We start from the raw sequence: 72,089 nt of genomic DNA, 5'->3' as shown, positions 1-72,089 counted from the left end.
TGCACGTTTGTTTGGTAACCTTGGAAAGTGCACATTTTGCACCGACCGAGTATCTTTTCTTGGCTATGTTGTTACTCCACAGGGAATTGAAGTTGATAAAGCCAAGATTGAAGCTATTGAGAGTTGGCCGCAGCCCAAAACGGTCACACAAGTGAGGAGTTTCCTTGGCCTCGCTGGTTTCTATAGGCGTTTTGTGAGAGATTTCAGCACCATTGCTGCACCTCTCAACGAGCTTACAAAGAAGGATGTACCTTTTGTTTGGGGTACCGCACAGGAAGAAGCCTTCACGGTATTGAAAGATAAGTTGACACATGCTCCTTTACTTCAACTTCCTAATTTCAATAAGACTTTTGAGCTTGAATGTGATGCTAGTGGAATTGGATTAGGAGGTGTGTTATTACAAGATGGAAAACCTGTTGCATACTTTTCTGAAAAATTGAGTGGGCCTAGTCTGAACTATTCTACTTATGATAAAGAATTATATGCTCTTGTTCGGACCTTAGAAACATGGCAACATTATTTATGGCCCAAGGAATTTGTTATACATTCTGATCATGAATCTTTGAAACACATTAAAAGTCAAGCAAAACTGAACCGTCGACATGCTAAATGGGTTGAATCCATTGAGACTTTCCCTTATGTGATTAAACACAAGAAGGGTAAAGAAAATGTTATTGCTGATGCCTTGTCTCGTCGTTATACTATGCTTTCACAACTTGACTTTAAAATATTTGGTTTGGAGACCATCAAGGATCAATATGTTAATGATGCTGAATTTAAAGATGTATTGCGGAATTGTAAGGAAGGGAGAACTTGGAACAAGTTCGTTCTTAACGATGGATTTGTGTTTCGTGCTAACAAGCTATGCATTCCAGCTAGCTCCGTTCGTCTTTTGTTGTTGCAGGAGGCGCATGGAGGAGGATTAATGGGACACTTTGGCGTCAAGAAGACGGAGGATATACTTGCTACACATTTCTTTTGGCCAAAGATGAGACGGGATGTTGAGCGTTTTGTTGCTCGCTGCACTACATGTCAAAGAGCTAAGTCACGACTCAATCCTCATGGTTTATATATGCCTTTGCCTGTACCTAGTGTTCCTTGGGAGGATATATCTATGGACTTTGTTTTAGGTTTACCTAGAACAAAGAAGGGGAGGGATAGCATATTTGTTGTCGTGGATAGGTTCTCGAAAATGGCACACTTTATACCATGTCATAAAAGCGATGATGCTGTTAATGTTGCTTATTTGTTCTTTCGTGAAATTATTCGCTTACATGGTGTGCCAAATACTATTGTTTTAGATCGTGATACTAAATTTCTTAGCCACTTTTGGAGATGTTTATGGGCTAAGTTGGGGACTAAGCTGCTTTTTAGTACTACTTGTCACCCCCAAACTGATGGACAAACTGAAGTAGTCAATAGAACATTGTCTACTATGCTTAGGGCTGTTTTGAAGAATAACAAGAAAATGTGGGAAGAATGCTTGCCTCATATTGAATTTGCTTATAATCGTTCATTGCATTCTACTACTAAGATGTGCCCTTTTGAAATTGTGTATGGTTTCCTACCTCGTGCACCTATTGATTTGTTGCCTCTTCCATCTTCGGAGAAGGTTAATTTTGATGCTAAAGAACGTTCTGAATTGATTTTAAAAATGCATGAGTTAACTAAGGAAAACATTGAGCGTATGAATGCTAAATATAAACTTGCTGGAGATAAGGGTAGAAAACATGTTGTGTTTGCACCTGGAGATCTTGTTTGGTTACATTTGCGTAAAGATAGATTTCCTAATCTGCGCAAATCAAAGCTAATGCCACGTGCTGATGGTCCTTTTAAGGTTTTAGAGAAAATAAATAATAATGCATATAAACTTGAGCTACCTGCAGATTTTGGGGTTAGTCCCACTTTTAATATTGCAGATTTGAAGCCTTATTTGGGTGAGGAAGATGAGCTTCCGTCGAGGACGACTTCATTTCAAGAAGGGGAGGATGATGAGGACATCAATACCATTGTTACACCCACAACCCCTACTGTTACATATACTGGACCAATTACTAGAGCTCGCGCACGCCAATCAAATTACCAGGTACTTTCGTTTCTTGGTAATGATTCTAATGTTCATGAGATTATGATGCTGCCTAAATTGGATACATTTGTTTTGCTTTCAAATGAAGGGCCTAGCTTGGAGAAGGATGAACATTGGAGCAAGAACACGCATGAAGTTGATGGCATGTGCAAGGGGATCAAGAACGGAGTTACAAGTGATGATTTCAGGACTTTGAAGCCGCCATAAGGAGTGCATGAAGCCATGGACGAAATATACAAGATGCCACTTCATAATATTCGTCCATAGGCTATTCTAGGTGTTGCGTCACCTTATTAATGGGCCAGGCCCATGTAATTTAGAAATACTTAAGTATAGGCTATTTTTAGAGTCCGTATGTGTGGGGAAACAAGAGTTAGGGTTGGTTTCGGACCCCACCCTCAAGGGCCACGAAATTCCCCTCTCTTCCTCCATATATACAGCCCTTAGGGCGTCGTTTAGACTTTGGGTTTTGTTTAGATTAAAAGTTCGCCATAGCTGCAACTTCGCGTACTTCGTTTGTGTCCAACGACCAGACCAAGACGTCACAGAACCCCACCTTGATCAATAAAGCTTTCATCTTATATTCGCAATATCCAGATTGCAATCTCAGTTTCTTGCTTGTTCTTCATTTGCTCGCAGGAAACAGGCCCTCGTGGTCAGGTTGATCGTGCTCCGGCGTGGTCAATAACCCCTCGGAAGTTGGTTTAGCGATTGCTAAGGCGCGACGTCTCGCACGTTCGTAGTCGGATCGTCAAGGTCGACTCCCACAGAAAACGATAGCCTCCATCTCATCGAAACATCGGGACACCCTCGCCTCTATCACTTTGTTCTCATACATGGATCTCATCTCAGATTTCATGGCCTCAAGCCATTTCGCGGAATCTGGGCTCATCATCGCTTCCTCATAGTTCGTAGGCTCATCATGGTCAAGTAACATGACCTCCAGAACTGGTTTACCGTACCACTCTGGTGCGGATCTCACTCTGGTTTTACCTACGAGGTTCGGTAGTAACTTGATCTGAAGTTACATGATCATCATCATTAGCTTCCTCACTAACCGGTCTAGTAGTCACAGGAACAGATTTCTGTGATGAACTACTTTCCAATAAGGGAGCAGGTACAGTTACCTCATCAAGTTCTACTTTCCTCCCACTCACTTCTTTCGAGAGAAATTCCTTCTCTAGAAAGGATCCATTCAAAGCAACGAATATCTTGCCTTCGGATCTGTGATAGAAGGTGTACCCAACATTTTCTTTTGGGTGTCCTATGAAGACGCACTTCTTCGATTTGGTTTGAGCTTATCAGGTTGAAACTTTTTCACATAAGCATTGCAACCTCAAACTTTAAGAAACGACAGCTTAGGTTTCTTGCCAAACCATAGTTCATACGGTGTCGTTTCAACGGATTTAGATGGTGCCCTTTTAACGTGAATGCAGTTGTCTCTAATGCATAACCCCAAAAGGATAGTGGTAGATCGGTAAGAGACATCATAGATCGCACCATATCTAATAAAGTACGGTTATGACGTTCGGACACACCATTACATTGTGGTGTGCCAGGTGGCGTGAGTAGTGAAACTATTTCACATTGTTTTTAACTGAAGGCCAAACTCGTAACTCAAATACTCTTCTCTACGATCAGATCGTAAAAACTTTATTTTCTTGTTACGATGATTTTTCGCTTCACTCTGAAATTCTTTGAACTTTTCAAATGTTTCAGACTTATGTTTCATCAAGTAGATATACTCATATCTGCTCAAATCATATGTGAAGATCAGAAAATAATGATACCTGTCGCGAGCCTCAATATTCATCGGACCACATACATCATTATGTATGATTTCCAACAAATCTGTTGCTCGCTCCATTGTTCCGAAGAACAGAGTCTTAGTCATCTTGCCCATGAGGCATGGTTTGCAAGCATCAACTGATTCATAATCAAGTGATTCCAAAAGCCCATCAGCATGGAGTTTCTTCATGCGCTTTACACCAATATGACCTAAACGGCAGTGCCACAAATAAGTTGCACTATCATTATTAACTTTGCATCTTTTGGTTTCAATATTATGATTATGTGTATCACTACGATCGAGATCCAACGAACTATTTTCATTGGGTGTGTAACCATATAAGGTTTTATTCATGTAAACAGAACAACAATTTATTCTCTTACTTAAATGAATAACCGTATTACAATAAACATGATCAAATCATATTCATGCTCAACGCAAACACCAAATAACACTTATTTAGGTTCAACACTAATCCCGAAATTATAGGGAGTGTGTGATGATGATCATATCAATCTTGGAACCACTTCCAACACACATCGTCACTTCACCCTTAACTAGTCTCTGTTTATTCTGCAACTCCCGTTTCGAGTTACTAATCTTAGCAACTGAACTAGTATCAAATACTGAGGGGTTGCTATAAACACTAGTAAAGTACACATCAATAACATGTATATCAAATATACTTATGTTCACTTTGCCATCCTTCTTATCCGCCAATCACTTGGGGTAGTTCTGCTTCCAGTGACCAGTCCCTTTGCAGTAGAAGCACTTAGTCTTAGGCTTAGGACCAGACTTGGGCTTCTTCGCTTGAGCAGCAACTTGCTTACTGTTCTTTTTGAAGTTCCCCTTCTTCCCTCTGCCCTTTTCTTGAAACTAGTGGTCTTGTCTACCATCAACACTTGATGTTTTTCTCGATTTCTACCTTCGTCAATTTCAGCATTACGAAGAGCTTGGGAATCGTTTCCATTATCCCTTGCATATCATAGTTCATCACAAAGTTCCACTAACTTGGTAATGGTGACTAGAGAATTCTGTCAATCACTATTTTATCTGGAAGATTAACTCCCACTTGATTCAAGTAATTGTAGTACCCAGACAATCTGAGCACATGCTCACTAGTTGAGCGATTCTCCTCCATCTTTTAGCTATAGAACTTGTTGGAGACTTCATATCTCTCAACTCGGGTATTTGCTTGAAATATTAACTTCAACTCCTGGAACATCTCATATGTTCCATGACGTTCAAAACGTCTTTGAAGTCCCGATTCTAAGCCGTTAAGCATGGTGCACTAAACTATCAAGTAGTCATCATATTGAGCTAGCCAAACGTTCATAATGTCTGCATCTGCTCCTGCAATAGGTCTGTCACCTAGCGGTGCATCAAGGACATAATTCTTCTGTGCAGCAATGAGGATAAACCTCAGATCACGGATCCAATCCGCATCATTGCTACTAACATTTTTCAACACAATTTTCTCTAGGAACATATCAAAATAAACACAGGGAAGCAACAACGCGAGCTATTGATCTACAACATAATTTGCAAAATACTACCAGGACTAAGTTCATGATAAATTTAAGTTCAATTAATCATATTACTTAAGAACTCCCACTTAGATAGACATCCCTCTAATCCTCTGAGTGATCACGTGATCCAAATCAACTAAACCATGTCCGATCATCACGTGAGATGGAGCAGTTTCATTGGTGAACATCACTATGTTGATCATATCTACTATATGATTCACGCTCGACCTTTCGGTCTCCGTGTTCCGAGGCCATATCTGTATATGCTTGGCTCGTCAAGTATGACCTGAGTATTCCGCGTGTGCAGCTGTTTTGCACCCGTTGTATTTGAACGTAGAGCCTATCACACCCGATCATCACGTGGTGTCTCTGCACGAAGAACTTTCGCAATGGTGCATACTCAGGGAGAACACTTCTTGATAATTAGTGAGAGATCATCTTAAAATGCTACCATCAATCAAAGCAAGATAAGATGCATAAAAGATAAACATCACATGCAATCAATATAAGTGATATGATATGGTCATCATCATCTTGTGCTTGTGATCTCCATCTTCGAAGCACCGTCGTGATCACCATCATCACCGGCGCGACACCTTGATCACCATCGTAGCATTGTTGTCATCTCGCCAATCTTATGCTTCCACGACTATCGCTACCGCTTAGTGATAAAGTAAAGCATTACAACGCAATTGCATTGCATACAATAAAGCGACAACCATATGGCTCCTGCCAGTTGCCGATAACTTGGTTACAAAACATGATCATCTCATACAATAAAATTTAGCATCATGTCTTGACCATATCACATCACAACATGCCCTGCAAAAACAAGTTAGACGTCCTCTACTTTGTTGTTGCAAGTTTTACGTGGCTGCTACGGGCTTAAGCAAGAACCAATCTTACCTATGCATCAAAACCACAACGATAGTTTGTCAAGTTGGTGCTGTTTTAACCTTCGCAAGGACCGGGCGTAGCCACACTCGGTTCAACTAAAGTTGGAGAAACTGTCACCCGCTAGCCACCTTTGTGCAGAGCACGTCGGGAGAACCGGTCTCGCGTAAGTGTACGCGTAATGTCGGTCCGGGCCGCTTCGTCCAACAATACCGCCGAACCAAAGTATGACATGCTGGTAAGCAGTATGACTTATATCGCCCACAACTCACTTGTGTTCTACTCGTGCATATAACATCAACACATAAAACCTAAGCTCGGATGCCACTGTTGGGGAACGTAGTAATTTCAAAAAAATTCCTACGCACACGCAAGATCATGGTGATGCATAGCAACGAGAGGGGAGAGTGTGATCTACGTACCCTTGTAGACCGACAGCGGAAGCGTTAGCACAACGCGGTTGATGTAGTCGTACGTCTTCACGGCCCGACCGATCAAGCACCGAAACTACGGCACCTCCGAGTTTTAGCACACGTTCAGCTCGATGACGATCCCCGGACTCCGATCCAGCAAAGTGTTGGGGTAGAGTTCCATCAGCACGACAGCGTGGTGACGATCTCGATGTACTACCGTCGCAGGGCTTCGCCTAAGCACCGCTACAATATTATCGAGGATTATGGTGGAAGGGGGCACCGCACACGGCTAAGAATATGATCACGTGGATCAACTTGTGTGTCTAGGGGTGCCCCTTGCCCCCGTATATAAAGGATCAAGGGGAGGGGGCCGGCCGGCCCCTATGGCACGCCAAGGAGGAGTCCTCCTCCTAGTAGGAGTAAGACTCCTACTAGGAGGGGGAAAGAAGTGGGGAGGGAGAAGGAAAGGGGGGCGCCGCCCCCCTTCTCCTAGTCCAATTCGGACCAGGGGGAGGAGGCGCGCGGCCCACCTTTGGCTGCCCCTCTCTCTCTCCACTAAGGCCCATATGGCCCATTGCTTCTCCCGGGGGGGTTCCGGTAACCCTCCGGCTCTTCAGTTTTCTCCGAAATCACCCGGAATACTTCCGGTGTCTGAATATAGCCGTCCAATATATCAATATTTATGTCTCGACCATTTCGAGACTCCTCATCATTTCCGTGATCACATCCGGGACTCCGAACTAACTTCGGTACATCAAAACTCATAAACTCATAATATAACTGTCATCGAAACCTTAAGCGTGCGGACCCTACGGGTTCGAGAACAATGTAGACATGACCGAGACACGTCTCTGGTCAATAACCAATAGCGGAACCTGGATGCTCATATTGGCTCCTACATATTCTACGAAGATCTTTATCGGTCAGACCGCATAACAACATACGTTGTTCCCTTTGTCATCGGTATGTTACTTGCCCGAGATTCGATCGTCGGTATCTCAATACCTAGTTCAATCTCGTTACCGGCAAGTCTCTTTACTCGTTTCGTAATACATCATCTCGCAACTAATTCATTAGTTGCAATGCTTGCAAGGCTTATGTGATGTGCATTACCGAGAGGGCCCAGAGATACCTCTCCGACAATCGGAGTGACAAATCCTAATCTCGAAATACACCAACCCAACATGTCCCTTTGGAGACACCTGTAGAGCTCCTTTATAATCACCCAGTTACGTTGTGACATTTGGTAGCACACAAAGTGTTCCTCCGGCAAACGGGAGTTGCATAATCTCATAGTCATAGGAACATGTATAAGTCATGAAGAAAACAATAGCAACATACTAAACGATCAGGTGCTAAGCTAATGGAATGGGTCATGTCAATCACATCATTCTCCTAATGATGTGATCCCGTTAATCAAATGACAACACATGTCTATGGTTAGGAAACATAACCATCTTTGATTAACGAGCTAGTCAAGTTGAGGCATACTAGTGACACTTTGTTTGTCTATGTATTCACACATGTATTATGTTTCCGGTTAATACAATTCTAGCATGAATAATAAACATTTATCATGAAATAAGGAAATAAATAATAACTTTATTATTGCCTCTAGGGCATATTTCCTTCAGATATGGTTGTTGTCTTTGGCGAGTATCGTTGTGTTGTGATCATGGAAGTTGACAATTCCAAAGAATTCGAAGGCTTTAGGAGAGGAGATTTCTATATTGTTGATTTCTCTATAGGACCACAACCTGCTACATGTCTACTTGCAAAAGCTTCTGAAGGTTGGCTATGGCATCGTCGACTTGGTCATGCTGGCATGAGGAATTTACACACGCTCGCGAAGAAGAAGCATGTCATTGGCATTGAAAATGTCAAATTCCTCAAGGGTCACTTGTGCGGAGCCTGTGAAGCTGGAAAGATGACCAAGGCCAAGCATCCAGCGAAGACTATCATGACTACTTCTCGACCATTTGAATTACTTCACATGGATCTCTTTGGCCCTACTCACTATGCCACATTCACTAATGCTGCATCTTTATATGGCTTTGTCATTGTTGATGATTACTCTCGATATACATGGGTCCATATCATCACTTACAAAACTGAAGTGCAGGAAGTCTTCAAATGATTTTCATCGAGGGCTTCAACCAACTTTGGTGTGAAGATGAAGCACATCAGAAGTGATAATGGAACTGAGTTCAAGAACACTGGTCTTGATGACTATCTTGATGAACTTGGTATTACTCATGAGTTATCTGCTCCTTATACTCCTTGGCAAAATGGCGTCGTAGAGCGCAACAACGGGACTTTTATTGAGATGGCCCGCACTATGCTTGATGAGTACAAGATGCCTCCTCGCTTTTGGCCTAAGGCAATCGATATTGCGTGCCACATCATCAACAGGGTATATCTTCACAAATTCTTTAAGAAGACCGCATATGAACTCCTCACTGACAAGAAACCCAATGTGAGTTATTTCAAAGTCTTCGGTACTAAATGTTGGATTAGAGATCCTCATCACAATTCTAAATTTGCACCGAAAGCACATGAAGGGTTTATGCTCGGTTATGGTAAGGACTCGCACACCTACAGAGTCTTCAACACCTGTCATCACAAGGTTGTTGAAACTGTAAATGTGCGGTTCGATGAAACTAATGGCTCACAAAGAGAGCACCTACCTCGTGTGATAGATGAAATACCTCCTGAGGAATCTATTAAGTTCAAGGCTACAGAGGATGTCATTCCTACTGAAGAATATGCTGAAGAAGTTATTCCAGAACATGAAGAACGTCATGTTGATGCACCTGAGGAAAATGATGTTGAAGAAAATGCTGATCAAATTCCTCAACGACAACCCGTTCATCCTCGCGTCGCAAATGAAGTGCAAATTGAGAAAATCATCAGCGACATCAACATTCCAGGTCCTTTCACACGCTCAAGAGCTTCACATTTATCTAACTTTTGTGGGCACTTTGCTTTCGTCTCTATCGCAGAGCCCGCTAAGGTAGATGGAGCATTTCTGGAGCCTGAGTGGATTCAAGCTATGCAAGAGGAATTACATCAATTCAAGCTCAACAACGTCTGGGAACTGGTCAAACGTCCAGATCCTCAAAAGCACAATATCATCTGCACAAAGTGGATCTACCGCAACAAGCAAGATGAAAATGGCCTTGTGGTGAGGAATAAGGCACGGCTTGTAGCTCAAGGCTACACACAGGTTGAAGGAATTGATTTCGATGAAACTTTTGCACTTGTTGCTAGACTTGAAGCTATTCGCATATTACTTGCTTATGCTAACCATCATGATATCACTTTATATCAAATGGATGTGAAAAGTGCATTCCTCAATGGTAAGCTTGAGGAAGAAGTATATGTTGCTCAACCCCTAGCTTTTAAAGATCCAAAGCATCCTGACAAAGTCTTCAGACTAAACAAGGCCCTCTATGGCCTCAAGTAGGCCCCACGGGCGTGGTATGATACCTTGAAGGAATTCCTCATGAAGAAAGGCTTCAAACCCGGTTCACTTGACCCAACTCTTTTCACTAAATCTTATGATGGTGAATTTTTGTGTGCCAAATATATGTTGATGATATTATCTTTGGCTGTACTGACCAACGTTATACTGATGAATTTGGTTTTATGATGAGGGAGGAATATGAAATGTCTATGATGGGAGAATTGAAATTCTTCTTAGGTCTTCAAATTCGTCAACAACACAGAAATGAGGAAATGAAAGGGTTGAGGAAATGGAACTAGTTAGCTCGGTGAAGACAATGATTTGGTAGACCAGTTCCAACTGTTGTGATAGTTGTACGTCTGGTTAGGGCGGCTAGGTATTTAAACCTGAGGACACACAGTCCCGGACACCCAGTCCTGAACACGCAGCTCAGGACACTTAGTCCTCACCGTATTCCCCTTGAGCTAAGGTCCCACAGATCTCACCCAATTACTCGTGGTAAGTCTTCATCTGACTTCCAAACCTTCACAGACTTGGTCACTTGGCGATCCACAATTTCCTCTTGGATGCTCTAGACCATGACGCCTAACCGTGTGGAAGATGCACAGTCTTCAAAGGTAACAAGTGTCGGATGCACGCAGGATCAATCTCTTCAGTGATGCTCAATCACTTTGGGTTTATAGGTGTTTGTGTTTGGGTTTTCCTCACTTGATGATTTTCACTCAAAGTCCTCGAAGGATGTGATGCTCTCAAATGACAAGTGTCAGTTTCTCTCGGAGCAACCAACCAGCTAGTGGTTGTAGGGGGCGGCTATTTATAGCCTAGGGAGCAGCCCGACATGATAAGACATAAATGCCCTTCAATGATATGACCGTTAGGTGGGTAGATATTTTGGGACAGCTGGCGCATAGCACAACAACGGTCGGAATTTTGAGTATCAAATTCCTCAGGGCTATCATGTTCCTCACAGTGTAGGCAATCCGCGCTGGCAAATTCCTAACTCCTCAGTCAGAACAAATTCCTCGGAGACAGAAGAACTTTGTCTCTGTCACTGAAGAAATTGACTGAACTGTATGAGATTTCCAATGGCTTCACTCGAAGGGATTGGTAGGTGTAGGATTTGAGTTGAGCAACACTTGGAAATTTTTCCTTAGTATTTCCTCGACCCCTTTAATAGTACGGTGTTTCCTATGACTCAAGAAAGAGAAAAAGAAACTGCGAAAACAAAAAGTCTTCACGCTTCATGTTCCTCGAATGAATACCAAGTCTTCAGGATTACACCAATTTCTTCACTTTCAAAGTCTTCAGAAAGTATTCAGAAATACAAAGTCTTCAGTCGAAGAACTTCATTTTCAGGGGTCGATTTTCTCTGTAAATATCAAACTCCTCATAGACTTATAGACCTGTGTACACTCACAAACGCATTAGTCCCTTAACCTATAAGTCTTCAATACACCAAAATCACTAAGAGGCACTAGATGCAATTACAAATACAACAACCACGTTTCTTAACGCTTCGGCTTAGCGATCTAAAGGGTATGTGGATCCAATCTCTCCTCTCATAGATGTTCATATCCTAGATTGATCTTGGTGAGCGTAGGAATTTTTTTATTTCCCATGCAACGTTCCCCAACATCAATAATATGTTATCCGCACATACTTATCAGAAATGGTATAGAGTTCCCACTCACTCTCTTGTAAATACAAGTTTCTTCATAAACTTCGTATAAACCCAAAAAACTTTGATCACCTCATCAAAGCGTATATTCCAACTCCGAGATGCTTGCACCAGTCCATAGATGGATCGTTGGAGCTTGCATACCTTTTTAGCATCCTTAGGATCCACAAAACATTTGGGTTGCATCATATATATCTTTTCCTTAAGGAAAGCGGTTTTCGCATCCATCCGCGAGATTTCATTAATAAAATATGCAGTAACTGCTAACATAATTCTAACAGACTTAACCATTGCTATGGGTGAGAAAGTCTCATCGTAGTTAACTCATTGAACTTGCCAAAAACCCTTTGCGGTCAGTCGAGCTTTATAGACAGTGACATTACCATCAGCATTTGTCTTCTTCTTAAAGATTCATTTGTTCTCGATGGCCTGTTGTTCATCAGGTAAGTCTATCAAAGTCCACACTTGGTTCTCATACATGGATCCTATCTCGGATTTCATGGCTTCTAGCCACTTGTCAGAATCCGGGCCCATCATTGCTTCCTGATAGTTTGTAGGCTCATTATTGTATAACAACATGACTTTCATGACAGGATTACCGTACCACTCAGGGCAGTACATGTCCTTGTCGACCTACGAGGTTCGGTACTGACTTGATCCGAAGTTTCATGATCATCATCTTTAGATTCCTCTTCAATTGGTGTACGCATCATAGGAACACCTTTATGCGATGCGCTACTTTCAGATTCAAGTGAAGGTTCGATAACCTCATCAAGCTCTATCTTTCTCCCACTCACTTCTTTCGAGAGAAAACTCTTTCTCTGGAAAGAATCCATTCTTGACAACAAAAATTTGCCTTCAGATTTGTGATATAAGGTATTATATGAAGATGCATTTCTCCTCTTTGGATTCGAGCTTATCACGCATAAGTACCGCATCCCAAAACTTTAAGAAACGTCAACATAGGTTTCTTGCCAAACCATATTTCGTATGGTGTCATATCATGGATTTAGATGATACCCTATTTAAAGTGAATGTATTTGTCTCTAATGTATAATCCCAAAATTATAGTGGCAAATCTTCATCTCGACCGGAGGCACAAAGAGTTGCCCTCAACCTACTGCACATATTGGAAATATTTATTATTAGATTCCTTCGGGTATGATAGAGAAACTGCTAGCTAATTTTTATGTAGGAGATGAAACAATACATCCCGATATGCACTTAATCTACGTGGATGAAATTTATGGATTGTTTAAGTTTGCAGGTTTATCCGACGATGGAGTTAAGAAAAAGATTTTCCCTTTATCTTTGGAGGTAAAGACATTGGCATGGTATATCATATATGCTATGTGATGATATTGAACATGCGATTGAAACCGATTGAAATTGCAATTTCACCGGAAGTTTTATCCTATGCATCTGGTTCATCGTAACCAGAATTATATGTATATTTTTTGGCCTCGTGAAGAGAAAGTATCGTTTAAGCTTATGGAAGGTTTAAGTACATTATGTACAAATACCCAATCATTAGCTCTCAAGAGAAATTATCATACATAATTTTTATACTCGTTTTTCTCATAATGATCGGTCCATGCTTGATTCCTTTTATACTGGTTATTTTACGAAAAAAACTATTGAATTCAAACGAGGTCTTCTGAAAATAATTAAACACAACTCTGAAGATTAAAAAGTCGACAAAGGTAAAACCAGGTACAAAACTTGAGTTTTGTGTTAAATCTTCATATTTTGTTTGAATAAGCTGAACTTGTAGTAGCCCTTACCCTGCTTAATGAAACCTCGGCAATTTAAAGATGTCGAGGTTTTGAAGTTCCATTGTGCATTATCTCGGAAAAAAAGGTCTTATTGTCCATTCCGTAGCATTAGGCTGGTCACAATGGGGAGGAACTTAGGAGTAACATCACACACTCCAATACAACTTTACTTATGTGTCACATATTTAATGAAGAGAGAGGTGCTTGTGGTAACTAGCTAAGTTATCGGAACATCACACACTCCAAAAAACAATGAGTCTATAACCTAATAAATACATTGTTGCATGACACTACATAGATATTCCTACCCACTGTGGAGATAGTAACATAGTCTAGGGAAGTGTCTAAGTTATTAGACTATGTTCTTGCCCATTGTGACTAGCCTAATAAATACATTGTTGCATGACACTACATAGATATTCCTACCCACTGTGAAGATAGTAACATAGTCTAGGAAAGTGTCTAAGTTACTAGACTATGTTCTTGCCCATTGTGACTAGCCTTAATACACAGACATATGCATGTGGTTGCAAAAGTACATACTCCTACTCCATAGGTCGGGAGTTACATTATTGGTGGACCAAGCCCGCATCTTTACTGGAGAAGAAATAACACCGACAAGTGGGCCATATAGAAAATTAAAACACGTGACCACTCCGTCGATTCCCATAGAGACCTGGACTCCCGCGGAAAGTCCAAAACGAAAACCTTCCCCGCCCCATATGCCCCCGCCCTCCCGCCGCTTCCGGATCCGAACCCTCGCGGCTCCGTCCCTCGCATCCACCGTCCAATCTCGCGCATCCGACGGCCCAAACCAGCGATCCGCGTGATCGCCGCCCATTGGCTGTCGCCCCGTCCCCACCCTCCTATATATTCTCCCCCCGCGCTGAGCGAAACCTCCCACCTGCGTCCCTCTCGCCTCCACCGCCTCCTGTCCCCTCGCGCGTTCCGTCTCCCAGTAGCGGCTCCCGTCGTTCCCCTCCTCGGTTGCTGAGATGGCCGGTCGTGGGAAGGCAATCGGCGCCGGCGCGGCCAAGAAGGCGACGTCCCGTAGCTCCAAGGCTGGGCTGCAGTTCCCCGTGGGAAGGATCGCCAGGTTCCTCAAGGCCGGCAAGTACGCCGAGCGCGTCGGAGCCGGCGCCCCCGTCTACCTCGCCGCCGTCCTTGAGTACCTCGCCGCTGAGGTGCGTTTCTCGCGGATCTCATCCTTGCCCCTGTTCTCGCGGTATTCTATTCCTTGATCCGGTTCCGTCGTGGGTTCCGACAAATCGGGCTATTCTTAGATCTGTTTAGAACCGTGCCGTCTGTTAATAGCAATGCGTCGAAACCGAAGTTATTTTCGCGTACAAATTCGTCAAGATAAGGTTTCTCGGGTGCAGAATCGATGTGCTTTCCTTTGTATTCATTGCATTGGTTGCTGCTTGTTCTAATCTGGTCGTCCTTCCCCATATCTAGGTCCTGGAGCTGGCCGGAAACGCCGCCAGGGACAACAAGAAGACCCGTATCGTGCCGCGCCACATCCAGCTCGCCGTGCGCAATGACGAGGAGCTGACCAAGTTGCTCGGCGGCGCCACCATCGCCAGCGGCGGTGTGATGCCCAACATCCACCAGCACCTCCTCCCCAAGAAGGCCTCTTCCTCCAAGGCGTCCACCGTCGATGACGACGACAACTGAGGCCCTGTCCTTTCCCTCGCTGCCACCGCCCGCACCATGGATTACATTTGCGTCACAAAGACGAAGGAGTTTCTTGTTTCGTAGGATTTAGTGTCTTGGTTTTCAGGAGAGTCCCGGATGGTATGGTATTAGGAGAATTTCTAGTTGGTGGTCGGATTGGTTGCTTTCATCCCATGGCTGTGAATATGGCAAACAAATTTTCGGGTGTTCAAACTCAGATGTAAGGCTGCTTGATCTTGTCCGGTTTCCATGGTTGAAGAAATTGAAAGGAACTCAACTTTAAGCTATTACCAATTTTGTCGCTCATTGTTCTAATCGTACCTGTTATTTGATTTGCCTGAAGGATTCACAGTGATAGGTTTTTAGTAGTATGTGATTACATCGTGCTTTAGTAAATTTGGTATTTCTTGTCGTGCTCTACGAATGATGTGTAACCAAGATGCATCTCCCTTTCTGGGCGATGCAGGCTGCAATGATTGAAGAACGTGCTGTTGAGCTATCACGAAATTGACTATTTAACTGGACTTACAAGTGCTCCACGGATTCCATTATGGAACGTTATATTTTCACAAACTTGATTCCAAATTAGTATCCTTGCATCCCACAACGATCGTTGCATATGCTTGCTTGGCAGTGGAGGTAGATGCATCACGGACGAAGGGCGCGCGCATGGCATACGGCTCAGGTGTTTCCCTCGACGTGTATCTTACTCCACCGGTTCCATATATATAAAGAAAAGAGTCGTGCTATACACACGACATATATAAAGAAAAGAGTCGTGCTGACATATATAAAGAAAAGAGTCGTGTTATACACACGACAAAAATCAGACGATTCACGCACGATGAATGAAATCTAGCCGGACATACGTCTGATGGAAAGAGTACCAGCCGGCTCCAGGCAAATTTAACAATTTTGATTTGTGGATGAAATCATTTCATAAAATAAACTGTTTCTAAATTTTTTTCACTCAGCTGATTTTTTTGAGTGGCGCCCGACACGAAGGCGCCACACTATACTGTGCAATGCCTAACTGATAGGCGCTACACGCCTGGCCAGCGTTGCACTTCGGACTGTCTAAAAATTGCTAAGTCAATGTGCAGAGTCTAAGAGATAGGCGTTGCATTAGTGGTTGCACTACAAAATGAAGCAACCACTAGTGCAACGCCTAGAAGCTAGGCGCTACAATGTATAGTGTGACGCCTAGCTTTCAGGTGCTGCACACTGACTTAGTAATTTTCGGATAACACGGGTGCGACGTTGGCCAGACGTGTAGCGCCTATCTGTGAGGCGTTGCACAGTGTAGTGTGGCGCCTTCGTGTCGGGCGCCACACAAAAAGATCAGCTGCGTGAAATAGTTTTACGGGCAGTTCATTTTATGATTTAATTTCGTCCACGGGTCAAATTTGTCAATTTTGCCGCCACTGGATCACGTCCGAATCACCGCGTGAGGGAGCCAGGTGTCACCTGGTCGGATTGGGCGCATCGCTCTTCTCACCTGGTCGAGGCAGGGGCGGTGGTTGCAAGGGAAGACAACGCCAACAGGGTCCGAGGCCGACGCTTGGGCGGCTACGGCGAGCTGCCGGAGCAGGGCGGCGGTGGAGTCCAGGAGCTCGAGCCGGTCGCTGGCGGCGATTGGCACCGGCGAGGAGTCAAGCTGAGCGGAATGGCCATTGCTTGGGTCGCCGAAGGGGATCCGAGAGGAGGGAAGGAAGTGGGAGAAGAGGTGTTTGTTGGGGATCATAGCAATAATTCAAAAAATTTCCTACGTGTCACCAAGATCAATCTAGGAGATACTAGCAACGAGAGAGAGGGAGTGCATCTTCATACCCTTGAAGATCGCTAAGCGGAAGCGTTGCAAGAACGCGGTTGGTGGAGTCGTACACGCAGCGATTTAGATCACGGTTGATTCCGATCTAAGCGCCGAACAACGGCGCCTCCGCGTTCAACACACGTGTAGCCCGGTGACGTCTCCCGCGCCTTGATCCAGCAAGGAGAGAGGGAGAGGTTGGAGAAGACTCCGTCCAGCAGCAGCACGACGGCGTGGTGGTGGTGGAGGAGCGCGATACTCCTGCAGGGCTTCGCCAAGCACTACGAGAGACGAGGAGGGAGAGAGGTAGGGCTGCGCCTTGGGAGAGAGAGACTCGTTTGTTGTGCAGCCCCAAAACCTCCACTATATATAGGGGCAAGGGCAAGGGGAGGCGCCCTAGGGTTTTCCCTAGGGGGCGGCGGCCAGGGCAGATGGGATCTCCTCTTTGGATGACTTGGCCCCCAAGCCAGGAGGTGGGAATCCTAGATGGGGCGCCGCAAAGCCCCTGGTCACGTGGGAATAGGTGAGGGGGCGCGCATCCCCTTAGTGGGTTGGTTTGCCCCCTTCCCTTGGCCCATGAAGCCCCCCAACACTTGCCGGGGCTTTCGAAACACCTTTCGGTCAATGCTGGTCATCACTCGGTACCTCCGGAACACTTCCGGACTCCAAAACCCTTCGTCCAATATATCAATCTTCACCTCCGGACCATTCAGGAACTCCTCGTGACGTCCGGGATTTCATCCGGGACTACGAACAACATTCGGTAACCGCGTACATACTTTTCCTATAACCCTAGCGTCATCGAACCTTAAGCGTGTAGACCCTACGGGCTCGGGAATAATGCAGACATGACCGAGACATCTCTCTGGTCAATAACCAACAACGGGATCTGAATACCCATGTTGGCTCCCACATGTTCCACGATGATCTCATCGGATGAACCACGATGTCAAGGATTCAGTCAATCCCGTATACAATTTCCTATGTCTACCGGTATAGTACTTGTCCGAGATTCGATCGTCGGTATCCCGATACCTTGTTCAATCTCGTTACCGGCAAGTCTCGTTACTCATTCCGTAACACATCATCCCGCGATCAACTCCTTGATCACATTGTGCACATTATGATGATGTCCTACCGAGTGGGCCCAGAGATACCTCTCCGTTTACACGGAGTGATAAATCCCAGTCTCGATTCGTGCCAACCCAACAGACACTTTCGAAGATACCCGTAGTGCACCTTTATAGCCACCCAGTTACGTTGTGGTGTTTGATACACCCAAAGCATTCCTACGGTATCCGGAAGTTGCACAATCTCATGATCCAAGGAAATGATATTTGACATTAGAAAAGCTTTAGCAGACGAACTATACGATCTTGTGATAGGCTTAGGATTGGGTCTTGTCCATCACATCATTCTCCTAATGATGTGATCCCGTTATCAATGACATCCAATGTCCATGGTCAGGAAACCATGACCATCTATTGATCAACGAGCTAGTCAACTAGAGGCTTACTAGGGACATGTTGTGGTCTATGTATTCACACATGTATTACGGTTTCCGGTTAATACAATTATAGCATGAACAATAGACAATTATCATGAACAAGGAAATACAATAATAACCATTTTATTATTGCCTCTAGGGCATATTTCCAAGAGTCTCCCACTTGCACTAGAGTCAATAATCTAGTTCACATCACTATGTGATTGCAATGAATCCAACACCCATGGGGTTTGTTCATATCTTGCTTGTGAGAGAGGTTTATTAGTCAATGAGTCTGAACCTTTCAGATCCATGTGTGCTTTACAAATCTCTATGTCATCTTGTAAATGTAGCTACCACACGCTACTTGGAGCTATTCCAAATAACTGTTGTACTATACGAACCCGGTTTACTACTCAGAGTCATCTGGATTAGTGTCAAAGTTTGCATCGACGTAACCCTTTACAACGAACTCTTTTACCACCTCCATAATCGAGAAAATTCCTTAGTCCACTAGTTACTAAGAATAAGTTCGACCGCTGTCGTGTGATCCATTCCTGAATCACTCTTGTACCCCTTGACTGACTCATGGCAAGGCACACTTCAGGTGCGGTACACAACATAGCATACTATAGAGCCTACGTCTAAAGCATAGGGGACGACCTTCGTCCTTTCTCTCTCTTCTGCCGTGGTCAGGTCTTGAGTCTTACTCAATATTCACACCTTGTAACATAGCTAAGAACTCCTTTGCTGATCTATTTTGAACTCCTTCAAAATCTTTTCACGGTATGTATTCATTCGAAAGTACAATTAAGCGTTTTTGATCTATCCTTATAGATCTTGATGCTCAATGTTTAAGTAGCTTAATCTAGATTTTCCATTGAAAAACACTTTTCAAATAACCCTGCATGCTTTCCAGAAATTCTACATCATTTCTGATCAACAATATGTTAACAACATATACTCATCAAAAATTCTATAGTGCTCCCACTCACTTCTTTGGAAATACAAGTTTCTCATAAACTTTGTATAAACCCAAAATCTTTGATCATCTCATCAAAGCGTACATTCCAACTCCGAGATGCTTACGCCAGTCCTCAGAAGGATTGCTAGAGCTTTGCATACTTGTCAGCATCTTTCAGGATTGACAAAACCTTCTGGTTGTATCACATACAACCTTTCCTCAAGAAAAATGTCGAGGAAACAATGTTTTTTACATCCTATCTGCAAGATTTCATAAATAATGCAGTAACTGCTAACATAATTCCAACAGGCTCTTAGCATCACTACGAGTGAGAAAGTCTCATCGTAGTCAACTCCTTGAACTTGTCGGGAAACATCTTAACAACAAGTCGAGCTTTCTTAATGGTGACACTTACCATCATTGTCTGTCTTTCTTTTAAAATCCATCTGCACCCAATAGCCTTACGACCATCAAGTGGTTCTTTCAAAGTCTATACTTTATTTTATACATGGATCCTCTCTCCGATTTTATGGCCTCGAGCCATTCTTCGGAATCTGGGCCCACCATCACTTCTCCATAGCTCGTAGGTTCATTGTTGTCTAGCAACATGACTTCCAAGACAGGATCACGTACCACTCTGAAGTAGTATGCATCCTTGTCGACCTATGAGGTTTGGTAGTGACTTGATCCGAAGTTTCATGATCACTATCATAAGCTTCCACTTCAATTGGTGTAGGTGCCACATGAACAACTTCTTGTGCCCTGCTACACACTAGTTGAAGTGACGGTTCAATAACCTCATCAAGTCTCCACCATCCTCCCACTCAATTCTTTCGAGAGAAACTTTTCCTTGAGAAAGGACCCGTTTCTAGAAACAATCACTTTTGCTTCCGGATCTGAAATAGGAGGTATACCCAACTATTTTTGGGTATTCTATGAAGATGCATTTATCCGCTTTGGGTTCGAGCTTATCAGCCTGAAACTTTTCCACATAAGCATCGCAGCCCCAAACTTTTAAGAAACGACAGCTTAGGTTTCTCTAAACCATAGTTCATACGGTGTCGTCTCAACGGAATTGTGTGGTGCCCTATTTAAAGTGAGTGCGGTTGTCTCTAATGCCTAACCTATAAACGATAGTGGTAATTCGATAAGAGACATCATGGTATGCACCATATCCAATAGGGTGCAGTTGTGATGTTCGGACACACCATCACACTATGGTGGTCCAGGCGGTTTTAGTTGTGAAACAATTTCCACAATGTCTTAATTATGTGCCAAACTCGTAACTCAGATATTCATCTCTATGATCATATCATAGACATTTTATCATCTTGTCACGATGATATTCAACTTCACTATGAAATTACTTAAACCTTTCAATAATTCAGACTTGTGTTTCATCAAGTAAATATACTTAGCATCTACTCAAATCATCTGTGAAGTAAGAACATAACGATATCCACTGCATGCCTCAGCACTCATTGGACTGCACACATCAAAATGTATTACTTCCAACTAGTTGCTTTCTTGTTCCATCTTATTGAAAACAAGGCCTTTCAGTCATCTTGCCCATGTGGTATGATTTGCATGTCTCAAGTGATTCAAAATCAAGTGAGTCCAAACGATCCATCTGCATGGAGTTTCTTCATGCATATCTACCAATAGACATGGTTCGCATGTCTCAATCTTTTCAAAAATGAGTGAGTACAAAGATCCATCAACATGACTCAAATGGCAGTGCCACAAGTACGTGGTACTATCATTACTATCTTATATCTTTTGGCATGAACATGTGTATCACTACGATCGAGATTCAATAAACCATTCATTTTAGGTGCAAGACCATTGAAGGTATTATTCAAATAAAAAGAGTAACCATTATTCTCCTTAAATGAATAACCGTGTGGCGATAAACATAATCCAATCATGTCTATGCTTAACGCAAACACCAAATAACGATTATTTCGGTTTAACACCAATCCCGTGCGATGTTTGATCACATCAACCTTGGAAACACTTCCAACACATATCGTCATCTCACCTTTAGCTAGTCTCCGCAGCCTTTTATTTCGAGTTACTAACGCTTAGCAACCGAACCGGTATTTATTACCCTGGTGCTACTAGGAGTACTAGTAAAGTACATAATAATATGACGTATATCCAAAATACTTCTGTCGACCTTGCCAGCCTTCTCATCTACCAAGTATCTAGGGTAGTTCTGCTTCAGTGACTGTTCCCCTCATTATAGAAGCACTTAGTCTCGGGTTTGGTTCAACCTTAGGTTTCTTCACTAGAGCAGCAACTGATTTGCCGTCTCATGAAGTATCCCTTCTTTCCCTTTCCCTTCTTGAAACTAGTGGTTTAACCATCAACAATTGATGCTCCTACTTGATTTCTACTTTCGCGGTGTCAAACATCGCGAGTTGCTCAAGGATCATCATGTCTATCCCTGATATGTTATAATTCATCACGAAGCTCCAATAGCTTGGTGGCAGTGACTATGGAGAACCATTACTATCTCATCTGGAAGATTAACTCCCACTCGATTCAAGCGATTGCAGTACTCAGACAATCTGAGCACATGCTCAACGATTGAGTTTTTCTCCCTTAGTTTGCAGGCTTAAGAAACTTGTCAGAGGTCTCATACCTCTTGACATGGGCACTAGTCTGAAATTCCAATTTCAGTCTTTGGAACATCTCATATGTTCTGCTATGTTTCAAAAACGTCTTTGGTGCCACAATTCTAAACCGTTAGTTTTACGTACTGAACTATCACGTAGTCATCAAAACGTGTATGTCAGATGTTTCCCAACATCTACAGACGATGCTCGAGGTTCAACACACTGAGCGGTGCATTAAGGACATAACCCTTCTGTGCAGCAATGAGGACAATCCTCAGTTCACGGACCCAGTCCGCATAATTGCTACTGTCAACTCTCAACTAAATTTTCTCTAGGAACATATCTAAAACAGTAGAACCAAAGTGTGAGCTACGATATAATTTGCAAAGACCTTTTGACTATGTTCATGATAATTAAGTTCATCTAATCAAATTATTCAATGAACTCCCACTTAGATAGACATCCCTCTAGTCATCTAAGTGATACATAATCCGAGTCAACTAGGCCGTGTCCGATCATCACGTGAGACGGACTAGTCATCATCGGTGAACATCTTCATGTTGATCGTATCCACTATACGACTCATGTTCGACCTTTCGGTCTTCCGTGTTCCGAGGCCATGTCTGTACATGCTAGGCTCATCAAGTTAACCTAAGTGTATTGCGTGTGTAAATCTGGCTTACACCCGTTGTATGCGAACGTTAGAATCTATCACACCCGATCATCACGTGGTGCTTCGGAACAACGGACCTTAGCAACGGTGCACAGTTAGGGGGAACACTTTCTTGAAATTATTGCGAGGGATCATCTTATTTATGCTACCGTCGTTCTAAGCAAATAAGATGTAAACATGACAAACATCACATGCAAATCATAAAGTGACATGATATGGACAATATCATCTTGTGCCTTTGATTTCCATCTTTGAGGCGCGACATGAACACCATCGTCACCAGCATGACACCATGATCTCCATCATCGTGTCTTCATGAAGTTGCCTCGCCAACTATTACTTCTACTACTATGGCTAACGGTTAGCAATAAAGTAAAGTAATTACATGGCCTTTTCATTGACACGTAGGTCATAAATAAATTAAGACAACTCCTATGGCTCCTGCCGGTTGTCATACTCATCGACATGCAAGTCGTGATTCCTATTACAAGAACATGATCAATCTCATACATCACATATATCATTCATCACATCCTTTTGGCCATATCACATCACATAGCATACCCTGCAAAAACAAGTTAGACGTCCTCTAATTGTTGTCGCATGTTTTACGTGGCTGCTATGGGTTTCTAGCAAGAACGTTTCTTACCTACGGAAAACCACAATGGTGATATGCCAATTTCTATTTACCCTTCATAAGGGCCCTTTTCATTGAATCCGATCCGACTAAAGTGGGAGAGACAGACACCCGCCAGCCACCTTATGCATCAAGTGCATGTCAGTCGGTGGAACCTGTCTCACGTAAGTGTAAGTGTAAGGTCGGTCCGGGCCGCTTCATCCCACAATGCCGCCGAATCAAGATAAGACTAGTAACGGCAAGAAAATTGAACAAATCATCGCCCACAACTACTTTGTGTTCTACTCATGCATAGAATCTACGCATAGACCTAGCTCATGATGCCACTGTTGGGGATCGTAGCAATAATTCAAAAAATTTCCTACGTGTCACCAAGATCAATCTAGGAGATACTAGCAACGAGAGAGAGGGAGTGCATCTTCATACCCTTGAAGATCGCTAAGCGGAAGCGTTGCAAGAACGCGGTTGGTGGAGTCGTACACGCAGTGATTCAGATCGTGGTCGATTCCGATCTAAGCGCCGAACAACGGCGCCTCCGCGTTCAACACACATGCAGCCCGGTGGCGTCTCCCGCGCCTTGATCCAGCAAGGAGAGAGGGAGAGGTTGGGGAAGACTCCGTCCAGCAGCAACACGATGGTGTGGTGGTGGTGGAGGAGCGCGGTACTCCTGCAGGGCTTCGCCAAGCACTACGAGAGACGAGGAGGGAGAGAGGTAGGGCTGCGCCTTGGGAGAGAGAGACTCGTGTGTTGTGCAGCCCCAAAACCTCCACTATATATAGGGGCAAGGGCAAGGGGAGGCGCCCTAGGGTTTCCCCTAGGGGGGGCGGCGGCCAGGGCAGATGGGATCTCCCCCTTGGGTGACTTGGCCCCTAAGCCAGGAGGTGGGAACCCTAGATGGGGCGCCCCAAAGCCCCTGGTCACGTGGGAATAGGTGAGGGGGGCGCACAACCCCTTAGTGGGCTGGTTTGCCCCCTTCCCTTGGCCCATGAAGCCCCCCAACATTTGCCGGGGCTCCCGAAACACCTTTCGGTCATGCTGGTCATCACTCGGTACCTCCGGAACACTTCCGGACTCCAAAACCCTTCGTCCAATATATCAATCTTCACCTACGGACCATTCCGGAACTCCTCGTGACGTCCGTGATCTCATCCGGGACTACGAACAACATTCGTTAACCGCGTACATACTTTCCCTATAACCCTAGCGTCATCGAACCTTAAGTGTGTAGACCCTACGGGCTCGGGAATAATGCAGACATGACCGAGACATCTCTCTGGTCAATAACCAACAGCGGGATCTGGATACCCATGTTGGCTCCCACATGTTCCACGATGATCTCATCGGATGAACCACGATGCCAAGGATTCAGTCAATCCCGTATACAATTCCCTTTGTCTACCGGTATAGTACTTGCCCGATATTCGATCGTCGGTATCCCGATACCTTGTTCAATTTCGTTACCGGCAAGTCTCTTTACTCGTTCCGTAACACATCATCCCGTGATCAACTCCTTGGTCACATTGTGCACATTATGATGATGTCCTACCGAGTGGGCCCAGAGATACCTCTCCGTTTACACGGAGTGACAAATCCCAGTCTCGATTCGTGCCAACCCAACAGACACTTTCAGAGATACCCATAGTGCACCTTTATAGCCACCCAGTTACGTTGTGGTGTTTGGTACACCCAAAGCATTCCTACGGTATCCGGGAGTTGCACAACCTCATGGTCTAAGGAAATGATACTTGACATTAGAAAAGCTTTAGCAGACAAACTATACAATCTTGTGCTAGGCTTAGGATTGGGTCTTGTCCATCACATCATTCTCCTAATGATGTGATCCCGTTATCAATGACATCCAATGTCCATGGTCAGGAAACCATGACCATCTATTGATCAACGAGCTAGTCAACTAGAGGCTTACTAGGGACATGTTGTGGTCTATGTATTCACACATGTATTACGGTTTCCGGTTAATACAATTATAGCATGAACAATAGACAATTATCATGAACAAGGAAATACAATAATAACCATTTTATTATTGCCTCTAGGGCATATTTCCAACAGTGTTAACGAAGGTGCGCGGCGGAGCTGAGGAGCTCGCCGGCCGGAGGGGCAATAGGGTCGCGCGCGCGTGCGTCTCGCAGCGCCGGCTGGACCTGGGAGCAAGTGCACGGGAGAGGGCTGTCAGGGGTAGGGATACGAGAGGCTTGAGTAGGCTTTGGGTTTGTAGAGTTAGAGAGTTGGCTGGGCCATGCATTGGGCTGCAAGGGGGAGAGAGAGAGGGGTTGTGGGCCGGCTGTTGTGTTGATCATTTCCTTTTCTATTAGTGAAATGCCCATGCTTTGCTACGGGTTGGATAACACAGAGTAGTTCCTCTGAGTGCAACATATAATTTGAAAATTAAGTAGAAATATATCAAATGCTAACATATGCTTCGGGTAAGTACATTATGCTTACATCCCAAGGCATCACACAAGTATGAATTCAGGGTATTTTTTCCTTTGAAGTGTTAGCAAATCTATGCCAAGGCATGTTGAAAACTATCAATTTTTGTTTATTATAGTAGCCAATAAACATCCCAGAAAGAGAAGAATACACTCTAAACTGTTGGACATGTTCATTGGTTCAACTATCAATACTCTTGTGTGTTCAGACTTGCAATCAAGACATATGTACCCTATATTTTCTAAATCCTATAAAATATATGTAGTCAGTGAAGCCTATACACTGAAGCATTGCATATGTATCAAACAATATATACCCATGTAAGGCGGTAAATAGAAAGAAATGAGCTAATAGAACATACAGAACACCTTAATTAACAGTCACATGCCAGAGACATACCATACATTTTCACAATGCTGACCTCGTGACACTATCTAGAGCTTGACTATGGTTTGATTGTTACACTGAACCCATAACATTTTCTTCATGAAAATTCTAAAATTACAATCTGAAAATTATTTTAAACTTATATCTCAAGAAAATCATTTGACTTCAAAAGAAACAGATAAAAAAAAGAAGCTTGACATATACATATTAGTTTGAATTAATACTACTCAACTTGAGAAAAGAAAGGGAAATGTTATCATTATGATCTTATATTAAAGGTATCAGACACCAAATTATCAACATTATGTAGATTAATATTTAAAAATTAAAACACAAATGCTACAAAGCGAGCGCGCATGATCCTTCCTGTCTGAGCGGCCGCGCGCGAGCCGTAGGATTCGCGTAGAGATCCTGGGCGACACGATGGGGTCCTAGTCGGCACAGTTTGTCGTTTTCGGTCTTTTTTCCTCAGTCATATGTCAACATGTCCCCATCCCTTTCCTATTTCTTCCACAGTGATAGGGCTCGCCAGCACAAAATTGACGGCCGGTGGAGGGCAAGCTGCTCGCCAGTGATAACTCACATGACCGCGATGGCGAGTGGAGGATCAGCTGCTCGGTGGCAATAAATTACGCGACCGCGGCGGGGGAGAGCGAGGCCATGTGGCGAGGAAGTTAAGCCGCTGTTGCGTCGATAGTTCGTGCGACCGCAGCGGGGTAGAGGTGTAGAATTGTATTGAATAATTGTTGATTCAATATTGTGCGGGTACAAGAAGTATATATAAGAGCTAAGCCGCACCTGACCTAGCCTTATTACAAACCGATTAGGAGTCATAATCCTAATACAAGTTGTATTCTAACACCCCCCGCAGTGTCAACGGTAAGCTCGACGACGTTGAGACTGAAACGAATATCTTGAAACGGAGTAGTCGCAAGGCCTTTAGTAAAGATATCAGCAAATTGAGCAGAAGTAGGCACGTGGAGAATGCGAACTTGACCGAGAGCCACCTTCTCTCGAACAAAATGAATGTCGATCTCAATATGCTTGGTGCGACGGTGTTGAACCAGATTTCCTGACATGTAGACAACTGAAATATTATCACAGTAAACAATGGTAGCTTGCTCAATAGGATGGTGCAGCTCCGACGACAACTGGCGCAACCAAACCGTATCAGCAACCGCATGAGCCACATCGTGGTACTCAGCTTCAGCGGACGAGCGGGAGACCGTAACCTGCCTTTTTGAAGACCAATAAACCAAATTGTTACCAAGAAAAACACAAAATCAGGATGTGGACCTATGAGTATCTAGACAACCAACCTAGTCTGCATCAGAGTAAGCTGTCAAGGAGGTGGGAGAGGATTTGTTGATATGAAGACCTAAGTCTAGTGTGCCTTTGAGATACCGAAGAATACGTTTGACATGATTGTAGTAACCTACTCATGCATGTATAAACAAGCTTGTTGGACAACAAAAGAGATTTCAGGATGAGTGAGAGTGATATACTGAATGCACCGGTAAGACTACGGTAAAGAGAAGGATCGGAGAAAGGATCACCGTCGGCAAAGAGTTTGGAACCTGTATCAACAGGGGTACGGGAAGTTTGAAAATCAAGCATACCAGCATGAGAAAGAAGATCCAGAGTGTACTAACGTTGAGACAAGAAAAGACCAGAGGAGTCACGGATAACAACAATACCTAAGAAGTGGGGAAGAAGACCTAAATCTGTCATAGAGAATTCGTGGTGAAGAAGAGAGATAATATGATCTAAAAATTGTTGTGAGGAAGCTGTGAGGATAATATCATCAGCATATAAAAGAAGGTAAGCAGTGTTGTTATTGTGATGAAAGGTGAAGAGTGAAGTGTCAGAACGGGAAGGGTAAAACCGATGGTTTGAGTATAAGTAGAAAAGCGTTGGAACCAGGCACGTGGCGCTTGTTTAAGACCATAAAGAGATTTTTGAAGAAGACAAACATGATTAGGATAGGAGGAATGTTCGAAGCCAAGAGGTTGTTGACAATAGTCTGTTTCTTGAAGAGAGCCATGAAGAAAAGCATTTTTGACATCTAGTTGATGAATTGGCCAGGAAGAAGAGACGGCAATGCTAAGGACACTGCGAATAGTGCTGGGCTTGACAACTGGAGAGAAAGCCTCATCATAATCGATGCCGTGTTGCTGAGAGTAACCACGACATACCCACCGAGCCTTATAACGTGCAAGACTCCCATCAGAATTAAATTTATGGCGAAAACCCCATTTGCCTGAAACAATATTTGTATTGGAAGGACGAGGAACTAACTGCCACGTGTTATTCTGTAGAAGGACATCATATTCATCTTTCATGGATGCGGCCCAATTAGGATCTAGGAGAGCTGATTTGTAAGATTTGGGTAGAGAGGAAGGAGATAGAGATGCATGAAGATTGAGACAATCTTTTGCAGGTAAATGAAACCCAGACTTGGCATGTGTGCGCATGGTATGATCGTTAGTCGGAGCTGGAATGGGAATAGCATGAGCAGGAGGGGTGGGGGAAGGTGGTGGACGTGTCTGGCGCAGCAAAGGAAGCGGACGCGAGAGATGGCGGTGAAGACTGCGGCGGCAGGATGTCTGCCGTGACAGAGTGTAATGGGTTTTCCTCTGCCGGAATAGAGGTGATGACAGAAGTGGTCGCGGCAGGATCCGCTACCGCGGTAGAGGATTCGGCTGGTTTCACTGGATAGGTCGGCGAGTGAAAGAGGGGAAGATGATTGCGATGAGAGGGACTAGTGGACGGTGTGGGTGAGTTGGGATCTAATTATTGACACTCGAAAAAGGGAACAATGTTTTCAGCGAATGTTACATGACAAGACACATGAACACGACCACTGACAAGATCTAGACAACGATAACCCTTGTGCTCGCCAGAAAAACTTAGATGGACACACGGGGTAGAGCGCGGGGAAAGTTTGTTAGGAGAAGTGGAGTAGGAGTTTGGGAAACAAAGACCCGAAGACGCGAACGTCGGAGTAATTTGGATGAGAGAGAAATAAAGAGAAGTAAGGAGTAGTTTGTGGGTTAACTTTGGATGGACGAATATTGAGTAAATATGTGGCCGTGTGGAGGGCCTCAGCCCAGAACTTCAAAGCATAGAAGATTGGACAAGCAGAGTGCGAATGATGTCACTAAGAGTACGAAGAGAACACTCGGCTTTATCGTTTTGAGGGGAGGTATAAGGACATGAGAAGCGCAAGAGAATTCCATATTGTAGAAAGAAATTTTGATTTTTAAAGTTGTCAAATTCACGACCATTATCACATTAGATGAATCTTATAGGGAGGAAAAGGTGGACCGAGACATAGCGCTAAAAATTAAGGAATATATTATGAACGTCGGATTTGTTGCGTAAAGGAAAAGTCCAAACATAATGAGTAAAATCATCAAGAATCACGAGATAATACTTAAAACCAGATACACTTTCTATGGGTGATGTCCAGAGATCACAATGAAGTAATTCAAAATGAAAAGTACTAGAGGATTGAGAGGAACTAAAGGGAAGGCGAACATGTTTGCCCAATTGACATGATTGATACATAGAAGAATTATGAGAGTCTCTAGTACAAGGTGAAAATTCACTAAGAAGTGTGGATAACACATTTTTTTATTGGGATGGCCGAGACGTTGGTGCCATAGATCAACAGAGGGCACCATACATGTTGGAGGAGCAGCGACCAGAGCACAATGGAGAGAATATAAATCACCGGAGCTATTGAATCGAGCGATCTCGGCTTTGGTCGGGTAGTCCTTCACAGACAAACCAAAGGGGTCAAACTCAACGGAAACATGATTATCAGTGGTGATTTGACGAACAAAAATAAGATTTTTAATAAGAGCAGGAGCTACAAGAACATCACGAAGAAGCAAAGGCTTAATTGGGGATTGGATTTGAGCCTGACCGACATAGTAAATAGGAATAGAAGATCCATCACCGAGAGTAATAGAGGGAAAAGATGAAGGTGTGCAAGAAGAAAGCAAATTACTCGATGCAGACATATGACGAGAAGCACCAGAATCGAAAATCCAATCCGTACCTGAGTTCCCTTGTGCAGCAAAGTTGTTCATGGCTTGTAGAAAAGCAGCTTGGTCCGAGCTCGGAGTCGAAGTAGAGGCCGGTGTAGTCATGGGAGCTTGCGGGTGTGGTGGCGTCGGCAATAGGGCCGACATCGGCGTAAAGAGAGAGACACCATCATTGTACTATTGCATGTAGGGGGACAATGGAGTGCCATAGGATGCATAAGGACTAGTGTTGTAGATCGGTGGCGCGTAGGAGGAAGAAGCGTGGTACGCAGCCGTCGGCTGTCGAGGCGCGAGGACGGGCGCGCCGGTGTGAGGGCGAGCACCGGGCTGCCAGCCACCGGTATAGGCAGGCGGGGCACCATATGGCATAGGGGCGGACCAAGACATAGGCCACGCTTGGACTAGCCCTGTCCATGGATCGAGAGATGGGCGCCATCCGGGCGGCGGTGGTGGTGCAGTTGATGAAGCCGGGGGCGGCGGTGGTGCAGTTGGTGGAGTCGGGGCGGAGTAGGAGCGGGCGCCGTGCGGAACTGCGGCGGCCTAGGGTTTTTTCCCCGGTAGTTGGGACTTGGACGCTAGCCGGATGGTTGAGGAGGTGCTGTTGGTGGAGGTGGCGGTGGCGGCGTCGACGCAGGCGGGCGAGGAGAAGCAGTGAAGACCTGAGGACGGGAGTCCTTCGTAGTTAGGGCACGATCGGCCCATTGGATCATCGAGCGAACCTCGGCGAAGGAGGGACACAGACACATCATAGGGATGAAGGAGCCCTGCTTCTCGAACCGCTCGCTGTCGTCGATGAGGAGGACGTTGATGAGTTGCTGATCGTCGATCGGATCACCAAGTTCGCGAAGTTCATCCGCGATCGCCTTGAGGCGTTGGCAGTAGACGCCGACTGGTGAATCACCTTACACCGTATTCCAAAGCTCGGTGTGGAGATTGTTGGCGCGAGCGTCGATGTTGTCCTGGAAGAGCTGACGAAGGGCCGCCCATAGATCGGCGGCGGAGGCACCGTCACAGTGGACGAGATTGAAAATCTCTGTGGAGACTCGCATGTAGATCCATTGAATAATGGCGAGATCATCCTTGACCCATTGCGGATCATGAAGTTGAGGAAGAGAGTCGTCGACAACGTGAGAGCGGAGATTGCATCGCCCAAGGTGGACGTCGAAAAGGTGACGCCAATGGTAGTAGTTGTGAGCAGCGAGGTCTAGGGTTACGGGGATGTAGGGGCTAATATCGGAGATGGTGTCGGTGAAGAAGATGGAAGGGGGTATTGGTGGACGTAGAGCTAGAGTAGAGGTAGAGGTGGAGGAGGAGGCCGTGGCCGCGGCGACCTTGGCGGCGACGATGGTGGCGGGGCTGGCGGGTTAGCCATACCCTAGGATCGAAAGTCTGATACCATGTAGAACTGTATTGAATAATTTTTGATTTAATATTGTGCCGGTGCAAGAAGTATATATAAGTATTGACGTATAATGTGCTGCCTAGTCTCTTCTATCAGATTAGTCTTTTGATTGCATTGGCTAGATCATACACTTCTACATGGTATCAGAGTAGCCGCATCTGATGGAGCTAAGCCGCACCTCATGGTATCAGAGACCGATTTGATGAAGCTAAGCCGCATCTGACCTAAACTTATTACAAACCGAATAGGAATTATAATCCTAATACAAGTTGTATTCTAACAAGAGGAACGTTCGGGCGGCGAGAGAGCCGAGCCGCCCGCTGCCGACAGCTTGCGCGACTGCGGCCAGTGCAACAGAGGTTTGTCCGCGCGACTACAGAGCTAAGCCGCTAGGTGAGTCCCTACAGAAACTACGCTCGTGTTGTCTTCCCTTTGTTTTTTACCCATGAATGATGCATCCATGCGTTTTTTTCTCCCAGTCCTAGTCGCGTGTGGGGTGGTGCTGGGGAGGGTGTACAGAGGAGAGAGCCGGGAGAGGAAGAGGCACGAACAACGGGAAGTATTTTGTTCATCAATCCGGTTGCAGTTACATAGCAACAGCTAGGCAATTATGTGGATCCACGTGGAGCATTCAGAGGCAATTTTACTATCCATCAAATGGATTTTATTTATTGATGGGACATTTTTGTGGGATTCACATAGCTTGGGACCATGGGGACATATGCAGGGATTGAGACTTGAGGCAAACATTTTTTGGCATTTTTTACAGAGAACGAAATGGCAATTTTATTCAACATACCTAGGGCTATTTATTTATTTTTTGCATTACTACAAGCATTAGTTAGATAATTGTATGGTAGGCAGATGATATTTTTCAAAAATAACACTTGGGGTAAGAAGAAGGTTGTCTGAACTGAACTGAACAAGGCAAGTCATTTCAATTTTGTTTTTGTATAGTGGTCTGAGCAAGGTTGTCTGCATAATCATATATGTTGCTGCATGTAGCACTTCCTGCTGCGAAGATTTGTTGATATTGGCATTCTTTTCTATATTGACCGAAGAATCATTGCAAAGAGTCCTTAACATGGTTTGTTGCAAGTACTGGTTCGTTCTCGCAGGTCTGACCGCCTGAATCAGTATGCGGAATTTTTCATAGAGTTCTTAACATACGTCAGTTATGCAATTATACTTGGTTTGCTGCATGTGCTGGTTCGTTCTAGCAGGCCTAAATCTGTATGGGAAGTTTTCCATAGAGTCCTTAACATGCATCAGTTAGGCAAGTGCTCGTATATGTTAAACAGAGGAGGGGCATTTTATTTTGGATTTGCTGACAGAGTAGGAACACTCTGACTGTTTGAATTAAAACCTTTTCCCCCTTTATCTTGCGACCTTCCCTGTATACTTGCCTATTTGTTCCCCTTTACCATCTGCAGGGCTAACTGGTCACGGCCACTAACCTTTCTTCTCTCTTTTTTGAAAATCGCAGCTGAAGGCTTACTTCCAGCACAACAACAGATGCAACCTCTCTGTGGGGCTGTCCAAGATTGAGAAGTTCAATTCAACAAAGCTGCCAACATCTTTCCGAGCAAATGTACAAAAACTCAAACCCTCACCCCCATATCTTTTTGGTATCGCCTCTGTGTGTTTTCTGTCCTTTTTTTAAAGCATGGCAAAAAAATGTGTGGCCTCTGTTAGTAAAGCATGTGTTGAGGAAATGCACACCATGTGGCATGCATGACAAAGCACAAGATGATTTTCAGGGGCCACAAATATTTCTTACAATGACAAACCAAGTATCCTACAGTAGTAAACCAAGTCGCACGGGAATGCACACCATATTGCTTATACAGCAAAGCACAAGATGATTTTCAGGGGTCACAAATATTGCCTACAACGGCAAACCAAGTAGCCTACAATAGTAAACCAAGATGCACGGGAATGCACAATGTGTTGATTGAGAACACATTTATCTGATTACCATATGCTTGATTAAGAACATTTTGCCTCTCTTAAAAGGCCGTCAAAAAGTCAGATGAACCAGCAGATATTATATTGGTGTGCTCTATATAAGTGCAACAGTCAGTAATCGACCATCTCCATGAGCTTTGACTCCATGGTCACTATGTAATACACGAAAAAGAAAAGGCCAATATTGCTCTACTGTTACAGAAATTTTACCAGAAATCAAGTAGCTCTACCTCATCTTCTTTTAGACTCTTAGAACATATACAACAGAACAGAACAGAAACTAACCAAGAATATACATATCCATGTGCATCACTTTCAGAATATATGACATAGTGACTCTGAGATATCTAACCTTTTTGTTTCCATGCATTCAAGAAGCTCTTTATTACTTTGAGTATCCTTTTCCAACATCCAAAAACACTATGTTTACATATCAAATAGGCAACACCAGTAATTCTTGGTCCAATTCTAGCATGGACAGTTTTGCATCTACTAAAGAGCACTTCGTTTCTCCTATTTCCACATTTAAGCATAGACAGATTTGCATATATAATAAAAGAACAGCAGGCTCGAAGTAATAAATCACAGGCAGGGAGGAAGTAATTTTTTCGAAAAGGGGCGCTTTATTACTTAAAAGATTTAAGCATTACTTGTCAGCATAGTGGAGGAGGTAGAGGTAGGTGATGGAGCTTCTTCACCTCGGGTGACTACACCTCCATGTTCATACAACATACAGTGCATGCAAATCAGTCTGAATTTGTCTGCTTATTCTCTACTTTCGGATGAATTTTGACGCCAATCTGATAGAAACTGCAAGACATGTACCAACTTAATTTCCTTTTTCCAATACATCACTCCTCTTATGTTATGGCGATCTGTTGTATGGTCTTTCCTTACTTTCTTAATCCCTCTAATTTGCATTTAGCTGGAAAACTGCCTTGAAAGTTCTAATGTATATTTGGCTCCTGCATTGGTGATTGCGTATTCTGAAGAATTCAGAAATCTTAGTGAAGATGTATGTCTTCTAGACCGCTAGTTTACTTTACCTAGCTACGCACTGTTCCTCAAACATTGTTAGATAATGCAATGGACACATTGCTTCAAATCTAAGAAAGCTTAAATGGGACAATGTCATAGAGTGAGAACAACTCACCTGTTCATGTATATGAACAACAGAACATTTGGTCTGTACAGTACAATTATGGAGTCTGTACAGAACAACTCACCTGTTTATGCAAAGTAGGAAGTAGGTACGCTTTTGGTATCCAGTTCCAAAAGTTTAGATAAAAATCATCTACATTTGCTAAGCTGCCATGAATGTTTGTGAGGGAGGTACATAATAGAGATATTTCACAAAGCATAGTGTAGAAACTACTGATAAATATAACTCCGACCATCTCTGCAGTTCATGCTCGCGCACTACACGCGGTGCCGTGCCACATCCAGGGAGGCAAGCTGCTGCTGCTCGAGGTGAACCGCTTGCTCCGCCCCGGCGCCCTCTTCGTCTGGGTGGGGAAGCCAGTCCAGCGGAGGTGCTGGGCACGAACTGGTGGCCATGCACATCTAAAACAAGTAGAGCCCTTGCCTCAACCAAATCAGGCCTAAATCCGCCGAAGCTAGCTTCTTCCCGAAGACAAATAAATTCCCAGAAAAAGCATGCACGCACCTTGCTGGAGGAACCTCCTCGCACTAACCTTGCCGGAGCTCCCCGTCCTCTTCTTGCACCAACCTTGACGGATTTTGAAGCCAGCCGACCTCACTCATGCACCTCACCGGAGCTCGCCGGGCTTGCATCTGGTTGAGCTCTTTCCGAACGCAGCTCCGCCGATCTCGCTGAAGCTTGCGGATGGATGAATTGACCGAGTTCATCCTCTCTGATGATCTCGTGCTCGCCGTCCTGCTCGGGGAAGCGTGGTCGTGCTCGGGAAGGGGTTCTTGCCGGAGGAGCGGATCCGGCTAGAGGGCCACCTGGGGCGGGTCGGCTGAATTCTTGACGGAGGTCATCCTCTTCGGTGGCTTCTGCCCGACAGGTCGGGTCAATTCTTGTCGGACTTCATCCTCTCCATGTAACACCCCAGGAAGGAAGAGAGGAGAAGGGGATCCAGATCGGGGACGAGAGGAGAGAGTGACTTGGAGAGGAAGAAGGAGGGATGGATTGCAGAGTAAGGATTCAGATACAAGAAGTGTCAACGCACGCATAACCCCTCACGGCCACAGGCGGCCATCCTTTATCGTCACACACACAGCCACTTGTCTGGCCAGCTGACTGGGCCCACCAGCCAGCTCTAGGACACACTAATCCGCTGGTTAGGTGTGACATTCCTCCCTCCTTAAGACTGTGCATCGCCATCTTCGTCTTCAACATTGCCACCAGCGTGTTATTCCTCCCAGAGCTCCGTAGATGGAAAGCGCTGACGAAGAACGTCGTAATTCTCCCACGCCGTTGGTGTGGAGTCCCCAGCTCCCCATTTTGACCTTGATCTGTATCACTGGCGCGTTCCCCGGCTTCATCATGCGCCGGTCCAGGATGCGTGTGGGAGAGAGACCAGTGGTGGAGAGGTCGGGCACCTTGGGCAGTTCGCCGTACACCGGCGTGAAGTCCGGTGTGAAGGGCTTCAATTGCGAGACGTGGAAGACGGGGTGGATCTGGCTCTCTGGTGGCAGGTCGAGCTTGTATGCGAGCGATCCAATCTTCTCGATGATCTTGTAGGGCCCGAAGAACTTGAACGCGAGCTTGGCGCACGGGCGATTGACCACCAAGCACTGCGCGTAGGGCTGGAGCTTGAGCAACACTTGTTCCCCTGCCTGGAAGTGGCGCTCGGTGCGATTGCGGTCCGCGTTCTTCTTGAACCGACGCTGCGCGTGCTCCAGCTGGGCGCATATGTGCGCGTTGTGCGCCGCCCAGTCCATCTCTTCGCCGGCGGCTGTCGATGCCTCCCAGGACGCCATTGCGCCCAGATTTGCTTCTTTTCCGTAGAGGGCCTTGAAGGGCATACCCTGAAGAGAAGCGTGGAATGTGGAGTTGTACCAAAACTCTACCATGGGCAGCCAGCGACGCCATTTGTGCGGCGAATCATGGACCGCGCAACGGAGATACATCTCCATGCACTGGTTCACGCGCTCACTCATGCCGTCCGTCTGGGGGTGGTAGGCCGTCGAGTAGAGCAGTTTGGTACCGGCTCCGGCGAGCAGCTCGCGCCAGAGGTGACTGGTGAAGATCTTGTCGCGGTCGGAGACGATGGAGGAGGGGATGCCGTGCAGCTTCACCACGTTGTCCCAGAATGCCCGCGCTACTTGCGTAGCGTTGAATGGGTGGCGGAGAGGGACGAAGTGCGCGAATTTGGTGAAGCGGTCGACGACCACCATGATCGTGTCGCAGCCCTCCGAGCGCGGCAGGCCCTCGACGAAGTCCATGGTGAGATCCTCCCAGGGTGCGACCGGAATTGGCAGCGGGGCCAACAGCCCCGGCGACTTGACGTGCTCGTGCTTGGCCTGCTGGCACACCGCACACTACTGCACAAATTCGTCGACCTCGCGCTTGAGGCCGCGCCAGTCGAAGTGTTTGCGCACACGCTGGTAGGTGGCGGTGCTGCCCGAATGGCCTCCCACGGCACTGCAGCGCAGCGTGGCGATGAGCTTGGTGCGCAGAGCAGCATCGGCACCGATCCAGAGGCGCCCTTGGCGTCGGATAGTGCCACGGTAGAGCTCGTAGTCGTGCTCGTCGGGGTTGTGCAGGGCGAGCTGCTGCAGCCGCTCCTGTGCGTCCGCATCGGTGGCGTAGGAGTTGATCACCTCTTGCATCCACGCTGGCTGGCACGCCGAGAGCGCGACCACCTCGAATTGCTTGCCCACGTGGGAGAGCGCGTCTGCGGCGCCATTATCTAGCCCGCGTCTGTACTGGAAGCGAAACTGGAGTCCCACCAGCTTCGCCATGGCCTTGTGCTGAAGCTATGTTTCCAGGTGCTGTTCCCCAAGGTTGCAGAGGGACTTGTGGTCCGTGATGATGTCGAAGGGGCCGCGCTGCAAGTACTGGCGCCACTTATCGACGACCATCATCACGGCGAGGAACTCTTTCTCGTAGGTGGAGAGCTTCTGGTTGCGCACGCCCAGCGCCTTGCTGAAGTAGGCCACCGGGTGGCCATCTTGCGCCAGCACTGCGCCAACGCCCATGTCGCAGGCGTCCGTCTCGATCGTGAACGGGCGCTCGAAGTTGGGTAGCGCCAGGAACGGTGTGGTGATCATGGCGCTCTTGAGCATGTCGAATGCAGTCTGCGCCTGCTCAGTCCAGGAGAAGCCCTTCTTGGTGAGCAGCCGCGTGAGCGGCTTGGCGATGATGCCGTAGTGTGGCACGAATTTTCTGTAATAGCCGGTGAGGCCCAGAAACCCGCGCAGCTCCGTGGCATTCGTCGGTGTTGGCCACTGCTCCATGGCCTGCGTCTTCTCCTTGTCCATGGCCACGCCCTCTTTGGAGATCACATGGCCGAGGTAGTCGATGTGGTCGCAGGCGAACGTGCACTTGGATTCTTTGACGTACAGCTGGTGCGCGCGGAGCAGCTCGAAGACGATGCGCAGGTGCTCCAGGTGCTCCTCCATCGTCTCGCTGAAGACCAAGATGTCATCCAAGAATATGATAACGAACTTGCGGACATACTTACCGAAGATGGCGTTCATCAGACACTGAAAGGTGGCGGGTGCGTTCGTGAGGCCGAACGGCATGACCCTGAACTAGAAATGCCCATGATGTGTCTTGAACGCCGTCTTGGACTCGTCTTCTTCCTGCCTCCTGATTTGATGGTAGCCGGCCCACAAGTCCAGTTTGGAAAACACTGCGGCGCCGGCCAACTCGTCGAGCAGCTCGTCGATGATGGGTAGGGGAAATTTGTTCTTCACAGTGGCGTCATTGAGGCGACTGTAGTCGACGCAGAATCGCCAGGTGCCGTCCTTCTTCTTCACGAGTAGCACTGGCGCGGCGTAGGGGCTGACGCTGTGCGTGATCACGCCGGAGTCCAGCATCTCCTTGACCTGACGCTCGATCTCGTCCTTCTGAAGCGGCGAGTAGCGGTACGGGCGCGTGTTCGCGGGGACCGCGCCCTCCACCAGTGTGACAGCGTGGTCGTACTGGCGATGGGGAGGGAGCCCTTGCGGTGCTGCAAACACGTCGGCGAATTCCTCGAGCAGATCTGCCAGAGGTGTTTGACTTGGGCCTTTGCGAACCTGGCGCGTTGCAGGGCCACAGGTGTCCACCATGGCCATGGCCCAGACGTTGTTGCCGGCGATCATCTTGCGCAGCTCCTCGGGACCGACTGCCTTGAGCATGGTGGCTGGTTTGGTTGGCACACCGCGGACCTCTTCGCCGTCGTGCAGAAATTGCACCCACTTGTCTTGCCAGTGGCATGTAATTGGGCTGTGCTGGGCGAGCCAGTCCATGCCCAAAATGCCGTCGTATGCGCCGATCTCCAGCTCGCGCATGGGCGTCTCAAAGGTGTGGCCCTGCATCCACCATTTGAGGCCGGGCACGATGCGGTTGTAGGTGAGCTTGTCGCCGTTGGCCACTCGCACCTCGGTCGGCGGCATTTCCTCCGTGGCGAGGCCGAGGCGATCAACGAACGCCTTGTTGACGAAACGTGGGTGCTGCCCGAATCGAGCAGCAGGAGCATGACCTGGTTTCCCACTAGTGCGCGCAACCTGATCGTCGTCGCCGAGTCCGTGCCGTCGAGCGCTTGCAACGAGAGGAGACAGCACTCTGGCGCGTCCGCGGCCAAGGCAGGGGGTTGCACCACCGGGCCCGGGTCATCGAGCAGCTGCAGGGCATGGATGGTGTCGTCCGAGAGCACCTCACCGTGGTCCCCCACATTGATTGTGAGGAGTTGCGCGGGCTGGGCGCAGCGATGTTCTCTGGAGTAGCGATCGCCGCACTTGAAACAGAGGTTGTTCGCGCGGTGGAAATTGCGGAGCTGCCGCTCCCGCGCGTACTCGTCTCCTTGGGCGCGAACCGGCGCGGCCGCGACGCGCTGTGGCAGTGCCGCTGCGGCTGTTGTTGGTGGTGGTCGGCCCGCGGGTGTGATGCGGGTTCGCGCGCGGGTCGTGCCCAGTTCTTCCTCTTGGATGCGCGCGAGCACCGATGCGAGCGTGATGCTTGAAGGTGCCTGAAGACGCACCGGGGCACGCAACTCGTCCTTCAGGCCAAGGAGGAACTGCGTCACGAAGAACTTGGTGTTGATCGACGGATCGAGCGCGAGCAAGTAGTACATCTGCTCGTCGAACGCGGCGCGGTACTCGGCGACTGTGCCTGTTTGGCGGAGCTGGAGCAGCTTGTGCATCACCACCTCAAACTCGTCGGCGCCAAATTCCTCCAGGATCGCCAACTTGAAGACGTCCCATGTGATGTTGCGATGCGTCTGGCGGAACGCTTGAAGCCAGTGCGCGGCCTGGCCGTCGATGTAGAGCGCCGCGGTGGCGACCCACTGGTGGGCAGCCACCTTGTAGAGCTCGAAGTAGGCAAGGCAATGGTCCAGCCACAAGTATGGCGTCGTGCCGTCGAACTTGGGAAAATCGTGCTTCGGGGGCTTGTGGTACTCGTTGGTGTTGTAGCCCGTCGGAGATGCGGTCGGCACGGCGACAAATCCGCCCTGTGGTGGCACAGGAAGGAGAGGTGGGCGGTGATCGCCCAGATGCGCGTGTGAAGACGACGGGCGCGCCAGATCCGGTACGGGGCGCGGCGAAGGAGGAGGAGGGGGCGGTGGGGGTTGCTGCTGCTGTTGCGCGGGCTGGTGAAGATGCGTGGTGACCGAACCTGACGGAGAGGCCGATCCTTCCACCGTCTTGCGCGTGAGGTCGAGGTCCGCCTGGGTCAGATCAAGCTGCCGCGAGAGGCCGCACATCTCCTGCGAGATCTGCGCATTGAAGGCGGCCTGGAGCTCGATCTGTTTGTCGTGCGCCACCTTCTGGTCGTCGATTTTGGCGAGCAGCGTCTCCAGCATCTTGGTGATGTTGGTGTTCCCCTCATCCATGGCGGCGAGAACTTGCCGCGTCGCCGCCGAGGCCTTGGAAGGAGCCGTTGTCCTGCTCGAAAAGGGTGTCGAACCCCGCGACAGATTTCGTGCGGCTCGCCGGAGCAAACCACACCGGCGCGGTGGATGTTACCGACTCCCAATCCAGCAAGGAAGAAAATAATTCGGCGGAGGATGGCTGTGATTACCAGTTGTAACACCCCAGGAAGGAAAAGAGGAGAAGGGGATCCAGATCGGGGACGAGAGGAGAGAGTGACTTGGAGAGGAAGAAGGAGGGATGGATTGCAGAGGAAGGATTCAGATACAAGAAGTGTCAACGCACGCATAACCCCTCACGGCCACAGGCGGCCACCCTTTATCGTCACACACGCAGCCACTTGTCTGGCCAGCTGGCTGGGCCCACCAGCCAGCCCTAGGACACACTAATCCGCTGGTTAGGTGTGACACTCCTGTGGCCTAGCCGTCGCCTCCGTATGGGATCAAATCAATCTGCAACAATTTGTTTTTGCATGAACTCGTCAATATCGATCACTGCTTTGGCCACGTACGTGTTTCGTGAGGCTTTCTTGTTGCATGCGCCGGTCGATCAGGTCTCTTACAGCCAAGGAGAAGTCGCCCGGACTAGGTCGATCAGGTCTCCTTGCAATTGAGGAGAAGTCGACTCGTACAGGCATCGGCGGATCGGAAGGTAGCAGCGGATGATTTAAAGAACGGATTTGCTAAAACTCAGCTATATGAGTTTTAGTTATGTTTCATTCACTTTTGTAACCGTTGGATGTATATATACCCTAAGATTCGTACATTTTCGCGTGTGGCCGCTTTTGTATCGGGCTCTCTGTAGTTTTGTGTTGTAGTCGTTCGTTGCCAGGCCGACATGCCTTTCTTTGTTTTTTTGTGGTGAAAGCCAGCAGGCTATTCTTTGTTTTTTTTTGCGGTGAAAGCCGGCAGGCCTTTCTTTGTAATATTTTTTTCACTGGTTCAACGATGGACTATTTATTGTAGGGGTTTGTTATTTCACATCTAAGTCCAGAACCGTTGGATCATCTGTCTTTAATATTCGTGCAAACGCAATTGTCTGGTTGCTGTGCTGGCTCGCGGCGCGTTGTGTCCGGGTCATTGCTAGCTGTGCTTGTGTACGGGTCGTTGCTAGTGCGAAGTCGCTCCGTTAGTATGATGACAAGCCTATGCTCTTGAAGGTCGTTGCTAGTGTCAGGTCGATTGACCTTTTCTATTTCTTTTCACAAGTCTGTGCTGCATTCAGTCCTAGTTCCTCTCATTTTTCTACACTCCCATTTGACTCCTAGTATTTGTTATTTTTTGTTTTCGTTTTATTTTATTTTTTCTATTCATTATTTATTTTAAATTATGAACTATTTTAAATTCTTGATTTTTTTGTTTTTGTTTTTATTTTTTATTTTATATTTTCACCTTTTCCATTTTTATTTTACTATTTATTTATTTATTCGTTTTAAATTCATGGAATTGTTTTCATTCTATCATTTGTTCGCTTTAAATATTGTGCAAATCTTGATTGCGGGTTATTTTGTCACACACGCTCTGTGTCGCATCGTGTGTTTGGTGTCTACTTGTCGATCTATTCGCGGATGCATCTTTTGTTGAGCATTTTTGTGACGCGATCTGAGGTCCCGTTTCGAATTGGTTTGCTAATTATTATGTAAATGAGTTAACAATGTTCCATCTAACTCATATACCGCTAGATACATGTGCTTCTGAGTCATGCTCATTGTCCTGGCGTCGTGTTTTCTGTTTGTCCCTTGTGAAGCAGTGAGACCCAATATAACAATTTTGAGTGAGCAGTTATTATGTTTTGTGTATTGATTTTTTTGTGGGCTTAGCTTTTTTTGGAGGAACACGTGTCTTTTTATTCCTTGTTTTCTTTTATTTTGGTTTGACCATGTAGCTAGAGAGGAGTGTAACTAGTTTTTTTCGTTTTTAGATTTGCTAAATCTAATCTAGATAAGTTTTAGCTCATCTAAGTCCATAATTAATTGACTGTTTTGTTTTATTTAATGTTTGCACAAACTCGATCATGCACGCTCGTGTCCGCTTGTTCTTTTTTGTCACGTGTCCTCTTGTCCCGTTTGCTTTATGTCATCATGTTATCGCATTTATTTTCACATTAGCCTATATGTGTTGTCGTTTTGGGAGCTCAACTATGAAGCTTATCCCCCATCTTCTCACTGACCGATCTGTGACCCTGGTTATTTTGCATGTGTTTTATTTTTCATCCTAGTTATAGGTCCAGCCTTGACATACAACTGGCATGTAGTTTGTTTCATCCTAGTTACAAATCGACCATTGACTTGCAACTCGGCTCGTATTTTCATATGTTGTCCCAGGTGCAAGTCCACCATCGACTCGCAACTTGAGCATGTGTTTTTGTTTTTCATCCCAGTTGCAGGTCCACCATTAACACGCAAGTGGGCATGTAGTTTGTATCATCCTAGTTGCAAGTCGACTCTTGACTCACAACTAGGCTCGTAGTTTCGTAGTTGTCCTAGGTGCAAGTCCACCCTCGGCTAACAACTGGGCTCATAATTGTCAGACTTGCAAGCCCACCCTTGACTCGCAACTGGAGCATGTGTTTTGTTTTTCATCCCAGTTGCAAGTCCACCCTTAACTCGCAACTGGGCCCATAGCTTCTTTCATCCCAGTTGCAAGTCGACCCTTAACTCGCAACTGACTCGTAGTTTCATAGTTGTCCAACATGCAAGTCCCACTTGACTCAAAACTAGGCTCGTAGTTGTCCAAGTTGCAAGCTCACCCTCTACTCAGAACTAGAGCATGTTTTTTTCCATCCCAGTTGCAAGTCTACCTTTTGATTGGAACAAGCTTATAGCTTGTCTCATCCCAGTTGCAAGTTGATCCTTAACCCGCAACCGGGCTCATAGTTTCGTAGTTGTCCCAGTTGCAAGTCCACCATTGAATCGCAATTGGGCTCGTAGTTGTCCGAGGTGCAAGCCCACACTCCAAGTTGCAAGCTCACTTTGACCCGCAACTGGGCCTGTGTTTTGTCTTTCATCTCATTTGCAAGTCCACCATTGACTCACAATTGGGAGTCCACTTGTTTCATCCCAGTTGCAAGTCATGAAACTTTTTAAATGTCATGAAACTTTTTAAAAAAATTATGTGAAGGTTTTATTTACATTGCATAAATTTTTTGTAGAAAATGTCGTGTTTTCTAAAATGCCTGAAGTTTCTTTTAAAAAATTGTCATGAACATTTCTTTGAATGGTGCGATTTTTCTCATTGTATACTACATTTTTTAAACATCACAAAACATTATTTTGAAATGCATGAATATTTTTAAATGGTGCAAAACATATTAAAATTTATTATTAGAATAAAAATAGAATTAATTTATTCTAGTTTTTCAGAAAATGTTTGCAATGTTCAAAAGTGTCAACACTCTAAAAACTCTTCAGGAATTTTTGAAAATTGTCCATGTTTCAAAATTTGTTCGAGAAGAAATTATTAGGAATACCTAATTTTGTTCTTATTAAAAAACAAAATTATAAAGTTTGTTAACATTTGAAAAATAATTTTCCAAATTTTAAATTGTTTGTGTTTTCAAAAATATCCGTCATTTAAAAAAATCACAATCTATAAAAAAGTTTGAAACTTGTCTTCTAATTTGAATGCTATATTACTTGTTAAAGAGTTTCCGTTTCCAGAATGTCAATAGGAATTATTGGTTGGAGTGGTAGGTGCTCACATTCCCCAACATGAGGACGCGAGTTCAATTCCTGCTCAGCGTATTGCGTTAGTTAGATTGTTTTTTTCGTCGCGCTCCAATAAGAATAAAAAGTAAAAAAAAATCTTAGATGTGAGATAATATTTATCTCACATCTAGATGTTATATAGTCGGAACCTTTATTGTAACGTGAAACGAATGATTATTTTTCTAGTTCAGTCATAACAAGGACCCTTTTTATTTTATATGTTGTCCTTTTTTTATTCAATTGTTTTTTAGAGTCCATTCAACTTTTTTGTGGGTGTTTTTTTGCTTTTGTATCAACTTTTATTTCTTACTTTATTTTATGTCATTTTCTTTTGAATATCAAACTTTCAATTGCAATTACATTTTTGCTTTATTTTTTATCATTTTTATTTTTATTTATTTTAAGACTTGAATGAAAAATGGACCATTAGTTGCATGCCCGTCTACCCACATGCAAATACCCACTTTTATGTTATTTTTTGTATTGACTTGTGACGTTTTATTCTTCTTCTTTTTTATGTTCATACGTGGAGCACAAGCGTGCAATTTCTTTGTTTTTATGTCATTATCATTGAAATACCAACAAGTGTGCCAGTTGCGTGTCTGTCATTAGGCATGCAATTGCAAACATTGTAACCCGCCTGAAACCGCGCGGGGACTAAATGACCGCAACTGGGGTCGAGAGGGGTTGTTTGGGAAATTGCATATCCACCACTTGACATGCAACTACAAGCTTTTTTGTAACCTGAATGCAACTACACCGACACAAAGTGAGTGCAATTGGGGTCGGGAGGGGAGTTGCCGGGTCCAATTGCATGTCCACCACTGGACATGCAACTGCAAGAGTTGTAATTGGGATTGGGAGGGGAGTTGTCGGGTCCAGTTGCATGTCCAATGGTGCCCATGCAATTGCAAGCATTGTAAGTCGACTGCAACGTCATGGATACAAAGCGGCTGCAACTAGGGTTGAGCAGGAAGTTATTAAGGCTAGTTGCATGTCCGTCAATAGACATGCTACTTCAAGCGTTATCACCTGTCTACAACTGCAAGCATTGTAACTCTAGTGCAACTGCATGGATACAAAGCAGCTGCAACTAGGGTCGAGCGGGGAGTTGTTGAGGCCAGTTGCATGTCCGTTAGTAGACACACAATTGCAAGCATTATCACCCGTCTGCAACTGCATGGATACAGAGCAGCTGTAACTAGGGTCGAGTGGGGAGTTGTTGGGCCAATTGCATGTCCACCACTAAACATGCAACTGCAAGCATTGTAAGCCAACTGCAACTACACTGACCCAAAGTGACTGCAACTGAGGGCGGAAGTGGAGTTGCCAGGGCCAGTTGCATGTCCAATGGTGCCCATGCAACTGCAAGCATTGTGACTCGACTGCAACTACATGGATACAAAGCGGCTGCGGCTATGGTCGGGAGGGGAGTTCTTGGGGCCAGCTCATGTCCATTAGTAGACATGCAACTACAAGTGTTGTAACCCGACTGCAACTGCATGGCCCCAATGCGACTGCAACATGGATCAGTAGGATTTTTGTGGGCTAGTTGCATGTCCACCACTAGGGTTGCAATTCCAATCATCATAACTCGATTTCAACTTCCACATCCCCAAACACGTCTACAATTGGGCTGGTGGGGGGGGGGGGGGGGGTTATTGGCCATTTGCATGTTCACCACTGACTTGTAACCACGAGTGTTGCAACTTGATTGCAACTGCATGCCCCCACCCCCCAAAGCGACCGCAACTGGCGTCGATAGTATTTTTGTTGGCCAGTTGCATGTTGACCACTAGAGTTGAAATTGCAAGCGTTGTAACCCGATGGCAACTAGACAACCCCAAACACCACTTCAATTGGGTCGGTAGATTTTTTTGGGTCAATTGCATGTCCATACTAGACTTGCAACTATAAATGTTGTAAACCAATTTGCAACTGCATAGCCCCAAACGCGGATGCAACTTGGCCGATAAGGGGGTTGCCAGTTGCATGTCCACCACTAGACTTGCAACTGCAAGCATTGCAACTTGATTGCAACTGCATGGCTCCAACACGACTGCAACTGGATCGATAGGTTTTTTCCAGCTGCATGTCCACCACTAGAGTTGCAACAGTAAGTGTCACAACTCAATTGTAACTGCATGTGCCAGCAATGCGACCGCAAGGGTTGCAATCCTGACTGCAACTGCGGTGGCCCCCAACACGACTGCAGGTGGTGGTGTTTTCATTATTTCTTCTTTTCAATTTCTAACAATAGAATCATGAACTTTTTTAAATCAGTATATTTTTAAAACTTCTCTTTTTAAAATTTATGAACTTTTTCATATTGTGATTTTTTAAAGTTCATGAACATATTTTGAATTAATGACTATTTTTTCCGTTTCACTAATATTTTTTATACATGTGGTGAACATTCATAAATACACGACGACATTTTCCAAACATGAAGTGAACAGTTTCGAATACACTATAACCATTTTCGTGAATAATTTCTAAATGTGCGGCATTATTTTCTTCCAAATATGCAAATAATATCCTTAGAAACATGTCGTGAATTTTTTCAACGAATGTTTTTTTAATACCCGGTGAACACTTCGTAAATACTTGATGAATAGATTTTTAATACACGGTGAACATGTTTTTAAATACTTGAAGAACATTTTTTTAAGTTCGAACCTATATTTTTTTATTTTTCTGGTGTATAATACTTTTCCTTGATTTTAGCGACTTAACATTTTTTAAGCAATTTGTTTAATATATTTTTCAGAAATATTAAACAAGCTGAGGCACAAAACCGGGCATGGCCTGTGCGCGAAAGGCTTCCTACTGGCGAAATGAAAAAAGAAACAAAAAAAATCACCCAAAGTTGGAATACGGTGCATGTCCCTCTATCATCCCATGTATATCTCTCCTTTTTTGTTAAGAATATACGTGTGTTCTTTTTTGCCGGGGAATATACGTGTGTTCTCCTACCACATGCTCTCGTTCCACATAACACATTCAGCCTAGCAATAAAGTACGTACATACAAAGGCTTATACATAAAATAATTGTGGCCTATTTGTTCACAAAATTACAAAGAAAGAACAAACAAAAGCACATCTTAGAGCGCCACACAATGCACCCCATGCCAGCTCATCTTACCGAGCCCAACAACGCACAACCCCAACCCACAGTAAAACAATATGGGCAAAGCGGGCAGCCAACATACGGGATGACGTCAGCCTGACATCAGTTGAATGAGACATAACTATATCTCATTTAGTTGAGCTCCAGGCGCTGCCTTTAAAGAAGGGAGAAGAGGGGAGATCGGATCCGGAGGAGAAACAATATCAAGGCAGGTTTAGATACAAGAAGGAATCAGAATCGAAACAGAGGAAGGAACCAAGAAACCAGAGGCGTCCGGCAGCGTTCCGTTTTACCTTATATCGTGCATAGATCTATTTCTAAATCTCAACCGTTAATTTATATAGTTAACGCAAAACTAACGGATACAAAGGAGCATGGATGGAGAAGTATGAAAGCTTCCACCCTTTATTATTAGCTTTATTTATTATTAGGTAAAGATAAATAAAAGATTTGCTACATTTCAGAAAAATGCAAAGGGACTATTAGAAAAAAAATTGTACTAAGTAGGTCATGGTAGTAGTCCAAAGTTGGATACAACCATTTAGGAAGTTGCACAACACGACGATACTAAGTTGTCTAGATGATGTTTTTATTTAAGTTGATCTATTTTTGCCAGTCACTTTTTTGTTGGCATCCATACTACTATCTCTGTCTAGGTGAATAAGTCATTCGCGTAGTTCTAGGTCATCGATTTGAGAAATTAAATATGTGTTATTTGTCATGAAAAGTATATCACTAGATTTCTACACGGATGTAGTTTCTAAATATATATTTTTTGTCACATGTAATATATATTTAGATAGTTAAATCATCAACCTAGAACTACGTGAATGCCTTATTCATCGAGACAGAGCTATTAGTTATAAATGCACACAAAGTAGTTCTCAAGTGGATACGACCATTGAAAAGTTGCACAACACGGCGATACTAAATTTACTAGAAGACATCCCGCACTCGCATTGCTTACTCAAAAATTAGTTAGACGTGAGAAGTTATAAGCCTCATGACCAGCTCTTCAAAATTATATCACATATGTATATATTTCAGAGTTTAGTTAGAGTTGCACAACCATACTTTCGGAGTTGCATGCTACCTCTTGAGCATGCGTTGGTTTTCCCTTGAAGAGGAAAGGGTGTGATGCAGCAAAGTAGCGTAAGTATTTCCCTCAGTTTTTGAGAACCAAGGTATCAATCCAGTAGGAAACTACACACAAGTCCCTCGTACCTGCACAAACAATCAAGAACCTTGCAACCAACACGATAAAGGGGTTGTTAGTCCCTTCACGACCACTTGCAAAAGTGAGATCTGATAAAGATAATAAGATAAATATTTTTGGTATTTATGTTGTATAGATTGAAAAGTAAAAGATTGCAAAATAAACGGCGATAGAAATAGCTAGTTAACGGGAAAATAATATAATGGAGAATAGACCCGAGGGCCATAGGTTTCACTAGTGGCTTCTCTCAAGATAGCATAATCTATGGTGGGTGAACAAATTACTGTCGAGCAATTGATAGAAAAGCGCATAGTTATGAGAATATCTAGGCATGATCATGTATATAGGCATCACGTCCGTGACAAGTAGACCGAAATAATTCTGCATCTACTACTATTACTCCACACATCGACCGCTATCCAGCATGCATCTAGAGTATTAAGTTCATAAGAACAGAGTAACGCATTAGGCAAGATGACATGATGTAGAGGGATAAACTCAAGCAATGTGATATAAAACCCATCTTTTTATCCTCGATGGCAACAATACAATACGTGCCTTGCTGCCCCTGCTGTCACTTGGAAAGGACACCGCAAGATTGAACCCAAAGCTAAGCACTTATCCCATTGCAAGAAAGATCAATCTAGTAGGCCAAACCAAACTGATAATTCGAAGAGACTTGCAAAGATATTTAAATCATGCATATAAGAATTCAGAGAAGAATCAAATATTGTTCATAGATAATCTTGATCACAAACCCACAATTCATCAGATCTCGGCAAACACACCGCAAAAAGAATTACATTGAATAGATCTCCCAGAAAATCGAGGAGAACTTTGTATTGAGATCCAAAGAGAGAGAAGAAGCCATCTAGCTAATAACTATGGACCCGAAGGTCTGTGGTAAACTACTCACACATCATCGGAAAGGCTATGGTGTTGATGTAGAAGCCCTCCGTGATTGATTCCCCCTCTAGCGGAGCGCCGGAAAAGGCCCCAAGATGGGATCTCGCGGGTACAGAAGGTTGCGACGGTGGGAATAGGGTTTCATGGTGCCACTGGATTTTTTTGGGTATATGAGTATATATAGGCGAAAGAAGTAGGCCGGTGGAGTCACGAGGGGCCCACGAGGGTGGGGGCGCGCCCTCCTGCCTCGTGGCTTCATCGCTGCTTTCTTGACGTCCACTCCAAGTCTCTTGGATCACGTTTGTTCCAAAAACGATCCTCGCGAAGGTTTCATTCCATTTGGATTTCGTTTGATATTCCTTTTCTGCAAAACACTGAAATAGGCAAAAAATAGCAATTTGCACTGGGCCTTCGGTTAATAGATTAGTCCCAAAAATAATATAAAATTGCATAATAAAGCCCATTAAACATGCAAAACAGATAATATAATAGCATGAAACAATCAAAAATTATAGATACGTTGGAGACGTATCAAGCATCCCCAAGCTTAATTCCCGCTCGTCCTCGAGTAGGTAAATGATAAAAACAGAATTTTTGATGTGGAATGCTACCTAACATAATTTTCAAAGTAATTCTCTTTATTGTGTCATCAATGTTCAGATCCGAAAGATTCAAGATAAAAGTTTAATATTGACATAAAAATAATAACACTTCAAGCATACTAACTAAGCAATTATGTCTTCTCAAAATAACATGGCCAAAGAAAGCTTATCCCTACAAAATCATATAGTTTGGCTATGCTTCATTTTCGTCACACAAAAATGCTCTCATCATGCACAACCCCGATGACAAGCCAAGCAATTGTTTCATACTTTAGTAATCTCAAACTTTTTTCAACTTTCACGCAATACATGAGCGTGAGCCATGGATATAGCACTATGGGTGGAATAGAATATGATAATGGAGGTTGTGTGGAGAAGACAAAAAAGGAGAAAGTCTCACATTGACGCGGCTAATCAACGGGCTACGAAGATGCCAATCAATTGATGTCAATGCAAGGAGTAGGGACGCCATGCAACGGATGCACTAGAGCTATAAATGTATGAAAGCTCAACAAAAGAAACTAAGTGGGTGTGCATCCAACTTGCTTGCTCACGAAGACCTAGGGCATTTGAGGAAGCCCATTTTTGGAATATACAAGCCAAGTTCTATAATGAAAAATTCCCACTACTATATGAAAGTGACAAAATAAGAGACGCTATATCATAAAGATCATGGTGCTACTTTGAAGCACAAGTGTGGAAAAAAAGGATAGTAGCATTGTCCCTTTTATTTCTTTTCTCTTTTTTGGGACAATGCTTTATTAATGATGATCATCACACTTCTATTATTTACAACTCAATGATTACAACTCGATACTAGAACAAGATATGACTCTATATGAGTGCCTCCGGCGGTGTACCGGGATGGGCAATGAATCAAGAGTGACATGTATGATAAATTATGCATGGTGGCTTTGCCACAAATACGATGTCAAGTACATGATCATGAAAGGCAATATGGCAATGATGAAGCGCGTCATAATAAATGAAACGGTGGAAAGTTGCATGGCGATATATCTCGGAATGGCTATGGAAATGCCATAATAGGTAGGTATGGTGGCTGTTTTGAGGAAGATATAAGGAGGTTTATGTGTGATAGAGCATATCATATCATGGGGGTTGGATGCACCGGCGAAGTTTGCACCAACTCTCAAGGTGAGAAAGGGCAATGCACGGTACCGAAGAGGCTAGCAATGATGGAAAGGTGAGAGTGCGTATAATCCATGGACTCAACATTAGTCATAAAGAACTCACATACTTATTGCAAAAATCTACAAGTCATCAAAAAACCAAGCATTACGCGCATGCTCCTAGGGGGATAGATTGGTAGGAAAAGACCATCGCTCATCCCCGACCGCCACTCATAAGGATGACAATCAAAGAACACCTCATGTTTCAAATTTGTCACACAACGTTCACCATACGTGCATGCTACGGGACTTGCAAACTTCAACAAAAATATTTCTCAAATTCACAACTACTCAACTAGCACGACTCTAATAGTACCATCTTCATATCTCAAAACAATCATCAAGTATCAAACTTCTCATAGTATTCAATGCACTTTTTATGATAGTTTTTATTATACCCATCTTGGATGCCTATCATATTAGGACTAATTTTATAACGAAAGCAAATTACCATGATGTTCTAAAAGACTCTCAAAATGATATAAGTGAAGCATGAGAGATCAATAATTTCTATAAAATAAAACCACCACCGTGCTCTAAAAAGATATAAGTGAAGCACATAGAGTATTCTAATAAATTTCGATTCATGTGTGTCTCTCCTAAATGCGTGTATATCAAGTATGATTGTGGTAAACTAATAAGCAAACACTAAAATCATACAAGACGCTCCAAGCAAAACACATATCATGTGGTGAATAAAAATATAGTCTCAAGTAAAGTTACCGATGGACGAAGACGAAAGAGGGGATGCCTTCCGGGGAATCCCCAAGCTTAGGCTTTTGGTTTTCCTTTAATTTTACCTTGGGGTGCCATGGGAATCCCCAATCTTAGGCTCTTTCCACTCCTTATTCCAAAATCCATCAAATCTTTACCCAAAACTTGAAAACTTCACAACACAAAACTCAACAGAAAAGCTCATGAGCTCCGTTAGTATAAGAATACAAACCACCACTTCAAGGTACTGTAATGAACTCATTCTTTATTTATATTGGTGTTAAACCTACTATATTCCAACTTCTCTATGGTTCATATCCCCTGATACTAGCCATAGATTCATCAAAATAAGCAAACAACACACGAAAAATAGAATCTGTCAAAAAGAGAATAGTCTGTAGCAATCTGTAGGTTTCGAATACTTCTGTTACTCAAAAGATGCTACCAAATTAGGACGACCTAAACAATTTCCATATTGATCAACTGCAGTTGGAATTGGTATTTTATCGCTCTCTGGTTAAAAATGAAAATTATTCTCATGAGCGCATACTTTCTGTTTTTTCCAGCAAGATCAAACAACAATCATCCAAGAAGATCCTAAAGGCTTTACTTGGCACAAACACTAATTAAAACATAAAAAACACAATCATAACAAAGGATAGATAATTTATTTATTACTAAACAGGAACAAAAAACAAGGAACACAAATAAAATTGGGTTGCCTCCCAACAAGCGCTATCGTTTAACGCCCCTAGCTAGGCATAAAAGCAAGAATAGATCTAGGTATTGTCATCTTTGGTAGGCAATTCTTCAATTGAACACTTATAACCCTTAGGAATTTCCTTATTTTATTAATGATCAAACTCCTAGGCAAGAAATCAAGATATTCATTTGCAGCAAAAGGTTCCTTAATGATAGTGAAAAAGTTGGGATGAACACTTATTGATTTGAGATCCGCATTTTCCTTACTAGAAGATTCACCCTTATTTTTAGGAACATACATAAACTTGGAAACTTTGGTCGTAGGAGGGTTTGAAGTGTTTCTTATGGCAGAAAAGGCAGACCCTAAGTTGGTAATAATATCCTCAAGTTTATCAATTCTAGTGGAATCTTGATCGATCTTTTCATTAACTATGGGTTCTTTCTCTCGAATTTTTTTAGAGTAACTCCTACCTTAGATCCATATTGAGTAATTTGATTGTGGATCTTTTTATCCAAATTCTCGATCAACTCTACCGTGGCAACTTTATTTTCGATAATTTCAAGCCTTTGCATCACGTGTTCCAAAGTTAAAATAGTTCCATTAAACAAAAGAGGTGGTGGGCCAAACAGATCTAACATAGCATTACAATAATCAAAAGTGTGCCTACCCAAGAAATTTCCTCTGGTAATGGTATCAAGAATATATCTGTTCCAAGGAGTGATGCCTACATAAAAATTGTGAAGAAGAACGGAAGTAGATTGCTTCCTAGTGGATCTATTTTGAGCATTGCAAATTCTATGCCAAGCATCTTTTAGATTTTCTCCCTCCCTTTGTTTAAAATTAAGAACTTCATGATTGGGAGTACTACAATGATAGGAGGACTAGCCATAACAGCAAAATAAATGATTTAACACATGGACACGCGAGAAGCAAGCAAAAGGAGGCAAACGGAAAGAGCGAACGGAAAAGAGGCGAATAAAACGACAAGGGTGAAGTGGGGGAGAGGAAAACGAGAGGCAAATGGCAAATAATGTAATGCGAGGGATAAGAGTTTGTGATGGGTACTTGGTATGTCTTGACTTGTGCGTAGATCTCCCTGTCAACGGCGCCAGAAATGGCTAGTTGACGGGAGATCAAATCTTGACTTGACTTGGTGCAAATCCCCCCGGCAACGGCGCCAGAAATCCTTCTTGCTACCTCTTGAGCATGCGTTGGTTTTCCCTTGAAGAGGAAAGGGTGATGCAACAAAGTAGCGTAAGTATTTCCCTTAGTCTTTGAGAACCAATGTATCAATCCAGTAGGAGACTACACGCAAGTCCCTCATACCTGCACAAACAATCAAGAACCTTGCAACCAACGCGATAAAGGGGCTGTCAGTCCCTTCACGACCACTTGCAAAAGTGAGATCTGATAAAGATAATAAGATAAATATTTTTTGGTATTTTTGTTGTATAGATTGAAAAGTAAAAGATTACAAAATAAACGGCGACAGAAATAGATAGTTAACGGGAAAATAATATAATGGAGAATAGACCCGGGGCCATAGGTTTCACTAGTGTCTTCTCTCAAGATAGCATAATCTACGGTGGGTGAACAAATTACTATCAAGAAATTGCTAGAAAAGCGCATAGTTATGAGAATATCTAGGCATGATCATGTATATAGGCATCACGTCCGTGACAAATAGACCGAAATGATTCTGCATCTACTACCATTACTCCACACATCGACCGCTATCCAGCATGCATCTAGAGTATTAAGTTCATAAGAACAGAGTAACGCATTAGGCAAGATGACATGATGTAGAGGGATAAACTCAAGCAATATGATATAAACCCCATCTTTTTATCCTCGATGGCAACAATACAATACGTGCCTTGCTGCCCCTGCTGTCACTGGGAAAGGACACCGCAAGATTAAACCCAAAGCAAAGCACTTCTCCCATTGCAAGAAAGATCAATCTAGTTGGCGAAACCAAACTGATAATTCGAAGAGACTTGCAAATATATTTAAATCATGCATATAAGAATTCAGAGAAGAATCAAATATTGTTCATAGATAATCTTGATCGTAAACCCACAATTCATCGGATCTCGACAAACACACCACAAAAAGAATTACATCGAATAGATCTCCAAGAAAATTCGAGGAGAACTTTGTATTGAGATCCAAAGAGAGAGAAGAAGCCATCTAGCTAATAACTATGGACCCGAAGGTCTGTGGTAAACTACTCACACATCATCGAAGAGGCTATGGTGTTGATGTAGAAGCCCTCTGTGATCGATTCCCCCTCCGTTGGAGCGCTGGAAAAGGCCCCAAGATGGGATCTCATGGGTACAGAAGGTTGCGGCAGTGGAAATAGGGTTTTCGTTGTGCCCCTGGATATTTTTAGGGTACATGAGTATATATATGCGAAAGAAGTAGGTTGGTGGAGCCACGAGGGGCCCACGAGGGTGGGGGGCGCGCCCTCCTACCTTGTGGCTTCCTCGCTGCTTTCTTGAGGTCCACTCCAAGTCTCCTGGATCACGTTTGTTCCAAAAACAATCCTCACGAAGGTTTCATTCCGTTTGGATTTCGTTTATGCAAAACACTGAAATAGGCAAAAACAACAATTTGCACCGGGCCTTCGGTTAATAGGCTAGTCCAAAAATAATATGAAAGTGCATAATAAAGCCCATTAAACATCCAAAACAGATAATATAATAACATGGAACAATAAAAAATTATAGATACGTTGGAGACGTATCATTGCACACCGCCCGCCAGATAGTTAGTCAAGATAGCTGCAGAAGTTGCATATCGCACTAGAAGGGCATTGGGGCGGGGCGTCATCAGTGAAATCTGCACGTTCACAGGGAGGGGGAAGTTGCATATCGATTATAAGATAGTCGTACCTCGACTACTTGGCAGTTGCACCTAAGAGGGTAGCTGCACCTAGAAGGAACTAAATTACAAAAGAAAAAGTTGCACATCGTCCACGAGGCGATAGCCGGGGTTCCATCGCAGTCGGCAAGGACCGACGAGGGGGGAGACCAGATGTGGTGGTATCCTTCTACTGTCACATGAAGATGCAAAACACAGTGGTGGGCTTTGGGTGGGTCGTCGGGGGTTCGTGCGGAGTTTGGTGCCTCTTTTAGTTGGGCTCATCATCACTACTCATTAGGCCACGCATGACTCCGGGTGGTGCACAATCTTGTGGACGTAGTACCTCATGCATGGCCACGGAGTTACTCGCTGACATAGTCTCACACGCCCAGTCGCGGAGTTGCACACTCTTGTCCGTATAGTCGCACACGAGCGACCACGCAGGTGCACACGTGTGTCTGTATAGTCGCACATGCGCGGCCGTAGAGGTGCACACTCCCCTCGGTATAGTATTTCATGCATGACCGCAGAGTTGCACATGCACAATCACGGTACTACACACTCTCGTCAGCTTAGTCGCACATGTATGACCACAGAGTTGCACACTCTTGTCGGCATAGTCGCACACGCGCAACCGTGGAGGTGCACACTATCGTTCGCATAGTAGCTTATGCATGACCGTGGGAGTTGCACACATGCGGTGGCATAGTAGCACATGTAGGACCACAAAGTTGCACATTCTCGTTAGGGTAGTAGCTCACGCACGACCACATAGTTGCACACTCTCATCGGTATGGTCGCACACACACACACAACTGCAGAGTTGCACACTCTCGTCTATATAGTTGCACACACACAACCATGGGGGTGCACACACGTGGCCATAGGAGTGCACACTTTTGTCGGCACAGTAGCTAATGCATAGCTATGGGAGTAGCACACGCGCACCGGCGTAGTTGCACAACCACAGTTATGGGAGCTGCACACACGCGACATCATAATCGCACATCGATTGCTTGGCAATTGGCACATGCAGCAAATAATGTCTACTACACAACCTTCTTCTTGTAGACGTTGTTGGGCCTCCAAGTGCAGAGGTTTGTAGGACAGTAGCAAATTTCCCTCAAGTGGATGACCTGAGGTTTATCAATCCGTGGGAGGCGTAGGATGGAGATGGTCTCTCTCAAACAACCCTGCAACCAAATAGCAAAGAGCCTCTTGTGTCCCCAACACACCCAATACAATGGTAAATTGTATAGGTGCACTAGTTCGACGAAGAGATGGTGATACAAGTGCAATATGGATGGTAGATATAGGTTTTTGTAATCTGAAAATATAAAAACAGCAATGTAACTAATGATAAAAGTGAGCGTAAACGGTATTGCAATGCTTCGAAACAAGGCCTAGGGTTCATACTTTCACTAGTCTAAGTTCTCTCAACAATAATGACATAATTGGATCATATAACAATCCCTCAACATGCAACAAAGAGTCACTCCAAAGTCACTAATAGCGGAGAACAAACAAAGAGATTATCGTAGGGTATGAAACCACCTCAAAGTTATTCTTTCCGATCAATCTATTCAAGAGTCCGCAGTAAAATAACACGAAGCTATGCTTTCCGTTTGATCTATCCTAGAGTTCGTACTAGAATAACACCTTAAGACACAAATCAACCAAAACCCTAATGTCACCTAGATACTCCAATGTCACCTCAAGTATCCGTGGGTATGATTATACGATATGCATCACACAATCTCAGATTCATCTATTCAACCAACACAAAGAACTTCAAAGAGTGCCCCAAAGTTTCTACCGGAGAGTCAAGACGAAAACGTGTGCCAACCCCTATGCATAAGTTCACGAGGTCACGAAACTCGCAAGTTGATCACCAAAACATACATCAAGTGGATCACGTGAATATCCCATTGTCACCACAGATAAGCACATGCAAGACATACATCAAGTGTTCTCAAATCCTTAAAGACTCAATCCTATAAGATAACTTCAAAGGGAAAACTCAATTCATCACAACGAGATAGAGGGGGAGAAACATCATAAGATCCAACTATAATAGCAAAGCTCGCAATACATCAAGATTGTGCCGAATCAAGAACATGAGAGAGAGATATCAAACACATAACTACTGGTACATACCCTCAGCCCCAAGGATGAACTACTCCCTCCTCGTCATGGAGAGCGCCAGGATGATGAAGATGGCCACCGGAGAGGGATTCCCCCCTCCGGCAGGGTGTCGAAATGGGTCTAGATTGGTTTTCGGCGGCTATAGAGGATTGCGGCGGCGGAACTCCCGATCTAGGTTATTTTCTGGAGGTTTCAGTATTTCTAGGAATTTTTGGCATCGGGAACAAGTCAGAGAGGTGACCGAGTCGTCCACAATATAGGGCGGCGCGCCGGGGGGGGGGGGGGGGGTAGTGCGCGCCCCCACCCTCATGGACGGCCCAGGACTCTTCTGGCCTAACTCTTTTACTCCGGGGGCTTCTTTTGGTCCATAGAAAATCATCAAAAATTGGCATGTCAATTGGACTCCGTTTGGTATTCCTTTTTTGTAAAACTCAAAAACAAGGAAAAACAGAAACTGGCACTGGGTTCTAGGTTAATAAGTTAGTCCCAAAAATCATATAAAATAGCATATAAATTCATATAAAACATCCAAGATTGATAATATAATAGCATGGAACAATAAAAAATTATAGATATGTTGGAGATGTATCAAGCATCCCCAAGCTTAATTCCTGCTCATCCTCAAGTAGGTAAATGATAAAAACAGAATTTTTGATGGTAACAGGAGACAGGGGACATGATGTTTACCCAGGTTCGGGCCCTCTTGATGGAGGTAAAACCCTACGTCCTGCTTGATTAATATTGATGAGTATAGGGGTTACAAGAGTGGATCAACCACGAGATCGTAATGGCTAAAACCCCAGAAGTCTAGCCTATGTGATTATGATTGTCCCTATGGACTAAACCCCCCGGTTTATATAGACACCGGAGGGGACTAGGGTTGTACAAAGTCAGTTACAAAGAAAGGAATCTTCATATCTGAACGCCAAGCTTGCCATCCACGCCAAGGAGAGTCCCATCCGGACATGGGTGAGATCTTCGGTCTTGTATCTTCATAGCCCATCAGTCCAACCCATGTCCAAAAGGCCGGACGCCCGAGGACCCCTTAGTCCAGGACTCCCTCAGTAGCCCCTAAACCAGGCTTCAATGACGAGGTGTCCGGCGCGCAGATTGTCTTCGACATTGCAAGACAGGTTCCTCCTCCAAATACTCCAAAATAGTCTTCGAACACAAAGAACGTGCTCGGATCTGCAAAACAAGTTCCACACACCACCCCAGAGAATATAATATTTCATGAGTCCAAACTACTGACAATACTTTTGTAACGTGACACCACGTCCCTGCCCGGTTATTATTTCAAACCATTTTTTAGCCTATCGCTCCACGTTTCGAGACGCGGTTTTATTGGCACGTCTTGTTGAAGCAGAGATCGTGTCCCCTTATCGCGGGATTCTCATCAATACGGGCGTGGGTATCCCAATCGTTCTGTTAGCATGATTCCTTAGGAATAGGCAGGTTTTAAGGCCTAGGAGGAGAAGTTCGATATTCATCATCTTTATAAAGGGGCTATGACCCGGCTTTCTTCTTTACGCCAGTCCTTTCCTCAACCTTTCCAACCTCGAGTTTCAACACCCAAGGTTCAATCCAATTGACTTGAGCATCCCAGTCATGTCCGGTCCTAGCCCTCAAGGCCGGTGGGTGGCTTCCTCTGTCACAGAGGAGGATATTGCGAAGCTTCGGGCGACAAGGTACCTGACCGCGGAAATCCCCCACAGGCTTCCTGCTCAAGGGCAGGTTATTCCTACTCCTAGATCCGGCGAGAGGGTTGTATTCATCTCCCACTTCCTCCGAGGGCTAGGGTTCGCTCTTCACCCCTTTGTTCGAGGGCTCATGTTCTATTACGGGCTAGATTTCCACGATCTAGCCCCATACTCTTTTCTTCTCACCTCGGTTTTCATCGTCATGTGCGAGGCCTTTCTCCGTGTTCCCCCACACTTTGGCTTATGGCTCAAGACCTTTAATGTGAAGCCGAAGGTGATCGAGGGGAAGCGAGTGGAGTGTGGTGGCGCCACGGTGAGCAAGCTCACCAATGCTCTTTGGCTAAAGGGATCCTTCACAGAATCTTCCAACTTATGGTAGCGGGAGTGGTTTTACATCACTGAGCCCCGTGGTACCAAGTGGGCAGCTACACCTGCGTTCCGATCCGGCCCTCCAACTCAGCTCGCATCATGGATCAACAAGGTGTTGGACTGGGGATCAATCGACAAAGTGCAAACTCTACAGAGCCGCATCCAGAGTCTCCTCGAGAGGGACACCGGTCTCATCGACGTGATTCAATTAATGTTAGTCCACCGGGTCCTCCCGTGCCAGCGACGGCCCCTCCGTATGTGGGAGTTTAATCCGGAAGGACCATGAACCATTCAGCGACGCACAAAGGAATGTGGAAGTTATTTTTCAGGACACGAAAACAGTGGCCGGATACTACCGAGGACATCGGCCTTGACTGCAACCATCCGGACACCTCGGTAAGCACTTGACTCCCGAACACAACTTAATTAAATATCCCGTGATATGATACCGAGAAAACCATATTTTTCCAGGGCTGTACGAAGAAGGCGGAGCGAATTAGGTGTTTGCTACCTCTTGAGCATGCGTTGGTTTTCCCTTGAAGGGGAAAGGGTGATGCAGCAAAGTAGCGTAAGTATTTCCCCCAGTTTTTGAGAACTAAGGTATCAATCCAGTAGGAGACCACGCGCAAGTCACCTCGTACGTACACAAACAAATAAGAACCTCGCAACCAACGCGATAAAGGGGTTGTGAATCCCTTCACGGCCACTTGCAAGAGTAAGATCTGATAGAGATAATAATAAGATAAATATTTTTGGTATTTTTATGATATAGATTGAAAGTAAAGATTGCAAAATAAAATAGATTGGAAACTTGTATGATGGATAGACCCGGGGGCCATAGGTTTCACTAGTGGCTTCTCTCAAGATAGCATAAGTATTATGGTGGGTGAATAAATTACTGTCGAGCAATTGATAGAAAAGCGAATAATTATGAGAATATCTAGGCATGATCATGTATATAGGCATCACGTCCGTGACAAGTAGACCGACTCCTGCCTGCATCTACTACTATTACTTCACACATCGACCGCTATCCAGCATGCATCTAGAGTATTAAGTTCATAAGAATAGAGTAACACTTTAAGCAAGATGACATGATGTAGAGGGATAAACTCATGCGATATGATATAAACCCCATCTTTTTATCCTCGATGGCAACAATACAATACGTATCATTTCCCTTTCTGTCACTGGGATTGAGCACCGCAAGATTGAACCCAAAGCTAAGCACTTCTCCCATTGCAAGAAAGATCAATCTAGTAGGCCAAACCAAACTGATAATTCGAAGAGACTTGCAAAGATATTTAAATCATGCATATAAGAATTCAGAGAAGAATCAAATATTGTTCATAGATAATCTTGATCACAAACCCACAATTCATCGGATCTTGGCAAACACACCGCAAAAGAAGATTACATTGAATAGATCTCCAAGAGAATCGAGGAGAACTTTTTATTGAGATACAAAGAGAGAGAAGAAGCCATCTAGATAATAACTATGGACCCGAAGGTCTGAGGTAAACTACTCACACATCATCGGAGGGGCCATGGAGTTGATGTAGAGGCCCTCCGTGATCAATGCCCCCTCCGGAAAAGGCCCCAAGATGGGATCTCTTGGGTACAGAAGGTTGCGGCGGTGGAAATATGGTTTCGTTGTGCTCCTCGATGTTTTTGGGGTATGTGAACATATATAGGAGGAAGAAGTAGGTCGGTGGAGCCACGAGGGGCCCATGAGGGGGAGGGGGCGCCCAGGGGGGTAGGTGCGCCCCCTGCCTCGTGGCCTCCTCGGTTGTTTCTTGACATCTACTCCAAGTCCCGTGGATCACGTTTGTTCCAAAAATCACGCTCCCGAAGGTTTCATTCCGTGTGGACTCCGTTTGATATTCCTTTTCTGCGAAACACTGAAATAGGCAAAAAAACAACAATTTAGGCTGGGCCTTCGGTTAATAGGTTAGTCCCAAAAATAATATAAAAGTGTAAAATAAAGCCCATTAACATCCAAAACAGATAATATAATAGCATGGAACAATCAAAAATTATAGATACGTTGGAGACGTATCAGTGCTCGGCCCCTCTTCCCGAAGACTTACCTAGTCCTGTGCTAAAAAGGATGCTGGTCCCGGCACCATTCCAGGTGCCGGTGAAAGAGGACAATGAGAAGAGCAGGAAGGCCAAAGGTGGCCTCCATTCCGAAGGTTCACCAAACACTGTGTCCGGGGAGATTTAGGTTCCCTCTTCCGAAGATAAAAGAGAAAGAGAAGCTGACATCCTATCTCCCCATGGTAAGAAAAGGGCCGCCTCCGAAGGTTGGGAGGTAAAGGCTCCTAAGCGAGGTAAGACATTCCTGTTAGGTGATTCGGGCTCGGAAGGCGACGTTGTCGCATAGTCCCTCCGTAAGGATGGGCCTTTGGCCGAATCATAAGTGAACAAGGGTGTTTTAAACATACCCCGTTCCTTTTCGTGTCACAAGGGTAATATTTAGAATACATGTTTTGCAGTCCGGTACGCAGTCTTCCTCAACAATACTCTTCGGGGATCTTCTTCCAGAGATGATGGAAAGCGAAACGCCTCCACAGGATTCCTTGCCCAATAGGGCGGACGACTTCGAGGTGACATCCCGGAGGATCTCTCCCTACCAACAAGTGGTGCAGAGGATAATGAAGACAATGTCCCTAGGTGAAACCTCGGCCACCCAGGGTCCGGGGTGTGTGGAGACGAACAATAAGGGCTCCGGACTATCTGGCTTTGAATGTGTGTTATATCGACTAGAGGGAGGGTGAATAGGCGATTTTTATGAAAGTCTTCAAAACCTGGAAGTTATGAAGACAAACGATAGAAATAAACCTATTACCCTACAGCGGAAGGTAGACTACACTAGGCAAGCCATAGTCAAGTATTCAATAGAGTGAAAGCACAATGACTAATAGCAGCAATGTAGTAAGGATCAGGTAGGAAGATATTGTGAAGCCACACAGAACACGCAGTCACTCAGTGAAGACAAAACATAGTGCGAACATACAATGACTTCACAAGGAGTAACAGTAAGTAAAGGGAAGGGAAGATGAAACCAGTGACTCGTTGAAGACAATGATTTGTTGGACCAGTTCCAGTTGCTGTGACAACTGTACGTCTGGTTAGGGCGGCTAGGTATTTAAACCTTAGGACACACAGTCCCGGACACCCAGTCCTGAACACGTAGCTCAGGACACCCAGTCCTCACCGTATTCCCCTTGAGCTAAGGTCACACAGACCTTGCCCAATCACTCTGGTAAGTCTTCAAGGTAGACTCCCAAACCTTCACAGACTTCGTTCACCGGCAATCCACAATGTCTCTTGTATGCTCATAACACGACGCCTAACCGGCTGGAGGATGCACAGTCCTCAAGTGTAATAAGTCTTCAGATCACACAGACAAGAAGACTTAAGTGATGCCTAATTCTCTTTGACTCTGGGTGGTTAGGGCTTTATCCTCGCAAGGAATTCTCTCTCAAAGGCTTCGAGGTGGGTTGCTCTCAAACGACAAAAGCCGTACTCTGAATCTGAGCAGCCAACCATTTATGGTTGTAGGGGGTGGGCTATTTATAGCCACTTGGCAACCCGACCTGATTTGTCCGAAATGACCCTGGGTCACTAAGGAACTGACACGTGTTCCAACGGTCAGATTTCAAACTCACACGGCAACTTTACTTGGGCTACAAGCAAAGCTGACTTGTCCGACTCTGGACAAGATTCGCTCTCAAAGTCTTCACTCGAAGACATAGGTTTTGTTTAAGCATCACTTCAGTCATTCTTACTGGTTCTCTTGGACCCCACTTAACAGTACGGTGGTTCCTATGACTCAACACAGAAGAAAAAGAACTACGAAAGATCTAAGTCTTCGAGCTCCATAGGCTTCATGCGGCGTCTTCTCTTGTCATAGTCTTCAATGTGAATATCTTCATATACCACCTTTGGCTTCAATGTCTTCATACATTTTTAGGGGTCATCTCTGGTAGGAAAACCGAATCAATGAGGGACTTCTACCTGTGTTATCCTGCAATTCTCACAAACACATTAGTCCCTCAACTAGGTTTGTCATCAATACTCCAAAACCAACTAGGGGTGGCACTAGATGCACTTACAATCTCCCCCTTTTTGGTGATTGATGACAAACTAGTTGAAGTTTTCAACGAGGAATATAATCTGTGAAATTGTAAAGGATAAGGAATTGTCTTCATAAGTTGCAAGGGCTCCCCCTGAAGATGTGCATATAAGTAATTTGCTTTTGGAATGCAAATGCACATGGCAGGTTGTACTTGTGGAGATCCACTTCAACTTATGATGACAGTCCACTATGCATGAGAAAGTATGTGAAGATAATGACATGCATAATGGAAAATGGACGTCTGCAGAATGATCTAAGTGCAGAATTTATCGCCGCACATGCGGAATTTATCATCGCAACACAAGGTGGCAAATAAGTAGCAGACGACCATCGAGTTTAAGTGTTACAACTCAAAGAACCAAATGTAACAAAACGAGAGTTGTAAGAACGAAGCAAAATATAAAGCACCCGCCCATATGGACCCGCTTGAAGACTATCAAACTCATATGCTTCTCCCCCTTTTGTCAGTAAGGACCAAAAAGGTTTGAAGACATAGAGCATCTACTCGTTCCCATGAAGAGTAGGTGAAGCAGCAGGGTCGTTGGTGGTGTTTGGCGGTGCAGAAGAGCTTGGAGCAGAGTCGAAGCGTGCTGAAGGAGGTGGCGGTGAAGTAGCATCGTCTTCATCCTCGATCACTCTGGCATTCACAGTTGCAGCAGAGGAAGAGAACTCAGAGTCTTCAAGAGATGGAGTTCGTCGCAGCACTGCCCTTCGAGGAGGTGTGGAGTCAAACTTGAATCGCTCAGAGAAGCCATCCTCTTGAAGATCATCTTCAGAACACATCAGCGTCAGCCCTTTCCATGTGCGGCGAGAGGTTTCATGGGCAACAAAAGCATTCTTGGTGGCAAGATTGCGAATGCGATTAACATCCACCAAGAGGCTTTGCATTTGACGCTTCAGCCAGTCATGATGCCTATCCTATTTCTGATGAAGAGCCACAAGAAGCTCTCGGTCGTTGAGAACACGAGTGCGCTTCTTGGGTCGTGGAGCAGTTGTACTGTCAGTGGCTTCAGTGAGAGTAGGATGCGGTGCACGTGTAGTGCCAGCCAAAGGATACACACGAGTTACGACTTCAACGCCTTCAACGTTCTGAGAAAAACTTTGATACTTTGCATTCTGAAGACTTAGAGGTTCCTTGGCAGGCTCAGGATAGATGGCTTCAATAGACATATCCACATCAGACAAAAAGATCTGATGATTGCGGGCAGAGGGCTGATATGAGATAGCGGAGTGAAGTTTGATCAGCCGCATCACCCAAGGGGCGTAGAACTTCAAACCAAACAGATCAGAGCCAGATGCAGCAAGTTGGCGAATGAAGAAATCCTGTGTATTGAAGCATTTTCCATGAAGAATATAGAAGACCAAAGTCTTCATTGCACCTTCCAGCTTGGCATGGGGAGAATGTCCTTTGATTGGCCAGAGAGTTCGCCTTATGATGTGATAAATGGTTCTTGGCAGATACTCAAGGTCTTCAACGAAGAACTCCGTGGGATAAGCAACATCTTGGGGCAATGGCTTCATCATACTGAGCATCTGACTCATATTAGGTTCAGTCTTCTGAAAGATGCTCTCAATAGCTTCACTATGAAGCTGACAGCCATGCTCGTAGAGATCGCCAGGAGTGGGCAAACCAGTGAGCTCAATGATGTCAAAGGCTTTGGCTTCGTGATGAACGTTTCCTGTCATCCACTCCAGGACCCAAGTCTTCGGATCTCTGCTATACCCGCAGATGTGAAGTGTGGCATAGAATTGGAGCAGCAACTCTTCATTCCAATGCTCTTGGTCAATGACGAACGGCAGCAGTCCAACCTCTTTGAAGCAATCCAGAGCTTCTTCCAGACAGGGCAGACCAGCTATTGCTTCAATGTCAAGGCGCTTGTGTGGGAAGATGCGACCTTGGTTGTAAAGAATGCATGAGTAATAGCTTCGCTGCGGATAACTCCAGAACCAATCAGATGATATTCTTTCCCTTGAGTAGGGGTTCCTGGAGCTATTAAAGAATGTGTTGTCTGCTCTGAAGCCATTGATATTGAAGGATCCAGGTGCTGATGTAGGACCTGGGAACCTTGGCAATCTTGGGATTGGCTTCTGTACCTGAGGCCTGTGCTCAACATGATAGTCGAACTGGGGACCGACAGCAGACGCAGGAACAGAAGCGGCGGGATCAGTGGCTTCGCTGACTTCTGGTGCTTTTGTTGGTGAGGGCTCCACATTAGCTTCAGCCATGACATCGTCAGTGGCTTCAGTGGTGTTGGTGGTGGCAGCCTCAAGATGTTCAACCTCCACTTGATGAGCAGGAGGGTCAGTCACGATCACGTTCTCCTCGAGAACCGCTTCTTGGTGGGACAGGGGAGTGGCAACTTGTGGGACTTCTTCTTCAGCGGCTGATGTAGCCAGATTGTCTTCAACAGAGACTTGAGGCCTTGGACCTTTGCGAAGCCTGCGCAACGCGGGTGATGCCTGTAGAGTTGCTGTTGGCTGGGCCTCAAAGTCTTCTTCCTCTTGTGGGCGATCTGCCCATGAAGCATCCTGTGCAATTGGCGTCAATGGACGACCAATGCTGATGAGTTCGCTGTGCGTGAGCACAGGCGATGATACCTGTTGGTGTTCTAGCTGAGGAAGGGCTGCATCATCTTCAACATGGTCATGGTGACCAATGTCTTCAGCAGCGATGGGATCAGCTGCTGGAAAGTCTTCAGCTTCATGAGCCTCTGTGAAAGCAGGCTCATGGACAGTCAGTTGACGTTCTTGTGGATCGGCGTCGGGGTGAACCATGTAAATGGGTTCAACAATCAAGGGCTCTGTGGGAGCAGCCCATTCCTTCTTGGTCTTTCTTTTCTTCTTGGCGGGGGCAGTAGCAGAGGCTTCAGGATGTTTTCTCTTCCTTGCTTCAGCCTCAGCAGTCCTGGTCTTCTTCAGTTCTGAAGCGGTTGACCTGGCCTTTGGCTTCGGGCCAGTCATTCTAGTTGGGAAGACAAGGGGATCTGCTTCCTGCCTTGGTGCTTCGGGTTCAGCCATAGCGGGCTTCTTCGTCTTCTTGGCAGCCATCCTGGGGTCGATGCCAGGACGCCCAAGGGCCTTGCGCTTCTCAGCCTCATTGTAGGCTTGCACACACCTATCAGCCAGGACCTTCATGCGATCACGAGAACCCTGAGCTTCTGCACATTTCTTTAGAAAGGCTTCCTTGAGCTCATGTAGCATAATCTTGAAATTCTTCACGTCTTGCACGCTGAGCTTGGCCATATGCTTCTTGAACTGAGATTTCTCAAAGTCAATCTTCTGCTTCAGTTCAACAATGCGTTGGGCGATGGCTAACTCTGAAGCAATGGCGCCATGGAAGGCGACACTAAGGCCAATGGGTAGTTGGAGATCGTCGACGCTGATGTTTGGCGTGTCAAACCACTCATCAATGAAGTTGTGGATGATTGTTACATCAAAGAGCGGCAGATCATTGAAGATTTCTGCTTCTTCTTTGCTCTTGATGAGTTGCTCAAGAGCGTCATCTGCAAGATCTTCATCACTTGATAGATCAATGGCATCATTGCGCAGAATGGCAGCAGCAGTTAGCTCTTGGTCGGTGTGTGGCAGAGGCATCTTGACCTTCTGGGGCTTGGAGATGCGTGACAAATCTTCAGATTGCACACTGTCTTCAGGAGGTGCAGTTGCCAGTGGCTTCGCCCGTGAGATTTTTGGTGAAGGGGCAGGCTTTGAAGCTTTAGGCTTCTTCAACTTCTTTGGCTTCGGCGCTGCAGGCGCTTCATCTGATTCAGCGTCAGCTGCAGGCTCATTCACTGCAGTCCCTTGAACCAAGATATGGGTGATGAGACCTTCAAGGTTGTAGAAAGGACCGACGACATTGGGTTTTGCATCACGTGTGCCGTCATCCCTTGGAGCAGAAGGACTAGGGTTGAAGTCTAGTCCCAATGTCTTCTTGTTCTGCTTCGCTGAGTTCTGGGCAAACTGAAAGTTGCTCTTGAACAGAATGTCGTCACGACACCATAGCAGTGATGATGGGTCAGCATCCGCAGGCTGTGGTCCACGGACCATGCAGGGATAGAAGCCTTGTTCAATGGCTTCATCTCTGGTCCTGGGTTGAAGATTTTTGTAGAGGATGTCTCCACATGGTCGCTTGATGGCATTCTTTTCAGCATATTCCTTTGTCACAAATCTTTACTTGAACCACTGTTCTGCCCAATAGTGTCGAATCCATTGGATTCGTGTTTTGCGCTGATTGTAATCCTCTTCAGGATCTGTCTTGTACAGTTCTGAGAGGTCATCTGGCAGATCTCTTGATGTTTCTCCACGACGCTTTCTGCCACCCTTCCTTGCTGATTTCTCTGAAGCCATGAACTTTAAACTGAAAGGCTTCAATACGTTCAAAGGCTTCAAGGGCTTTCGCTTGCTGGACAGACAGGAACTGGCTTCGGGAGAATTGATATGATGCTGTAAGAATTCTGCAAATGAATGCAGACTATGAGAACCAAGGGATTCTCCCACGGACATGTACCTGTGACAGCATTAAGGTGCGAGGGAAGGGGAAGAGGTCATATGCATTCTCAGAAGATTTTGAATATGAATCAGTTTAGAAGACATTGAACTCATCGTGCGAAGACATTCACTCATAGATAAGGAGTTGGTTCCAGATTTGTACGAATCCAGAGATCAGTACAAGTGAGGAATCTAACTACTTTGTGAAGCATAAGTGAATATACTAGGCATGTTATGAGATGCAGTATGAGAGAGATCTAACTTGTGTGAATAGAAACTTCTTGTGGTAGATAGTGACAAAGCCATAGGATCAACGGTGCCGTAAAAAGGAAGTTTTATTTACCACACTAAGAACTGCTAGACGGAGTGGAAGAGGAGGCCGAGCAGTTCGATCTTCCATGCCCTAACTTGGCGACGGAGGACACCTATGGCGACGGCGGAGAGGACGATGTCCGCGGTCGGCGTGAAGACGGCGTCGGAGAGGTTGCGGCAGCGAAGCGCTTCGTCGCCGGCGTCGTCGAGGGCTAGCGGTGGCGCTAGGGTTCGTGCGAGAGTGGAAGAAGAGATAATGACCGCCGTGAAGTGTATATTTATAGGTACAGGGGCGGCACTGCGTTATTACACAGGTGCCCCTGGCGATTCGCATCTGAGGAACACGTGGCCATCATGCAGAATTTTGGGGTTTGTTCCACGTCCCACGCACGCCTGGATTGTCGGGTGGTCGTTCCTACTTCTCCGGGTTTCATGTGGAGGAATGAGCATTGAAAGCGGACTTAAGGTTTGTCTCTGTATCTTCTGCTGACAAGGACGCAGAGAAGACATTCGACAGTTTCAATAGAATGCATATGATTTGGAGAGATAGAGTTTGAGATAGAAAGCATAGAGAGGTTAGGGTCCGATCACATTCACTTAGTTCAAAAGATTCAACAAGAAGACATAGCTATAAGTGAATGCTGTAGAGGACAAAACACTAGTATATATGTATATAATCAACATAGTGAAGATAATCATGAAAACATGTTGAGATTGAAGCCAAACCAAATGTGAAGACATAGCAAATGTAACGCCATGAGTGAAACACTTCGAACAGAACATGTGGTGGTGGCGTTACCCACCGTATAGGAAGTATTAGACCCAGACACGGCGCACAATTATCGTGGCGCTCCGAAGTCAAATTCCACATTAATGTATTCACACTTAGAATGTATGTCTTCATTGATTGAAGATATACTTTACTTCGTGTGTTGCACATCTAAGTCATCAATACGCATAAGGGTTAGGATGTGTGCCTGATCACAGGACATTTGAGGATTCCAGGATATTTGGCTCACACCGTAACTTGCAAAATCTCTTCTCATCCAAGGGCTTGGTGAAGATATCTGCCAATTGCTCTTCAGTGTTGACGTGTATGATATCAATATCTTCCTTCACAACATGATCTCTGAGAAAGTGATGACGAATTTTAATGTGCTTTGTCTTCGAGTTCTGAACTGGGTTGTTGGCAATCGTGATGGCGCTTTCGTTGTCACAGTAGAGTGGCACTTGCTTCAGATGAATGCCATAGTCCTTGAGTGTTTGCTTCATCCACAGAAGCTGAGCGCAGCAAGATCCAGCAACAATGTATTCAGATTCAGCAGTGGAGAGAGATACACAGTTCTGCTTCTTTGAAGACCAACATACAAGTGATCGTCCCAAAAAAATGACATGTGCCTGATGTAGACTTGCGATCCACTTTGTCACCAGCATAATCAGCATCCGAGAATCCAACCAGATCAAACTCTGAGCCCTTTGGATACCATAATCCTAGAGTTGGGGTGTGAGCCAAATATCGAAGAATTCGCTTCACAACTAAGTGATGCGACTCCTTTGGTGCCGCTTGGAATCGAGCACACATGCAAACACTAAGCATAATATCTGGCCTAGATGCACATAGATAGAGAAAAAAACCAATCATGGAGCGGTATACCTTTTGATCGAACTCTTTACCATTATCGTCAGGACCCAGATGATGCTTGGCTGGCATTGGCGTCGTGAAGCCTTTGCAGTCTTGCATACTGAACTTCTTCAGGCAATCTTTGAGATACTTCTCTTGAGATATGAAGATGCCGTTGCGTTGCTGTCGTATTTGAAGACCGAGAGAGAACTTCAGCTCTCCCATCATAGACATTTGATATTGCTCTTGCATCATATATCCAAACTCTTCACTGTACTTCTGATTGGTGCAGCCGAAGATAATGTCATCCACATATATTTGGCACACAAACAGTTCACCATCATATGTCTTCGTGAAGAGAGTGGGGTCGAGGGAACCAGGTATGAAGCCTTTGCTCTTGAGGAAGTATTTGAGTGTGTCATACCAGGCCCGAGGGGTTTGTTTGAGGCCATACAGTGCCTTGTTGAGCTTGTATACCATGTCAGGATGTTTTGGATCTTCAAAGCCAGGTGGTTGTGCAACATACACTTCTTCTTCAATCTTGCCATTGAGAAAGGCGCTCTTCACATCCATTTGATAAAGAAGTATGTTGTGATGATTTGCATAGGCCAGCAGTATGCGTATGGCTTCAAGTCTAGCCACAGGAGCAAATGTTTGATCGAAGTCAATGCCTTCCACTTGAGTATATCCTTGAGCAACGAGACGAGCTTTGTTTCTGACAACTTGACCATGCTCATCTTGTTTGTTGCGGTATATCCATTTTGTGCCTATTATGTTGTGCTTCCGAGGATCGGGACGCTTAACCAGTTCCCATACATTATTCAGCTCAAACTGTTGAAGCTCTTCTTGCATAGCTTGAATCCATTCAGGTTCCATGAAGGCTTCTTCAACTTTCTTGGGTTCTGTTATTGAGACGAATGCGAAGTGCCCACAGAAATTTGCTAGCTGAGTTTCCCTTGAACGAGTGAGTGGACCGGGTGCATTGATGCTATCAATTATTCTTTCAATCTGCACTTCATTGGCAACACGAGGATGTACATGGCGAAGATTTTGCTCTTGCTGATCATTGTTGTTGTTAGAGGGAATGTCTTCAGGCTGAGCATTGTCTTCAGGTTGATCAGGTGCTGAGATTATAAGTTCTTCTTCAGGATGAGCTTCAGAAGGTATAATTTCTTCAGTTCCCATTAGCTTGATTGATTCACTGGATGGAACTTCATCTAGCACATTTGACAGGTGCTCTCTTTGTGAACCGTTGGTCTCATCGAACCGCACATCCACTGTTTCAACCACTTTATAATGAAAGAGATTGAAGACTCTGTAGGAGTGCGAATCCTTTCCATATCCAAGCATAAAACCCTCATGTGCTTTTGGTGCAAACTTTGAGGTGTGATGTGGGTCCTTGATCCAGCACCTGGCGCCAAATACTCTAAAGTAACTGACATTTGGCTTCTTGCCAGTAAGGAGCTCATAAGATG

The 72,089-nt window shown here is 45.0% G+C and overlaps 2 protein-coding genes and 1 pseudogene across 2 annotated transcripts; 1 reads left to right on the top strand and 2 right to left on the bottom strand.

Moving 5' to 3' along the window:
* Positions 1–14,517: 14,517 nt before the first annotated feature.
* On the top strand, positions 14,518–15,594 carry LOC125536762 (histone H2A.4). The gene is made up of 2 exons (XM_048700018.2): positions 14,518–14,814; positions 15,086–15,594. Exons 1-2 carry the CDS (start codon positions 14,626–14,628, stop codon positions 15,302–15,304), a joined length of 408 nt encoding a protein of 135 aa, XP_048555975.1. The 5' UTR covers positions 14,518–14,625; the 3' UTR covers positions 15,305–15,594.
* Positions 15,595–37,265: 21,671 nt separating this feature from the next.
* On the bottom strand, positions 37,266–37,688 carry LOC147984557 (uncharacterized). The gene has a single exon (XM_087541155.1). The coding sequence runs from the start codon at positions 37,686–37,688 to the stop codon at positions 37,266–37,268; it is 423 nt and encodes a 140-aa protein (XP_087397281.1).
* Positions 37,689–38,480: 792 nt separating this feature from the next.
* On the bottom strand, positions 38,481–45,883 carry LOC147984556 (uncharacterized; annotated as a pseudogene).
* Between the last annotated feature and the right edge of the window lie 26,206 nt (positions 45,884–72,089).

This window comes from Triticum urartu, chromosome 2A, assembly GCF_056163025.1.
Source record: "Triticum urartu cultivar PI428250 chromosome 2A, HENAU_Tu73, whole genome shotgun sequence".
Classification (NCBI taxonomy): domain Eukaryota; kingdom Viridiplantae; phylum Streptophyta; class Magnoliopsida; order Poales; family Poaceae; genus Triticum; species Triticum urartu.
Note: the sequence above shows the minus strand (reverse complement) of the source record. Positions and strands in the feature narration are given on the sequence as shown.

What these genes read in the sequence shown, in the direction of transcription:
- LOC147984557 (XM_087541155.1), bottom strand. Translation starts at nt 37,688, where the DNA reads ATGGCGAAGCTGGTGGGACTCCAGTTTCGCTTCCAGTACAGACGCGGG.
- LOC125536762 (XM_048700018.2), top strand. Translation starts at nt 14,626, where the DNA reads ATGGCCGGTCGTGGGAAGGCAATCGGCGCCGGCGCGGCCAAGAAGGCG. An exon ending in TTGAGTACCTCGCCGCTGAG is followed by an intron (nt 14,815 to 15,085) that starts GTGCGTTTCTCG and finishes CCCCATATCTAG; the next exon opens with GTCCTGGAGCTGGCCGGAAA.